At 37.3% G+C, this 65,110-nt stretch overlaps 2 protein-coding genes, 2 long non-coding RNA genes and 1 other non-coding gene across 8 annotated transcripts; 3 read left to right on the plus strand and 2 right to left on the minus strand.

The window, feature by feature from the left end:
• The first annotated feature begins 12,051 nt into the window (after window positions 1-12,051).
• LOC139940019 (uncharacterized) lies at window positions 12,052-15,832 on the plus strand. The gene is made up of 3 exons (XR_011786378.1): window positions 12,052-12,181; window positions 12,351-12,470; window positions 13,497-15,832. It is a non-coding gene; the product is annotated as an uncharacterized lncRNA (long non-coding RNA).
• An 820-nt stretch (window positions 15,833-16,652) lies between these two features.
• Window positions 16,653-16,772, minus strand: LOC139948816 (U5 spliceosomal RNA). The gene has a single exon (XR_011787483.1). It is a non-coding gene; the product is annotated as a U5 spliceosomal RNA (small nuclear RNA).
• A 663-nt stretch (window positions 16,773-17,435) lies between these two features.
• LOC139941508 (uncharacterized) lies at window positions 17,436-35,495 on the plus strand. Of its 2 annotated transcripts, none has more exons than XM_071938046.1 (18): window positions 17,436-17,859; window positions 19,452-19,532; window positions 20,463-20,590; window positions 21,641-21,749; window positions 23,119-23,259; window positions 23,628-23,735; window positions 24,206-24,307; window positions 24,711-24,789; window positions 25,387-25,481; window positions 26,028-26,141; window positions 26,354-26,410; window positions 27,347-27,460; window positions 28,209-28,382; window positions 28,894-28,969; window positions 29,629-29,735; window positions 30,558-30,722; window positions 31,519-31,749; window positions 32,680-35,495. In XM_071938046.1, the coding sequence occupies exons 1-18, from the start codon at window positions 17,761-17,763 to the stop codon at window positions 33,301-33,303; spliced, it is 2,604 nt and encodes an 867-aa protein (XP_071794147.1). In that variant the 5' UTR covers window positions 17,436-17,760; the 3' UTR covers window positions 33,304-35,495. The 2 variants fall into 2 exon arrangements, with proteins under 2 accessions (XP_071794147.1, XP_071794155.1); XM_071938054.1 differs by having other exon boundaries at window positions 24,209-24,307.
• Window positions 35,496-35,650: 155 nt separating this feature from the next.
• LOC139941524 (2-Hydroxyacid oxidase 1-like) lies at window positions 35,651-41,299 on the minus strand. 2 transcript variants are annotated; one of them, XM_071938074.1, is made up of 8 exons: window positions 41,141-41,299; window positions 40,579-40,730; window positions 39,838-40,090; window positions 39,531-39,667; window positions 38,327-38,418; window positions 37,550-37,711; window positions 36,951-37,020; window positions 35,651-36,560 (listed from the first exon to the last, which is right to left on the minus strand). In XM_071938074.1, exons 1-8 carry the CDS (start codon window positions 41,263-41,265, stop codon window positions 36,496-36,498), a joined length of 1,056 nt encoding a protein of 351 aa, XP_071794175.1. In that variant the 5' UTR covers window positions 41,266-41,299; the 3' UTR covers window positions 35,651-36,495. The 2 variants fall into 2 exon arrangements, with proteins under 2 accessions (XP_071794175.1, XP_071794167.1); XM_071938066.1 differs by having other exon boundaries at window positions 39,531-39,691.
• Window positions 41,300-41,580: 281 nt separating this feature from the next.
• On the plus strand, window positions 41,581-53,128 carry LOC139939461 (uncharacterized). 2 transcript variants are annotated; one of them, XR_011786313.1, is made up of 10 exons: window positions 41,581-41,841; window positions 44,654-44,761; window positions 45,586-45,695; window positions 46,531-46,651; window positions 47,209-47,318; window positions 47,930-48,083; window positions 48,312-48,420; window positions 49,304-49,412; window positions 50,047-50,171; window positions 50,856-53,128. It is a non-coding gene; the product is annotated as an uncharacterized lncRNA (long non-coding RNA). The 2 variants fall into 2 exon arrangements; XR_011786314.1 differs by having other exon boundaries at window positions 45,591-45,695.
• Window positions 53,129-65,110: the final 11,982 nt, after the last annotated feature.

A 65,110-nucleotide genomic window follows, 5' to 3' on the forward strand; every position in this document is an offset into this window, starting at 1 on the left:
GAAAATGATATTATTACACGTCAGTACAAAATACCCTCTCATTGGATGCCAGAACAGTCTTCAAATACATTTTGATAATTCTTCATATTTTAATTTCAAATTAAAGGTTTACCAGGATGTTGTATAATATACAAATAATGAGTGTTTATAAGCCTGTACAGTGGTGGTAATACTTTCATGAGTTGATATATGGAATTTTCCATTCATCATGGCCAAGTTGAATGGAACGTTCCGTTTCTCAACAAATGAATATATTTCCTCCATTGGAACAAAAAAGCACGCTGAATAGAACAAAATGCAAAATGTATAGGGTGAACTGGTGTAAATAATGAAAACCGCGTGACCAACAATCCTCCAATCAAATGACAAGCATTTCTATAAATCAAAGTGTTAACACTTTTCAATATGGGTTACATGTTGTTTATTTGAAAAACTAGACGGCTTGTTTTTCTTCCTCAAGGATGAAAGTTTATTCCATCAATTAAAAAATTCAAAAAGAAGTTGTAATTGTTTCAATTAAAGATGGAAAGCTACATTACAAGACTGCATAAATGTGTGCAAACTTTAAAGTTTCCCTTCCGAACAAGTGAAGTTCAAAAACTGTTGTAGTTTTCAAGTGTATAATGTAGAAAATTACTTCTCAGTAAATTGCAAAACTATTTACAGCACCAATACAGTACACTGAGGCAGTAAACCTGATGTATAACAATAGCATTTTCAGATTTTTGCTTCCAGGGGCTGCGAACAGTCTTCTTTAAAAGTGTTTCTTTCAATTGAAGTATCTAAGATCTTCAACTTTTGATGCCGGCTTGAAAATCAGCAACTGAACTCTCCGTCGTTCTCCCTCTTTAAGTGTCTGTTGCATAGAGGTTTCACTCTTCAGTGTGTGGCGGTAGCACTGATTTTCAAAGAGTTCCTCTTTTGCTAAAAAGCAGATTACTAAAAAGGATGGAACAATCAAAAGTGTTCATCTTTATTGGCCAAATGCCATCTTCAAAAATGTCTCCATCACTTGAAGCTCATCTTAAGTAAATTGCGTCTCTAGTAAGTCGCATCTCCAGGGTGCAACATTCATCTACTTCAAACATCAACAATCTTGAGACAACAAGTTTGATGGGTCAACTTTTCCCACGGTTTCTTGATCATTCGATGTAGTCATAAAAATCAACAACTGACGTCTTTGTTGCTCCTTCTATGTAAGTGTCTGTTGCATAGATGTTTGACTCTTCGGTGAATGTTTGTAGCACTGGTTTTTGAAGATTTTCTTTTTTGCTAAAATGCAGATTACTGAAAAGGATGCAACAATTAAAAGTCTTCATCTTTATCAGCCTATAATATCTTCTTCATAAATGTCTCCATCACTTGCAGATTATCTTGAGTAAATCCCGTCTTAGTAAATCGCATCTCCAGGGTGCATCATTCATCTACTTCAAACACGACCAATCTTGAGACAACAAGTTTCGAGTGTAAACTTTTCCCATGGTAGGCCTACCTAAGATCTTCATCATTCGATGCCCGTCATAAAAATCAACAACTGATGCCTCCGTCGTTCCTCCTCTTTAAGTGTCTGTTGCATTAGATGTTTGACTCTTCGATGCAAGGTTGTAGCACTGGTTTTCAAAGAGTTTTTTTGTAAAAAAAAACAGATTACAGAACATGATGGAACAATCAGCCAATCTTCTTCAGGGGCTACGGACTGTCTTCTTCAAAAGTGTTTCTTTCAACTAAGATCTTCATCTTTTGATGCCCTTCATAAAATCAGCAACTTAAGTCTCCGTCTTTCCTCCTCTTTAAGTGTCTGTTGCATAGAGGTGTCACTCTTCGGTGCAAGGCGATAGCACTGATTTTCAAAGAGTTCCTCTTTTGCTAAAAAGCAGATTACTTAACAGGATGGACTATTATAAGTCTACATCTTTATCGGCCAAAACAATTGTGTTCTTGAAAAACGACTCCATCACTTGAAGCGCATGCTCAGTAAATCACATCTTCAGTAAATCGCATCTCCAGGGTGCATCATTCATCTACTTCAAACACCAACATTCTTGAGACAACAATTTTGATGGGTCAACTTTTCCCACGGTTTCTTCATCATTTGATGCCCATCTTGAAAATCAACAACTGATGCCTCTGTCGCTCATCCTCTTTAAGTGTCTTTTGCAAAGATGTTTGACTCTTCGATGCAAGGTTGTAGCACTGGTTTTCAAAGAGTTTCTCTTTTGCTAAAAAGCAGATTACTAAACAGAATGGAACAATCAAAAGTCTTCATCTTTATCGGCCACAACAAATGTGTTCTTCAAAAATGTCTCCATCACTTGAAGCTCATCTTCAGTAAATTACATCGTCAGTAAATCGCATCTCCTGGGGGCGTCGCTCATGTACTGCAAACATGAAATATCATGAGACAACAAGTTTGATGGGTCAACTTTTCCCACGGTTTCTTCATCATTCGATGCCAATCTTAAAAATCAGCAACTGAAGTCTCCGTCGTTCCTCCTCTTTAAGTGTCTGTTGCATAGAGGTGTCACTCTTCGGTGCATGGCGATAGCACTGATTTTCAAAGAGTTCCTCTTTTGCTAACAAGTAGATTACTTAACATGATGAAACAATCAAAAGTCTTCATCTTTATCAGCCTAATGTCTTCTTAAAAAATGTCTCTACCAGTTGAAGCTCATCTTCAGTAAATTGCATCTCCAGTAAATCACATCTCAAGGGTGCATCATACATCTACTTCAAACACCAACATCAATGAGACAACAAGTTTGACTGGTCAACTTTTCCCACGGTTTCTTCATCATTCGATGTCGTCATAAAAATCAACAACGGACGTCTTTGTTGCTCCTTCTATTTAAGTGTCTGTTGCATAGATGTTTGACTCTTCGGTGAAAGGTTGTAGCACTGGTTTTCAAAGATTTTCTTTTTTGCTAAAATGCAGATTACTGAAAAGGATGCAACAATCAAAAGTCTTCATCTTTATCAGCCTAATATCTTCTTCAAAAATGTCTCTTCCAGTTGAAGCTCATCTCCAGTAAATCACATCTCCAGTCTGCATCATTCATCTACTTCAAACATCAACAATCTTGAGACAACAAGTTTGATGGGTCAACTTTTCCCACGGTTTCTTGATCATTCGATGCCCATCTTGAAAATCACAAAACTGATGCCTCTGTTACTCCTCCTCTTTAAGTGTCTTTTGCAAAGATGTTCGACTCTTCGGTGCAAGGTTGTAGCACTGGTTTTCAAAGAGTTTCTCTTTTGCTAAAAAGCAGATTACTAAACAGAATGGAACAATCAAAAGTCTTCATCTTTATCAGCCAAAACAAATGTGTTCTTCAAAAATATCTCCATCATTTGAAGCTCATCTTCAGTAAATGACATCTTCAGTAAATCGCATCTCCCGGGGCGTCACTCATGTACTTAAAACATCAACAATCTTGAGACAACAAGTTTGATGGGTCAACTTTTCCCACAGTTTCTTCATCATTCGAGTCCAATCTTAAAAATCAGCAACTGAAGTCTCCATCGTTTCTCCTCTTTAAGTGTCTGTTGCATAGAGGTGTCACTCTTCAATGCAAGGTTATAGCACTGATTTTCAAAGAGTTCCTCTTTTGCTAAAAAGCAGATTACTTAACATGATGGAACAATCAAAAGTCTTCATCTTTATCAGCCTAATATCTTCTCAAAAAATGTCTCCTTCAGTTGAAGCTCATCTTCAGTAAATTGCATCTCCAGTAAATCACATCTCAAGGGTGCATCATTCATCTACTTCAAACATGAAAATCATGAGACAACAAGTTTGATGGGTCAACTTTTCCCACGGTTTCTTCATCATTCGTTGCTCGTCTTAAAAATCAACAACTGATGCCTCTGTCGCTCCTCCTCTTTAAGTGTCTGTTGCAAAGATGTTTGACTCTTTGGTGCAAGGTTGTAGCACTGGTTTTCGAAGAGTTTCTTTTTTGCTAAAATGCAGATTACTGAACGGGATGGAACGATAAACAAATCTTCTTCAGGGGCTGCGGACAGAAACCAGGATGTTGTATAATATACAAACAATGAGTATTTATAAGCCTGTGCAGTGGTGGTAATACTTTCATGAGTTGTTATATGGAATTTTCCATTCATCATGGCCAAGTTGAATGGAACGTTCCGTTTCTCAACAAATGAATATATTTTCTCCATTGGAAACAAAAATGCACGCTGAATAGAACAAAATACAAACTTAATGTATGGGGTGAAATGGTGTAAATAATGAAAACTGTGTGACCAACAATAAAAAAAAAAAAATAGATTACTGAGCAGGATGGAAGAATCAACAAATGTTTTTCAGGGGCTACAGACTGTCTTCTCAAAAGTGTCTTTTCAACTAAGATCTTCATCATTCGATGCCCATCTTCAAAAACAACAACTGATGTCTCCGTTGTTCCTCCTCTTTAAGTGTCTGTTGCATTAGATGTTTGACTCGTCGATGCAAGATTGTAGCACTGGTTTTCAAAGAGTTTTTTTTGTGTAAAAAAAACAACAGTTTACTGAGCGGGATTGAACAATCAAGCAATCTTCTTCAGGGGCTACCGACTGTCTTCTTCAAAAGTGTTTCTTTCAACTAAGATCTTCATCTTTTGATGCCCTTCATAAAATCAGCAACTGAAGTCTCCGTCGTTCCTCCTCTTTAAGTGTCTGTTGCATAGAGGTGTCACTCTTCGGTGCAAGGCGATAGCACTGATTTTCAAAGAGTTCCTCTTTTGCTAAAAAGCAGATTACTTAACAGCATGGAACAATCAGAAGTCTTCATCTTTATCAGCCAAAACAAATGTATTCTTCAAAAATGTCTCCATCACTTGAAGCTCATCTTCAGTAAATTACATCTTCAGTAAATCGCATCTCCAGTCTGCATCAATCATTTACTTCAAACATCAACAATCTTGAAACAACAAGTTTGATGGGTCAACTTTTCCCACGGTTTCTTCATCATTCGATGCCAATCTTAAAGATCAGCAACTGATGCCTCTGTCGCTCGTCCTCTTTAAGTGTCTGTTGCAAAGATGTTTGACTCTTTGGTGCAAGGTTGTAGCACTGGTTTTCAAAGAGTTTCTTTTTTGCTGAAATGTAGATTACTGAACGGGATGGAACGATAAACAAATCTTCTTCAGGGGCTGCGGACAGTCTTCTTCAAAAGTGTTTCTTTTAATTGACACTTAAGTATCTAAGATCTTCATTTTTAGATGCCAGCTCAAAAATCAGCAACTGAAATCTCCGTTGTTCCGCTTTTTCAAGAAAAGTGACACACAAGGTGTGGTGGGGCATTCAGTTGTGTATGTTTTCAATATATTTATTATTTCATTTGCTACTCCCGTCCTTGCAATTACTAATAGTTGTCTTGGGAAGGCGAGTATGTTTCTTTTTCTTTTACAGATATTGCTTCATGCGATGGTAATTGACTCAAAGATTGCAACGTCTTCCCACTAAAGAGTTCCCTCGGAGGACGATGGTGAATGAAACTCTTTGATGAATGAGTGGAGTTGGGAAACATCTTGAATGCAATGGATGGCGTGACAAATGGGGTGCATTTTAGCGACTGTAACCATTGACTGTTCAGGTTGAATTGGCTATTGATTAACCACTGGCCAAAGACCAAAACAATTATTGGTTATGACCGCCAAAATGCACCTTAGGTTTGTGTCAATTTAACATAACTTGTAAACTTTAGTAATTGATCAGCTTGCATACACCATCATAGGAATATAGTGCATGGAAAACACTCTAATAATGTTGCCCTGGGTGTGTGCATCACATAACATATTCTGACCTCTAACAGCAATTTTTTCTACATCGAATACATGCTATATGAAACAGTTTTGTCCATGTTGCTGACTTGTAAAAAGGCAACATGTTACAATGAACAATCACCTGTCATGCTACACTAATGGAAAGGAAAAATTAATGTTCATTTGATCCACAAACCTGAGCTGCACAGTTCATGTTTTAATCATGAAAATGTGTAGGTGTTTGAGTAACTAACTGCATAGTATTGAGGAAAGTTAACTGGTTCAACTAAAAAAGGCAAGTTGTTCCAAAACTATGAATAACTTCTAGTGTTTATAAAACTGGCCATGCATAGAACTCAGAGAATAATTAAATGTGAACGTTTTTGCTTAAGTTTTTTTGGTTGAACTTACACCCCCATGTGCCACAGGAACAGCCCCAAGGAAGAGCCCCCCAGGAAGAGCCCTCAGGAAGAGCTCCCCAGGAAGAGGCACAAGGAGAGCCCAAGAAGACCCCCAATGAAGAGCCCAAGGAAGAGCCACAGGAACTGCCCCCCTGCCCTGGAACCATCTTATGTGGCCTGGAGCAGGATAGGGACAGCTTCCTTTTTGAGTTCCATTAGCAGCAAGTTCGTAAGTGAAGATTTGCACTTGTATCAAACTTGAAGTAATAAACCACAAGGAAAACTGATGCCCTGGCTGCTGCTTCCCAGGTTGTATCAAAAGCTTGGGTACAACATGGCTTCTGAGTGGCACCCCTAACATAAATATATTGACCACTAGGGAGACTGCCAACATAAGGCTGGATAGCGCAGTTGGTAGAGTAAGGCAGCACGTTGATCCGGAGGTAGTTGGTTCAAGTCCTGCATCAGTCAATTCTAGTTGTTTAAAATCTACCCAGTCAGTTTCCCTTGTGGTTTATGACTTGATTTTTATCAATAAAAAGTTGCGTCCTCTAAAAGTGACCCTGTGGCTGACGCTTCCCAGCCTATTGTGAACTTGGGTGTGATCTTTGGCTCAATGGCAGTTAAAGGTTGTTTGGCTTATGTGACTGGCACCCCCGAACAAGATATGGAATTTAGGGGGGCTGGATAGCTTAGTTGGTTAAGCAGCGGTACAATAATCTATAGTCCGTTGGTTTATGTCCCACTCCAGTCAATTTATCTTTTTTCAAATTAATCTTTTTTATAAAACATGACACACTTAGAAAATGAATAAATAGCTTTAATCGTGCGTAAAAGCACACTAGCTATTGTTCTTATAACGATGAATCTATTTGAAAGTGAGTTAATCACAAAACTAAATTTGATCTGGAGCCCCTCTTTAATTAATTAACAACTGCAATAATATTATTTTTGGAATCACTGATGCAGTGATGTAATAAACAATGTCTAGGCCTAATTGGCCTAAGTACAGCCCCTCCCCCCCCCCAACAAAAAACTCCGCCAATAGGTTATGTCCCCTAATTATTCAATCAATTCTCAATATATCCATTGTAAAACATCGGTAGTGGCTTTCGTGGAATAAGTGGCATAAAAGCTTTCCTGATTAAAGCTCTTTTGTCTTTGTACTATGTTTGTTACAGAAAATGGAATTTGTCTTCAGCTGTGAGTGTTTCTTCAGATGTGGTGTTTCTTCAGATGTGACGCCGGTGTGGTAACTACGTTATCGTGACCTTTCAGACTTAAAACTATTAATAACAAACAACCTTGTCATGTGATTGGAGGATATTTGGTCATGTGACATTCTTTTATCAATTATGCAAGCTAATCTCACCCAATTTAAACTATTGCAAGTTAGAAAATGATATTTTTACACGCCAGTACAAAATACCCTCTCATTGGATGCCAGAACAGTCTTCAAGTACATTTTGTTAATTCTTTATATTTTAATCTCAAATTAAAGGTTTACCAGGATGTTGTATAATATACAAATAATGAGTGTTTATAAGCCTGTACAGTGGTGGTAATACTTTCATGAGTTGATATATGGAATTTTCCATTCATCATGGCCAAGTTGAATGGAACGTTCCGTCTCTCAACAAATGAATGTATTTTCTCCATTGGAACAAAAGACAAGTGTATAATGCAGAAAATGACTTCTCAGTAAATAGCAGTTCCCCTTCTTTAAGTGTCCGCAAGAAAAGTGACACACAAGGTGTGGTGGGGCATTCAGTTGTGTATGTTTTCAATCCATTTATTATTTCATTAGCTACTTCTGTCCTTGCAATTACTAATAGTTGTCTTGGGAAGGCGAGTATGTTTCTTTTTCTCTTACAGATATTGCTTCATGCGATGGTAATTGACTCAAAGACTGCAATGTCTTCCCACTGAAGAGTTCCTTCGGAGGTAGATGGTAATTGAAACTCTTTGATGAATAAGTGGAGTTTGAAAACATCTTGAATGCTGAGGATGGCGTGACAAATGGGGTGCATTTTAGCGACCGTAACCATTGACTGTTCAGGTTTAATTGGCCATTGGTTTATCACTGGCCAAAGACCAAAACAATTATTGGTTATAATGTTACCCTTGTGTGTGCATCACCCTGCATATTCTGACCTGTAACATGTTTTTCCACTTGGAATACGTGCTGTGAAACAGTTTTTTCCATGTTGCTGTCTTGTTAAAGCGCAACTTGTTACAATAAACGATTATTTGTCATGCTACACTAATGAAAAGGAAAGTGTTCATTTGATTCACAATCCTGAGCTGTACAGTTCATGTTTTAATAATGCAAATGTGTAAATGTGTGAGTAACTAACTGCATAGATTGAGGAAAGTTAACTGGTTCAACTAAAAAAGACAATTTGTTCAAAAACTATGAATAACTTCTAGTGTTTATAAAAATGCCCATCCATAAAACTCAGAGAATAATGAATTGTAATCATTTTTGTTTAATTTTTTGAACTTACACCCCCATGTGCCACAGGAAGAGCCGCCAGGAAGAGTCCCCAGGAAGAGCCCTAAGGAAGAGCCCCCAAGAAGAGCCCCAAGGAACTGCCCCAGGAACTGCCCCAGGAACTGCCCCCTGCCCAGGAACCATCGTGGCCTGTAGCAGGATAGGGACAGCTTCCTTTTTGAGTTCCATTAGCAGCAAGTTCGTAAGTGAAGATTTGTATTTTATCAAACTTCAAGTAATAAACCACAAGGAAAGCTGATTCCCTGGCTGCTGCTTCCCAAATTTACATACACTGTTTCTCTGAAAACGTTGGACAATACAAATGCGCACTAATCTATTATAACAAAACTGAAATGTGCTCAGAGAATAACTGAATGTTAAAATATATTGTACAAACTGTGTTGACTTTTTCTCCCATAACAGATTCATCTCTTGGATGCAAGACAATCATCTTCTGGACTTTTGGGGTGGTAAGATGAGCAGAAATGGTACTCAAATTTTGCCTGTGGGCTGTATGTATTCTTTTCTCACCAGCACAGGGTCAATTGCCCCATTGAAAAAAATATTTAAAAATCCCATTAACGATACCTTATTATTCTACAGCAGTTTTATACTTGATGCAGACCTGCAACTGAGATGATTTCATTTTTCCCTCGAGGTGGTGCTCTGGGAGTGTGATGTTGGTGACACCTGCCTTATGAAGGATGTACTTAATATTCAGCTGTTGAAGGTAAAATAGAAGAGAAAGAAAACATGTTTTCTATACTTTTGAATATGTTTTTTAAGTAAACCAATACCTTATTTTGCCACAGCACAATGGCTTGAGATGTTTTGACGACCTGCCACTCGATGATGTAACTTATACCCAAGGAAGTGGTGCTTGGTGAAACCTTGCCTTACCATAAGTAAAATGGGCAGGGCCCAATTTCAACAAGCATAAGCACAAAAACTTGCTCAGCACAGTAAAACTCTTGCTTAGCGAAGGAAAACTCCTGCTTAGCGAAGGAAAACTCCTGCTTATTGAAGGAAAACTCTTGCGAAAACAGGTTAACAGTCAAAATATCATACATTTACCATAAATGTTGGGTGTACACCAGCATGTAGACGTTTTATTTTGCTTATCCGATATGAGGGCAACTTCATTCATTTAAATCTACATTGCCTTTGGGTTTGAACCACTAATGTGAGATTTTCGCTCCCTTATTGGGTACTAGATAAAAGACTTGTAATCAATATCATTCTCTTCTTAAATCAAAAAAGTGATTTTAGATAAGATTATCTAAGAAAAGATAACAGATTACTACAATCAAAAGATCTATTTCAAAAGGTGAATGTGGCCATTTGGGACTGTATTAAAAAAATAAGTAGATAAAGTTTTTCTGAAATCACAGTGCAAGATGATTAGTTATTCATTATTTCATACGTCTGACTCACTGCTTAGACGTATGACTCTTTAGTTAGCTGCTATTTGCTGTCTAACTATTACACACTTTTAATGAAAACTTCTATGTACGAGTCATTTCTCGTACATATAAGTGATTTACCTAGTATATGTACACAAGGTTGATGTCTTGTGTACAATTTATCATGTATCATGTACAACTGATCATTTCGTACGTATCATTTATTATCTCATACATACGATTCATTTTCATACATATGATTTATTTGATATGTATGACATATTAAATCGTATGTCAGACTTTTTATTTACGTACGACTTATATGTTTGTACATGTACATCATGATACTTCGTACAATGTTCAACTTATTATCTTGTACATGGATTTATAATAAACAATATTTTTCAAGTTTGCAGCAATAATCTTCAGTATGGATTGATTTTATCCAATGATACTTGCTTTACATGGCAGTAGTTGTAACTGAAAACTTTTGGCATTGGAATTGAGTATAGAACTGGTGATTGTGTGTGTTGGTGATCGTAAAGTGGACAGTGAATGTGTGTAGTGATTGTATGCATTTTTGTCATCTGTTTTCAGGAAACTTCTACTGCCATGTCATTGTGACTATTTTTAAAACTATTTGAACCAATGTAGACTATATACCCTTTTTGGAATATGGCCATGTTGCCTTTGTTTTGTGATCATAACTCAATACAGTGAAATGCAACTTTTTAGCCGTGTGATAAAATAATATGCAAAGCATTCCTAGATGAAGAGATGTTCAATAACCTTCAAATTGATTATGAAAAGAGTATTGATATGCTTACAAGTCTTTATATGAAACAGCAGTGTATTACCAGACATTTTCATTTGGAAAAGGGGCAAGCAAGAAAAGTGTCATGATTGGAGGTGTGGCGGTGCATTCAGTTGTGTATGTTTTCAATCGATTTATTATTTCATTTGGTACTTCTGTCCTTGCAATTACTAATAGTTGTCTTGGGAAGGCGAGTATTTTTCTTTTTCTCCTACAGATATTGCTCCCTATGATGGTTAGACTCAAAGATTGCATTGTCTTTTCACTGAAGAGCTCCCTCGGAGGACAGTCTCTTTGATGAATGAGTGGAGTTGGGAAACATCTTGAATGCTGAGGATGGCATGAGCTTCATCAGCAGCGAGATGGTAGACAAACAGGGTGCATTTTAGCGATCAAAATCATTGACTGTTCTGGTTGAATTGGCCATTGGTTAATCACTGGCCAAAGACCAAAACAATTATTGGTTATGACTGCAAAAATGCACCCCAGGTTTGTGTCAATTTGACATAACTTAAAGTGCATGAAAACTCTTAAATTTTGTTGCATCACCCTGCATATTCGGACCTCTGAACAGCATTTTTTTTTTCTAAATGGAATACATGCTATGAAACAGTTTTTCCATGTTGCTGTCCTGTAAAAATGCAACTTGTTACTATAAACGTCATCTGTCAAAGAAACAATGTTCATTTGATTCACAAACCTGAGCTGCACAGTTCATGTTTCAATCAAGAAAAAGTGTAGGTGTTTGAGTAACTAACTGCATAGGATTGAAGAAAGTTAACGGGTTGAACTAAAAAAGGCAATTTGTTCCAAAACTGTGAATAACTTCTAGTGTTTATAAAAATACCTATCCATAGAACTCAGAGAATAATTAAATGTTATCATTTTTGTTTAAGTTTTTTGGTCGAACTTACACCCCCATGTGCCACAGGAAGAGCCCCCAGGAAGAGCCCCCCCAGGAAGAGCCCCCAGGAAGAGCCCCCAGGAAGAGCCCCCCCCCCCCCCCCCCAGGAAGAGCCCCCAGGAAGAGCCCCCAGGAAGAGCCCCCCAGGAAGAGGCACAAGGAAGAGCCCCCCAGGAAGAGCCCCAAGGAAGAGCCCCCCAGGAAGAGCCCCCAGGAAGAGCCCCCAGGAAGAGGCACAAGGAAGAGCCCCCCAGGAAGAGCCCCAAGGAAGAGCCCCCCAAGAAGACCCCCAATGAAGAGCCCAAGGAAGAGCCACAGGAACTGCCCCCCTGCCCTGGAACCATCTTAGGTGGCCTGGAGAAGGATAGGGACAGCTTCCTTTTTGAGTTCCATTAGCAGCAAGTTTGTAAGTGAAGATTTGTATTTTATCAAACTTCAAGTAATAAACCACAAGGAAAATGATCCCCTGTCTGCTGCTTCCCAAATTTGCATATACTGTTTCTCTGAAAACGTTGGCCAATGCAAATGCACAGTAGAATCTTTTATAACAAAAATTTGTACTATGTTCGTTACAGTAAAGGCACTTGTCTTCAGCTGTGAAAATTCTTCAGATCGGGTGTTTCTTCAGATGAGATGCTGGTGTGATAACTACATTATCAAGATCTTTGGCAGAGAATCAGTCAACAGAGTAAGAGGTATATAAAAGAGACTGACTTCAAACAGATGTTTAACACTCTTTGCAAAAAGAAAGACTTCAGAGTTACAAGTTCATTTATAACTATGAAGGTTGTAAAGTAGCACTTTAAGACTAATTTATAAAAATTGCATTTTTTTTAAAGCTTTCATAGCAACAACCACTTCATTTGTTGTTGCTACCAAAGCATCAGTAGTTTTTATGTTAATAGTTATAGTCTTTAAAGGACATTGGTCATGATGGTCTTTGAAAAGCCTTCTGTAACCGTTTGTTATAAAACGCATATGGATACACAAATATGCCTCAAAATTGCATGGTTATTATTTTACCTCGTCGACTAGCACGGTCGGCCATTAATGGGAGTCAGTTTGTTGACTCCCATAAATGGCCGACAGTGTTGGATCGCGACATAAAAGGAAAACCGTGCAATTTTGGGTGATACTTGTGTGGATCATTATATTCTACTTTTTATAACAAACGGTTTAAAATGCTTTTTATAGACCAACTCGTCCGATCCAAGGCAACGTGGTCCTTTGAGTACTACTACAACCTTCCTTGTTTTATCTATCAGAAAAACACAGTTATCTTTTATTGAGGTTATTCATGAAAAAATAGGAAAACTATATATTATATAATTTTGAAGAAATGTGTTTTATTGAGTGAAACAAAAAAAATATTTGAGGTTTGACCCAGACACTCAAACAATGGAAAAGTGGCTAGTATTGCCTGCCACCTTCACCAGACAAAACAAAACCAAACTCTTGGTTGTGTAATTTCCCTGGTGCAGCCTGTCCAAAAAGTGGTTAAGAAGTTATGATGTACTTTGCCTTTGCTACCATCAAAACTATGATTGTTTTCTAAACAATTAAGAAACTCAGAACATTGTCTATTTGTTTCCAGATACATTGCAATCATTAAGTGGAATAAACAAAAATTCAAGAAAGATAAGAAGCAGAGCTATTTAAACAATATGGACAATTATTTTTTTGTTTTATAACTTACCATGTTTTTGTTTTGTTTTTCGCAGGAAGACTGTACATCCTGGGAGTGACCAATTGCCGGACCCTTGCTCGAGATCATCCCCAGGGAGTCAGACTTAAAACTATTAATAACAATCAACCTTGTCATGTGATTGGAGGATATTTAGTCATGTGATATTCATTTATCAATTATGCAAGTTAATTGCACCCAATTTAAACTATTGCATGTTGGAAAACATTATTTTGTACACACCAGTACAAAATACCCTCTCATTGGATGCCAGAACAGTCTTCAAGTTCAATTTGTAAAATTCTTTTTATTTTAATCTCAAATTAAAGGTTTACCAGGATGTTGTATAATATACAAATAATGAGTGTTTATAAGCCTGTGCAGTGGTGGTAATACTTTCATGAGTTGATATATGGAATTTTCCATTCATCATGGCCAAGTTGAATGGAACGTTCCGTGTCTCAAAAAATGAATATATTTTCGCCATTGGAAACAAAAATGCACACTGAATAGAACAAAATGCAAACTTAATGTATAGCATGAAATGGTGTAAATAATGAAAACCGCGTGACCAAAAATCCTCCAATCAAATTACAAGGTTTTCTATTAATCAAAGTGTTTACTCTTTTCAATATGGGTTACATGGTGTATATTTGAAAAACTAGATGGCTTGCTTTTCTTCCCCAAGGATGAAAGTTTATTCCATCACTTAAAAAAAATCAAAAAGAAGTTGTAGTTGTTAAGAGCTGTTCAATTCAAGATGGAAAGTTACATTACAATACTGCATAATTTTGTGCAAACTTTAAAGTGTCCCTTCCGAACAAGTGAAGTTTAAAAACGTGACCACCTTTTAAAACGAAATTTAGAGAAGTTAGTTTTATTGTATACAAATATTTATTTAGGATTAAAATAATTGAACACCCTAAAAAGCAAAGTATAAATTGCAAATACAGGTCCCCAAAACTAAGGCATTTATAATTTGTCATTTTAAGTTTCAATCAATTTTACAGTCATGTAACAGTCATGCAACAAAGAGTATGAAGGATTGGAATCTATGTTTGATATGTAAAATGTTGGTATTTAAATATTTGTACTTCATTTTTAAATGAAAATTGTTGAAAGTGCTACTTTTGGGGAGGGAGGTGGGAGGGCCCTCAAAAGTAGTACTCTCTGTGCAACCTACTTGAACACTTTGGAGGGTCCCTAAGTGAAGATGTCTTAAAGGGAAGGTATGCATTTGGTAATTACTCCCAAAGTTGAGTGCCAGTCAGAACTATTGGTTCTATAGAAGCATACAGCAGCTTTGGGTTGGATATAGCGTTTTGAGAAACAGATTGTGAGTATCAGCAGTATTTTCGGCCACAAACACGACCACTCTTTTGAAATTGATATTTTCAGATATTTTTTAAATTAAGGCATTCAACTTATTTGTCATTATAAGACCATGTCCAAAGTTTTCAACACTCTCACAGTCGTAAAAAAGTATGATGGGTTAGTGGGTTGTAGAACATATTTGACTTTAATGGTGTAAAATGTTGGTATTTAAATATTTGTACTTCATTTATGAAAGAAAAGTGTTGACAAGTGCTACTTTTGGGGAGGGAGGTGGGAGGGCCCTCAAAAGTAGTACTTTCTGTGCAGCCTACTTGAAAAATTCCTTCTTTGAGGATTGCTATTCAAGTGATTGCTGTCTTCAAATGAATTAAACAAATCTGGCCTGTACCACTGAAAATTGTTTAGTTCATTCAACTGAATAAACCTTAGCCGATGTATGAAGGTAACAATTTGGTTGCCTAAAAGAATTGGAGCAGAAAACGGGTAACTTGTGCAATGTTTCTCTCTTTTCTCTCAGCTTTTTGTCTAATTCATTGTGATGGAACTTAATTTTTGTGAAAGTTCAAGAGCTCATGCACTTCCTTTGTTGACAGACACAGTGTAAGAATCTGGGGTAAGTGTTCAATCACATTTATAAAGAGGGTTGGTGCAGAGTTACAGGTTTTCCCATTAATTTTTCACCTGTTGTTTTATTCCAGATAAGTATTTGACAATCCTTGTTTAAGGCACTGGACACGCTTTGGTAATTGTCAAACCTGTGAATATTTTGGCTCAATTTGTCATCAAATTTGTAAGAGAATAATGTAAGAAATACACCCTTTGCACTACTTTGTGTGCTTTCACATGCATCATAAAAGGCCTCAGCTGAAGTCTTTTATTATATGAGTGAGAATATACCTCCATTTCAAAAAGTACGCTACTTCAGAGGGAGCCATTTCTCACAATGAGTTATATTATCAACAGCTCTTTATTGATCGTTGCAAAGTAGGTTTTTATGCTAACAATTATTTTTATATAGTAATACTAATTACCAATAGTGTCCAGTGCCTTTAATGACAGAATCGGATTGAATTGTATAAATTATGAATCATTGATGTTTTGTATTTCATAAAATCAAAATATGTGTAGTATAGTCTACTATATTAATATATCAACATGTAAATTTAAAAAAAAAATTGATAAACATGAATAAATTTAAAAACACTTAGTTTCGTTTGATAGCTACATTTGTCAGTCTGTCTGTCTGTCTGTCTGTCTAATATAACAAGGAAGTGGCTTATTTTCCCAAATTGATGAAACTGATTAAAGACAGTGGACACTATTGGTAATTGTCAAAGACTAGTCTTCACAGTTGGTGTATCTCAACATATGCATAAAATAACAAACCTGTGAAAATTTGAGCTCAATCAATCGTCGAAGTTGCGAGATAATAATGAAAGAAAAAACTCCCTCCGTCTCATGGATTTGTGTGTTTCTGATGCTTGATTTCGAGACCTCTTCGAGACCTCAAGTTCTAAACTTGAGGTCTCGAAATCAAATTCGTAGAAAATTACTGATTTCTCGAAAACTACGTCACTTCAGAGGGAGCTGTTTCTCACAATGTTTTATACAATCAACCTCTTCCCATTACTCATAATCAAGAAAGGTTTTATGATGATAATTATTTTGAGTAATTACCAAGTGTCCACTGCCTTTAAGCTTGAAATCATTATTATAGAATAATTATAGTAGAATAACCCTACTGAAATGGATATGCATTCATTTCTGCTTGATAATATTCAATCGCAATGTTGGTGGGGACACACGGTTATCTGTTATGGTATGGACTTGCTGTTTCTATCTTTGGGATTTGTTTATTAGCCCAATCTTTCGATCGGGCAGCAAAAAATTAGTCTATAGACTCATTAAGTTGTTCCTCTGCACGGAAATCTTTAGTAAAAGGCGAAAGATTTATGCGAATGCGGTGAAACCAGAGTAACCTTAACAGGTTGAATTTTGATAGCGATCAAACTACTGTACACTTAAACTCATGGTGGTAAAAATTCCATAAAAATAATAAAATTTATTTTTAGTTGTATTACTTCATTACTTTAATAAAATGATAATTTAATGCTCATATAAATCTAAATTTTACTAAACCATAGCTGTTGATATTGTGTTTTATCAGAAATATAGTTAAAAACAACCACCTATTCCGCTGCATACCTCTGCGCACATAAACTCAATGCAAGGTTAACGCTGTAATTTATTCACGATGATGACCTATTTGAATATTCATCACCACGCAAACGCTGGGGAGGACGCCCTCTTTCATCACCATAGTTTATTTATTTATGCCCTTTTACAGGGTAACCATAGAGCTGATAATCTATAGTCTGCAGACCGGGCAAAAATTATTTTGTTTCGAAGAGCGATAATTTGATGGCGACAAAAATAGGTTATATATTATATATTTAAACAAATTAAATTTAATGAAGTTACTCTATAAATCTGTTACTTAACAGCTGGCTTTGACTAAACCACGAAACAAATGTTTCGCATATTTTGCAGGCTATGAAAAATTAACCCCACGTCTGCATTTTTGTACTGTTTGGCGCGCCATAGTTTCGTTCAATCAATCAACTCTCTATAAAGTGTTTGCTGTTGCACACAATGCGTCAAAACCGTGTTTTGGGTAGCGAGACAACGAGATTGATTTTTACTTAATAATTTAGTCTTTTTGTGTGAGTTGCTATCACACCTCATTCAAGAGGATTGAACAACTTTCAGAAAGTTCAGTAGGATGTTTATTTGACAGCTGTTTTACTGGACGAAGTCAGCGGGACCATCAGTCACAAAGTTTGGCCTTACTAAAATCCCTGGCTAGTCACACACACACACACAGTGAATGAAGACTGAAACGAGTTCCTAGACCACAGCTAAAACTAAAAATGTTTTGTTGGTGACTTCCTAGGATTTAAACAAGCATGTTGAAGATGCCTCGACAAACTGGTGCCTTTCCTCCGGCTAACAACCTCTTGCAGAAGAAATGGAACGAAAGAGCTTACAAACAACATTTGGAAAAGGTAGGCCTAATTTGAACTTTTCAAAGAGCTCTGATTTGATGTTGATTTTGACAATTTACGGAGCAGTGTCAGTACAGTGTTTTCTTTTGATAAATTGTTTTTAAAATACTTTTATTGAATATTATAAATTTACTTTCAATTTGGCTGATATTGCGATTTTTTTTATATTTTATTATAAACCATGGATGAATGATGAATGAGTGAAAGAATGCTATGATATGATGTTGTGTTTAACTCTTCTTGTTTTGTGCAAGGAAGCGGGTTAACTGGTACTGCGCGCACCCAACCCGTACTCCAGTCAACTTGTGCTCATGTTGGTCAATTCGTACTCCAAAGACCAACGAGTGTGAGATGCTCATGAGGGTTGAGTACCAGTTGGTTGGAGTAAGAGCTGACTCAAGTTCTTTTGCATTTAAAGTTATGATTTAGTATCTCTCCTTTCAAAAGGGGGCCGTTTGTAGGAGATTTCAATTTACCACGTTCTTCGTCAAATATGCATTGTAGGGTAATTATTTCTTTGTAATGTGCTAGGCTTGCGCCAATATGCAAGACTAGTTGGCGTATAGTCAAAGTGTACAGGATGTGCAATTGGTCATGCAAGGTTTTTTTGTTCTGACTACGGACCAATAGGAGACCCCCTTTTTGTTCTGGCGCATTTACATTTATTGTCAGAAGATGCACAGTTCTAGAAGAATGTCTCTCTTTCGTCACAGCCATGGCTAGGAGCAACATCTTTCACAGATCACCATCCTCTGCTCCTCCGCTAGTTGAGATTATTCAGATGGCGGGTTTCATTTTGGCCTATTTTCTATGGAATTTAAGACTGACACTACCAAAATTTATATGCTTGACAAAAGCACAGAATTCTATTGTTTCGTAAGCCTAGATTCTTTTCTGACAGTAAGCATAGCCATGAAATTAGGCCTGGCTGGCCCCTGGATAAATACCAATTTGTAATAACAGTGTGCTAATTTCTCTGGATTCATTACATACAGCTATGAGCTTGAGCTACTGTACCCAGACAAACTCAAGTATGACTTGATTGGAAGGGAAATGATATTGTGTACTTTGGTCACACTTCCTTCCGAATTTAATAAATACTGGGTTAAATATATAAACAAAACTTGCCTTTTTATGTCAAGGTGTAATTTTTTTACAATCGGTCAACTAAAATCAAAACGACATTCTTTGGCAAATGTGATACGTGCCAAAATAAAGGAATATTATGAGTAGTGTGTACACAAGTAGGGCACGTTCTTCAGGCCATGAAGTAGTAACTGATGGTTGTCTAGGTAACCCTATTGTGTACGGGTCATAGGTTGTTTACCAATGGCTTCTGGTTACACATGCCGCTAGATCTAGACAAACTGAGGGAAAATAAAACACTCCAAATATATTGCCAACTGAATTGGCCATACTTGAATGTCATTTGGAAAACATTCTGGACAAGTGATTTTTGATTAATTGCTAGAAATTCAAAATCACTTCCAGGATTTTAATTGTTATTGTTTGATTTTTTAATGTACTTTACAGATTGCTCAGACTATTTCTTCCTGTATTTAAATGTCCTTATTTTTCTTGTCTACTTCCAGAGGAAAGCAATGACTACTGGTCTGAATACCAGGAAACCTAAATCTTACCTGCATATGCAGTTGAACCTCAAGAAAATACAGGTTGGTTATGTCTTATAATAAATAACATTACAAAAAACATTCAGATAAGGTCTATGAGTTCGGGCATAATTGTAAATAAGCCTAAAAAATAACAAATACATTCATTTGTGCCAACAGAGATTCACAATTGATTGTTTATAACAATTTTATGGATGCACTTTGGTTGTTACCATGGAGGATTGATGTTTTTGCTTTTAAATTTATTCATCGTAAAATTGTACCGAGCTAGAGTTGACTTGTTTGTGTGACTAGCCCCCCCCCCCAATATTGCCCAGTGACCTCCATGGTGACACTAAGCTAACCTAGACTCTTATCTAAAGCGACACAACTAATTTTATGTCAATGTTATTGTTCTTAAATTGTTCAAATGGAGGCATGAATTTCATGTAACTATACCTTTTAAGAGGATCTGAACAGACCATAACTACCGCCACACTATTTATTTGTTATTAGTTACTGATTAGTTTACAAATAATGAATGATTATCCTTTGATGAATGATATAATCTTTTCATTCAACAATCGTTTTATAACATCCAAGTAGACCTTTGTCATAAATCTATAAGCGTATGTAAACAGTGTGCAAGATTGTTCCCTGGCATCAACTATATTTTGGCATTGTAAACACGTGCATTTACTTAGTGTGCAATAGTTTAAAAAGGGACAAAAACATATTGATTTGATCAATGAATGCTGCTTGCCCAACAATCTTCAATCTTATCTTATATAGGCACCCTATATGAGTAAATTGTAAATTTCTACTGCAGCATTTCGAAGGCACCAAGGCAATGACCCAGGGAGCATGGAGGCAATTACCTTTGTTGCCTTTGTGAAGTATCAGGCCTGCTTCTTGAGTATTCAATAAAAGTACCTTCTTCCATCAACTATTCTAGAAGTCTCAATTCTTATAAGCTATCTTATTTTCATTCAGCTTGAAGAAGAGAGACAAGAAGCGATTGACCAGGAGAATCGGATTCTTCTAGCTAAACTGACCACAGTCATCAGGTCAGCTGGACAACTAGACAACTGGAATGAGGAATATGATGACCTCCCTAAAAGGTTGGTTTAGAATCTTGTTGTCAACCAGAGCCCAATTTCAGAAAACATTACTTGACATGTTTCTGCTTAGCAGAAATGAGCATGACACCGTCATTGTACATGTGGGATGGTAGTTTGGCTGGTAACCTTATTCTGGTAAGATTAATTTTGTTGTGCTTACAGTGTAAGTGTAGCTGCCTTTTTGTGCTTAGCAGCTCTATGAAATTGCGCCCAGGGCTCAATTTCAAAGCCTATTACGCACAAAAACTTGCTGAGCACGGAAAAGCATTGCTTAAACAGAACTAGGTTACCAGCCCAAATTAGGTTTACATTGTTGTGACCGGTGCCCCACTCAATTTTTGCTTAGCAAAGAAATTTGTCAAACAGTATTTTCTGCTTTTTTAAAACAGCTCTGTGAAATTGGCCCCAGGAGTCAAGATAGGTAAACAACCTTCAAATGAAATAGTGCAGTCCTCTTATATTTCCGAATGAAATCCAGACCAGTGTGAATTGTTTTGACAGCTGGTGGTACTTGACATTTTGCCAGCGGGCTCTCAACATTGCAATGGACTAAATGCCAACATCTGTTCTCTTCTTTAATTCATTTGGGTGGACTGTGTAGTGCAGTCATCAAATTACTCAGTATTTAGCGCTAATTAATTGGTGGGTAATTAATGGGTTTATCATGCTATTGTTGCATATTTTTCTTGTACATGTTTAATGCTTCCCATTTCCATCCCCAATGCAGTGTTACATCTATTTAAATGATTTCCCATGTACATTGTTTGAATTAACCTCTTGTCACTGGGCAAGCTTGTCGGTCTAGAGGTAAGACATCTGCTCTAGAATGACGTAGGTCTTAGGTTCAAATTTATCCCTCTTAGTCTTGAGTATGCCTGTAGTTTTTTACAAAGGACCCTGGAACAAATTGAGACATACAGTGGTTATCACACACACATTGAAGGGTTAAACCAAACAATATTCTTGACGCGTTTATGATCTCATAAAAGTGGTGATTTACACCTCAAACGGCTTAAACTAAATATAAAATTTCCCTTTTTTTATTTCTAGTTTGAACAAACCTCACATGCAGCGAGAACAGGAGAGGATTGCAACCGAAAATAGTAAATTGACAAAGAAACTGACTAAAGTTACCGCAGAATATAATCTGGATCAATGGGTAAGATAAAGACAGACAATTACACTTATTGATATCTACCTTTATTTGTTAGAACTGTTACATGTATTTGTTGTCACGCTTGTTTCTTGGCTATAACGAGTAACCTAGCACAGTTTCTTAAAGGCAGTGGACACTATTGGTGATTACTAAAAATATTTACTAGCATAAAACCTTTCTTGGTGACGAGTAATGGGGAGAGGTAGATGGTATAAAACATTGTGAGAAACGGCTCCATCTGAAGTGCCATAGTTTTCGAGAAAGAAGTAATTTTCCACGAATTTGATTTTGAGACCTCAGATTTAGAACTTGAGGTCTCGAAATCAACCATCTAAACACACACAACTTCGTGTGACAAGGGTGTTTTCTTCTTTCATTATTATCTCACAACTTTGATGACCGATTGAGCTCAAATTTTCACAGGTTAGTTATTTTATGCATTAGTTGAGATATACCAACTGTGAAGGATAGTCCTTGATGACAATTACCAATAGTGTCCACTGCCTTTAAGCCATTGACTGCTCAAACTTTTGGTTTTCCGGGGGTCGATTTCACAATAAGTAAGGACTAGTTCTAACTGAGGACTAGTCTGAGGAGATATTCAAAGCTTAAGGTTAGTCTTATGTTAGGACGATTAACTCAAAACAGGACCAGTCTTAACTCTTTGTGAAATTCACCCAGGGCAACTCATCTGTTTTTCCTGGACTGTCCAGATTTCCAAGAAGTAATTGACATCTTTGAACCATAGCCATCTATTATATATCAGCACCTATAATTGGTCAATATCTCCTTGACAAGGATCAATAGTCCAATCAATAGTTAACTGTTTGGAATGTTTGGCATTGACGTCATCACAGCTCCAATGTTAGAGGCAAAGCAATGACAACACAAAGGAAATGCACAGCTACGTAGTACCCTAGGAGCAAAGGATGGCTAAAGAGCAATGTTTGGTTATTTCTAGTGGAGGGCACAATGTTCAATGATTTGCATAGTGTTTCAGGCCTCAAAATAACCCACGGCACCCACAGCAATTGCTATTGTGCCCTGTGCTTTTGATGTGGTGCCATTTGCAAAGCTTCAATAATTGAAGTTTTCCTCATATTACAAGTTCCCCTAATCAGAGGAAAAACAAAGTTCAAGGCCTGGTGTTTTTTCTTTAATTTTCTTCAGTAGCTTTTCTGAAACATTTGGCAAAATTCCTTGCAAGATTTGAAGGTATTTGATTAAATATCTAATCAATGAGTAATCTCCTTTTTATCTCTTGGTGAGTGCGCCATACTCAATGATAATACTCAATACTCAACATTTGGCAAAATTCCTTGCAAGATTTGAATGCATCTTATTTAATATCCTTTGATTTTATTGTTTGTAGGAGGATGAATATCTTCTTCATGGATACTATCTCTCATTGAAAGCTCAAGAAACTAAAGGTTTTGAAGTGGATACCAGAGGCTTTGAAGATGATGAGCCACATTTCTATAACAGAGATAGAGAGGTTGCGACGGCTAATGGAGTGAGTTCAGTTAATGGGACTTTGGGCTTTGGAGTACAGACCTGGGAATACACCAAGGCCAACTGTTGCCCCTGGTCTTGGCCTTGGTGCCCCTTCAACAGTTTCCTATAGACTTTAGGATTTTCCAATGAAAGTGCCCTTTGCGAGAAAAAAAAATGGCCTTGCCCTCTGAAGAAAGGTGCAAATCCAACCCAAATCGCCGACTACTCTTTGTAAATTGGTGAAAGATTGGCTTCAACTTACAGTTGTGAAGTGAACAATTATATAATTTTTGTATATATCTATTGACTCTACTGAAGCGCTATACACACATTGTACATTACATCCATGAAGAGTCAATAAATTAAAGTACGATCTTTATTTTGTAGTCTGTGTCTCAGTTTGATGGTGGACGAAGCGAGACTGAGGAGCAAGCTGATGAACTTAGTACCACTACAGGGAGTACAAGCAAGCCCAAGACAACAACCAAGACAACGGTGAGTGCCTTCTCTAGAAGGGCACCGGACTCAAGCTCTGGTGTTTCTGTTCAGCAGAGTGGGGGTTCAAGTCCTGTTCTTGACACTTGTCTATTATTGCTGCGTCCTGTGGATGGGACGTAAAGCTGTAGTTCTTGTGTTTTGTGTAATGCACGTAAGAGAACCCGGTGCACTAATAAATCATAAAGAGAAGTTGTTCGGTGTTTCTGGTCTGATCGTAGTGATTCAACTCTGTATCGTCAGCCCTCAAGCACTGTTATAAAGAGGTTGTGCTTACAAAGAGAACATTCTGAAGTCCTGACACTCACTTTACTTCAAGCTTCTTTTTGTCGCTGTCCTCTAAAGAGTTAAATTGGCAGGTCCCAGCGATCTTGTTATAAGGAAAGAGTCGACTGTGTATTTTTCTTTTTATACAAGACTTGAAGGTCAAGACATGTTTTATAGTTTAATTATTTTGCTTCTTGATGCAGCAGCAATCTAAGAAGGCACCAGGACCATTCCGAAGGGTCAAGCCCCAGCCGCGACTTCCTCTTCTTGGACAACCAAGGAAAAAGGAAGAAGAAAAAAGAAAGGTAAGATTTTATTAAAAGATGACAGGCAAATCAATATCATGGGCCAAATTTCATAAAGCTGTGGAGCAGAAAGTACTGCTTGACAAATTTCTTTTGTTAGCCAAAACTTGGTGGGGCACCGCCCACATCAATGCAAACTTAATGTAATTTTGGCTGGTAACCTGTTCCTGCTAAGCAATATTATTCTGTGCTTAGCAAGTTTGTGTGTTTACAGGCTTTATGAAGTTGTGCCTCATTGATTTTTTCAAGAGAACTATGAAAAAGCTAAACACAGTGCTTCATAAATGTCAATACAAAATCGAGTGTAAAAGGAAAATTATATGTTATGGTTCTTGTCTTGCATGCTGCGTCGATTAATAAGATAATAAATTGTGTTTCCACTTGATTGATTTTGCAATAACAGAAAGAACTAGCGAGTAAACCCGCACCTTACAATGACAAGGAAGATGCAGCTAAACTCTTCAAAACAACTAAAGAAATGTGTAAGTACTTGATGTGAAATTAGACATTGTTTAATTCCAAAATGAATTTTATTTTTAGGATTTGACTTTGTTTAGTGATATAATTCATCAGAGTGTTTTTGTTACATTTCTGTGAGCTAGGAGCACAATTTGTGTAGGTTAGTTTTCTTTCACTTGTTGTCAAAATTGATTGTTATTTCAAGTAAAAAACCACAAGGGAAACAGACTGGATAAAATGTTATTAGTTTGGGTTAAACTGAGAAAAATTTCTGGGAGCAGGATTTGAACCTGCAACTTCAACAATAACGTGCTGGAGGTGTCTTAAGCTGTTGGTGGTCTACCTATTTGTAAATATGTTTGTTCAGGGAGGCCAGTTGTTAGAAGCCAATCTACCTGTAACTGCCAAATATAGCCAAGGGTCACATCTAAGTTGATTATACAACCTGGGAAGTGGCAGCCAGGGGATCAATGTTTTATTTCAAATGTCAATTTAACAAAATCTCAAGGGATTCTAACTAGGTGAATTTTGAGATTATTATTTGTCAATGTTACTACAACAAAAGCTCTTTGTCTTTAAAAATAACCACAGCCATTTTTAATTTTTTCTTCTGAATGCAGCAAGAGCCGATCCAGTGCTTACAAAGACACTTGCAAGACGGACCTACAGTCAGAGACAGCAAACAATGACTACATTTGAGAAGCAGTATGAGCTGGTAAGATACTCAGACTAAAATCCCCTCAGTTCTCTAAGTCTCCCATCGGTTTGTTTTCATAAACAGAACTCTTCAAAGTAATTAATAATATTAGTCTGATTTTAGAAAACTAATCACTTTAATGCTGAAAAGATATAAAGAAAGTTTTGTGGAGTTCCTTTTGATTGTTTTAAAAGATTAAACCCCAAAGAAAGTGTTGTTTGAAGATTAAACAAAGTTTATATGACACATTCACAAAATCGTGATAGTGTGATTGGTCACCATCATAACGGCAACATTTTCTTTGGTGAAGTTTCCTGAATATTTCATTATGTCTACTGACTAAAAATGATTGACCTTTTTGTGCTTGCTAATTGTTTGCAGGGAACTTACGTGTATGGCAGTGATTTTTATAAAACTGTATTTGCAAGAAAAAGTGAATGGCTTTTCAACCCTAGCAGAGCCTTTCTTGGTCGAAACGTCAGGCCATGAACCAGGTCCTTGCGGTTGGTAAACAGTTTGCAACAGCTACTTTATTCAAAACTGTTTTTGTTGATTTGTTTTCAGGATCTTGAAGTGGAATTAATCGAAATAATGGATGATGAATGGAATGAATTTATCACAACTCTTCTTGCAAAACGAGAAATGATTGATGCTACAGCATGTCATCAAGCACTCAAGGTATGCCTCAATAACTGCTGTCTTTGTGTAAAAAAACACATTATAAATTACCTTCAAAATGATGTGTGGATTGTTGGTTCAAGTCCCGCTCTCGTTGATTTTTCTTTTACAACCCCAAATAATTAATTACATATTTAAAACTTATTGTTTGTCCTCTGTGTGACCCACACTATTGATTCAAATTTATTTCTATTATCTATTTCTCTTCACAGGGTGGCCTACCTCTCACAGATACAATGATTGAACTCCTGTGTACACGAAATAACTCAGTAAGTCAGAAATAAAAACAATAGATAGTTCCAGCTAGATGCCATCTTTACCGGCAACTTGGGTTTTGGCTTTGAGTTGCATTAAGTGTTCAAATTTGTCTACGCAGCCAAGTAATTCACCGACCGATTATGCAAGGAATTTGATAAAACTCCTGCATGCAATATTTACACAGAAGGCATACTTGTGTGTTCATAGAATGACTAACATTGCCTATAAGTCGCTGGTTTTGATCCAGTCCCTACAGCACTCCACCAGCCATTCAGTGAAGTCCCTTTAATCCCCTGGCTTAGCAGATTATCTTAGTTTAGAATTCAAAAGCTGATTTCATTTTAGTGGGATCCTTTAGAATAGTCCCTTTAATCCCCTGGCTTAGACAGATTATCTTAGTTTAGAATTCAAGAGCTGACTTAATTTTAGGGGATCCTTCAGTGCGGTTTCTCTAATCCACTGGCTTAGCAGATAACCTTAATTTAGAATTCAAAAGCTGATTTTATTTTAGTGGGATCCTTCAGAGCATTCCCTTTAATCCCCTGGCTTAGACGGATTGCCTCAACTTAGAATTCAAAAGCTGATTTATTTTAGGCAGTCAGGTTGGCGTTCTGGTATATTTCCTCACCTTCCATCTCTGGAACCCAAGTACAAATAAGGTTTAAATTCTGCTGAGGGCACTTTGTGGATTGGGTTTTCAGTCCCTACCTGACTGTGTGGGTTTTCCCTGCAATAATTCTCGGGGTTTTCCTCCCACAACTAACCCTGAACCCTCTTCCATTGTCTTCTCTTCATTGGGTTCTTGGCGAGTACAGTGATTAAGTTTACTTTTCTGTGAGTCCTGTGCTTCACAACCATAATTAATCATTGAAATTAAAATGAAATGTACATTGAGTCTTTCATGGCCAGCTTACATCATTGATGATTCTCTCTGTTTCTATCACCAGGCACTCAGTTCAATCAAGAAGACGTATAATAAGGAGTATTCCACTAACTTAATGGATGACATTAAGAGTGAAACCAAGGGTCAACTCAGACATCTCTTCCTTGCTCTAGCTAAGGTAGGTTCAGCTTTGACTATCGGAGCAAAACACTTTGATTGATGAGAGAATGGTTGTGTTCATATTGTAATATCACTTGGATTGAAAGTCGGTAATAATTTCAGAAAGGAACAAGGTATAACCACAGTGCATCCCGATTGACGCATGTATTATAAAGTAATTTCACATGAAGCAATTCACAGGAAACTAGTTCCAGGCAATCTCCAAGAAGAGAATCCATTCACATTTAGATATTCACATATTATTCTTGGGGATCGTGACACGTTACTCATGTGCTACCAGAGTGGTTCTGTAGCATGCACTACAAGTGGTAGCCTCAAAATTGCCTGTAAAAAGTTGCCTCTTTGTGACAAGTCCCCTTAACTTCAGCAATTGAACCAGAGTCTTTAAAAAAAAAAAGTGTGTCCTGGTGGCTGTATTTGCAATATACCTCCTGTAAAGGTTTCCTGATTTTATCAGAATCGGTGAGCCGGGAAGTTTAAAATGTCTATGACTGACTAGTTGTTTATAGCATATCCAACTGGAGAGTATTGCTGTAATTGTTATTTTCCTGTTTTAATCATAGTCAATAAACATGGAAGTTCAAGTTTTCCTTTCTGTGTATTTATTTGAAAGATTTACTATAGTTATATTTAGGGTACCCACATGGAGAGTCGGAGTACATCAGTCGATGCTTAGAGCTTCCTTGTTTTAGTCATCGCAGTTAACATAATTAAGATTTTGAACGATTGATTGTTGTTATTTGTAGGGTACCCGTATGGAGAGCACAGCAGTGGATGCTGATAGAGCTGAGCATGATGCAGAGATCTTGATGGGAGAACCTGATAATGAGAGATGGAAAGCAGACTCGGGCAAGATGGCTGAGTTGTTCAGAATAGCAAGCTTTGCTCAAATTAGAGAAGTGCTGGAACATTATGAGCAGGTCAGTAATTGACTACCCCCATTAGCTTGTGCACAGTGTACGGGCCTTGGTGAACCTGTGATTTAGCAATACTTGTGTACGCATTTCTTATGCCCAGTGTATGAGCCTTGGTGAACCCTGAAGAATCAGTGGCAAATAACTCTTTCTTTTTAACCCCTGGTTCTTCTTGGAACCAGCACAGCTCATTGAGATCTTTACTCAAATGGCGTCTCTGCAAACCTCCCATGATTGGTCTTATGCAACAGTCCAGTGGGTTATTATACGCCTCTCTTAATATTCATGCATGACATCATAATTCTTTCCCAAAATGAGGCTAAAGGCGCACGCCCGCCACCACCTGCAGTGGCTGCGCCCATAGCATCGTTTTGGGTTAGGATTGTAACGTACCTCATGCATAAATAAGAGAGACGTATTAATACGGATTGTTGATGACTCTATTGAAATGAATGGAGTTGTATAACTTCACTCAAGAGGAAAAAAACTAATGATGTTATTTGGTTTTGATTATTAGCTGACTGAGAGCAGAGTCCAGGATGAGTTTCGCTCGACGCTAGCAGGAGACTATCGAGATGCAATGCAAGCATTGGGTAAGTTCTTATAGTTCCTGTAGACCCTTACAAGGAAACTGGGTGTTTATATTAACTGTGTTTAGATTTGTTGCATGTTGTGGCCAAGCGGTCTAGTTAAGCTGGACCCAAGCTCTGTTGTTGTCAGCAGCAGGGTGTGGGAAGACGCCCACATGGAAAGTCACTTTGGTTTGTTTTCCCCATGAATAAGAACGTTGGTTTTCTCTATGTGCATCTATTGTCATCTTTGCCATAATTTACCCTTGTACAACTTTTAAACCATGTGATAATTGAATGGATTCAGTTCATATTGTGTCACTATAATTGACCATTGTACAACTGTTATGCCATATATTAATTGACTGTATTTTTTGGATCACTGCACTGACTGCACAATAAGGTATAATACTATTGCACCACAGATGTACATGTATCTTTCTCAACATATTTTAGGCCTATGCACAAACATAACAATATGATATAATACCTTGTAATTCAAAGCCAATTGTGCATTTGCAAAAGTACACAACCCTTTTGCACAATGTATTTATTCTGTATTGTAATTTAATATGATGGTCTTTTGTGATTATTTGTGGTAATTGCACAAATAAAAAAAACACAAGTTATGAAGTGATTTAGATCTAATAAGAATGTCAACAATGGCTGATTTGATCTTTCAGTTAAGTGTCTGTATAACTGTGCTATGTACATGGCAGAGAGACTTCGAATTAGTCTAGTCAGGAAGAACAGCTCCAGCTTAATCCGCCTTCTTGTCACAAGATCTGAGGTGAGGTTCTACTTAATTTATACTGATTTTCCTACATTTTAAAAATTATTATCATTATGAATCTTATTTTGTATTGATAAATCTGTTTGATGCATTTTTACCTAATATATTTAAGGTTTATATGATTTGTAATACACAGGGTAAATTTAAATAGTTTTGGGAAATTGACTATAGCTGGATTTGAATCTGTAACCTCTGGATCAATGCGCCAGTACTCTAAGTTGCATCCCCTCAAGGTGATCCATCTGCTGCCGATTCCAAGGTTGTAATGTAAACCTTGGTGTGATACCTGGCCATACGGCAGTCACGGGTTGATTGGCTTCTGACTAGCGCCCCGAAACAAAGATATTGACAAACTAGGGAGAGTGTCAACATTAGGTATAGACAGCTCATTTGGTAGAGCATCTGCACAATAATCCCAAGATCACAGGTTCAAATCCTGTTCTAGTCAATTATTCACTGTTAAACCCAAAATTGTTTTGGGTCAGAGTTTAAGTTTATTTAAAGACCCCACACCTATGTGTTAGAATAAGTGTAGAGTACCTGTAAAGTTGTGATACTATTAGGTAAGATTGCTATATATATATGCCAAGATTATTATTTGTATTATTAATCTTACAGATTGAAATGTGTTACTTTAAAATAATAAATAGTTTGTGTAAACAGTCAAGTTAGTCCATGAACCTTAAGCTGCTTTGAAATTCATGTAAAGAAAGATGACCAGGCATATTTAATAACTTTTTTATATGCTAAAAGGGACTAGTAATCTTTCCTCATCATTGTGAAATTAATTTGTTTTTAATTTTTCTGTGTGTACATTAGATTGATATGCCACAGATAAGGAAGGCTTACAGACAGCGTTATGGTGAGACATTGATGGATGCTATAGAGACTCTATGTAAGGAGCCTTGTAAGAAAGCTCTGGTCAGTATGGTTCTTGTACATGGAGCTCTCAAGAATCAACAAGATCAAGAAGAAGATCAGAAGGTAAGCTTTTTTTTATTCAACACACCCTCTTTGGGAATAGTTAAAGCTATAGTAAATAGTAAACTTGCACATTCAACCATTTATAAAATCTCTTTTGGAGTGTTGGCTCTGAAAAGAGTAGGTGTGGTCTCGACATTTTGAACAGTATACTCTGCTCATCTTCAGGAGACATTGGTGTGGTCAGGTTGGCATAGTGGTATCTTTCCTCACCTTCCACCTCCAGGACCCTGGTTCAAATCACGCCGGGGTACTGTGTGTTGATTGGGTTTCCAATCCCTGCCTGATCACATCGGTTTTCTCTTGTTATGTAAAAGTCTCTCGGGTTTTCATCCCACAACTAAAACCTTCCTTGTCTTCTCTACATGGGGGTTCTTGGGAAGTATTATGAGTATAAGTCCAATTTTCCAAAAAGAAAATCATTCCATCACATTCAAGTAAATGAATAAATAAATTATGGATGAACTCAAAACAAATTCTCTGATCTCAGAAAAAAAACAGTTTATGAAGAAATATGCATGAAATTTGGACCAGTGTCCAACTTCTTTCAAACTGATCCAGGGTCTGGCTTTAAACACAGCAACAAAATTCAGTTCCAGGACATAAGAGTATATTATGGTCTTGTTTATGATTTTAACATTTTTTAATTTTTTTACAAAATATAAACTTCTACATGTGAAATAAAACATCTTGTAAATCAGCTTTGAGTTATGTTACAAACACATGAATCGACTTAATTTCAATTGAATTTCCATTTAATTAATAATTATTTATTTTCTTTGCAATGATTTCTCTTCAGGCACGAGGTGCTTTCAGCGCCACTAAGGTGCCAACCCTCCCTAAGGTGGCTCCTCCTAAAGCGAAACCCCTACGACGTCCCTCACCTAACAAAGCAGCCATACTGAAACCAAGCAACCCTCTGATGCAAAGTATCAAGACACAAGCTGCAAAAGAGTCAATCCTTGTACCTCCTAGGAGGGTCGTCAAACCTAAGAAGACTGTGACTGTGGTGGACCCTAGAGCTAAACAGGTAAGGTTCTCAGGTTCTGGGTGAACACTATACATATTTGGTTCCACTCAGTGTTTTAGTTTAATGAATAATAAATAAATAAATAATAATATTAAACCATTTTTATATAGCACAATACACATAGTGATAAAACATGTCCTTTGTGCTTTTGAAAATACAAATACAAGATGTGCAAATACCTAATACAAGATGTACTGGGTCTGAAGGTATATTAAACAGGATTGGTAGAGCTGACAAAATAGTCAGACAGTGTTCATGTTTAATGTGATCAATTATGCACATGAAATGACCAACTGGTTGCAACCTGTAAAAAATGGGGCTGAATTAAATAATAATAATAATAATAATAATAATCCGTTTTTATATAGCGCTTTTCACACCCGGAGGGCGTCCCAAAGCGCTTCACATTATTAGCTCTGGTCACTTAATGTGCGCTACTCGGCTAAATCAATCACAAGAACCATCTGTGCCCTCACAGGTACCCATTTACCCCTGGGTGGAGAGAAGCAATTATAGTTAAGTACCTTGCGCAGGGACACTTTGTAGTGTGAGCTATGAGAAAACAGTGAAAAATCATGCACAGTTTTCCTTATTGTTGGTATTTTTTTAAAAGGTTTTAAGATACTTTTATTCTCAAATATGACCTCGTTACAGAGGGAGATATTTCACCGAAATAGTTCCAACTTAAAAATCAGTCAAGCTTTCAGACTAACGCTAAACACTGATGTTTTTTATCCCAACAAATCCTGCATAAAACCTTTGAGATATGAAACTCTGCGTTTTTACAAGAATACAGTCTTGTAACATCTGCAGTAACACCATGGAAGTAATTTCTGATAAATTGTGATGATTTTGATAATAAACAATTGTGTAGCAAATTCCTTTGTGTAACATTATCTGACGACCTGCTTTTATTGCTTGTTGTTACAGTCTCCACCATCTTCAGGCCAGAGATCAAATACTTCAAGACAAAGTCTCTTTAAGGCTAAGAGACCTTTACCAGTGTCTTCAAGAACATCCTTAAACTCACCAGGAAAGTCTTCAGTCAAATCAGCTGAAACGAAGGGAAGGGAAGAGAAGACTGAAGAAAAACCCACATCAGCAACAAGAGCTACGTCAGGTGCATCTCAGAAAGATGTAGTGGACCCTGAAACTGCCAAATCTGAAGCTGCATCTGATAAAACATCTCAAGGAATTGATAACGAGAAAGATGCTACTCAAGAAAAGATGATAGAGAACAAGGACACTTCCAATGAAACTGAAGATGCTGGTATTGAATTTACAAAAACTAATGAGAAAGAGTTAGTTCAGACAGAGAGTGATGGAGACAAGACGCAGACAATTGAAGAGGATCAGTCAGATAAGACTGCTGCCGAACCACAAGATAAGCCTAAGGCTGTTGCTGCTTCACCTGAAACCAATGCACAGGTTGAGCAATCTATTGAGCCAGTTAAACCAAACTCACCAACAGAAAAACCAAGTCAAGATGATAACTCAAGGGCAACAGTGAGCCAACAAGGAGCAAAGACTAAACAGGAGAAAGAAACTTCTTGAATTGTTTGAACAACTTTGAGTCAAGCCCAACTCGTCCATCAACAAAACATACGCTTTTGCCCGTTGAGTCTCCTCAAATTGTACCCCCTTAAATCACGGGTACCGCTCCCATCACAGCCCGTCTTTCCAGTGCTGCTGCTTTGAGTTTGGTTGTATCACAACCTGACCACTTTGGGATGTTGTCCAAACAGCATATCTTTGGTTTGCCCAAGGAACGATGGCATTTCTTTGGCATTTCATCCACAATGGCTGCTGCCAAGCTGCCTTAATGAACCACATTGCTTATTGGCAATCAAACTAAAATGCAAATCAGGAAAAAAGCTTGAGAGCAGCAAGAACCCAACAAGGAACAATGGAGAAAGAATCTTCTTGAATGATTTGAACATCATTGGGTCAAGTCTAACTCAGCCATCAAACTAAAAAGCCAATCAAGAAGATTGCTTAAGAGCAATCAGTGAGATTCAGATATAACAATCTTCTAAAAGCAGCCTTCAATCTAAAAAGCAAATCATGTCAAGACTGTAAGTTGTACTCGACCTTTTCATGACAATATTAATCTGTCCAAATTAATATTTTTGTACATTAAACAAATTTGTATCATATTTTTAATATCAAGAACTTGTAAGTAGTTTGGGATGCTTCCAAAAGTTCTACAATCCATATGACTAGTATTTCTCTGACTCTTGCCACAACTCGGTATGGTTTATTTTTTACTAGTATTTATAAAGTGAAAGTAACGGTATACACTTCAAGGTTATTTGCCGTACTGTCTGGATCATTATTTCAAGTCAAAGTTTGTTTATATTAATAAGTACCCCGGTCAGTTTACGTTACATTGGGGTGTTTAAACGGCTGATAAAGACATAGTTGAAGCCAAATAAGACTCGCTGGCTGCGCGTGTTGGGTGCGCCAATTTACACATGGGTATGCAATATATATCTAAAATGAGGTAAGACTCGATCTATTGGAAAATGAGTCCATCACAAAACTGAATTTGACCTTGGAGCCCCTGTTGAAGATATAAACATGTACATAACATTACATGCCTGTGTATTATCATTGGAATTCACACGTCAAATCATGAGCATGGCCTGATTTGTGGGCTTTATTTTAAATGAAGCCAATTTTTTTTTAGAATAAAAAGGATAGTAAGAGGTATATAATAAAGCTGATTAATTATTTATCCATTACAAAGTTTTACATGGCATACAGACAAGGTAGTACGGCACATTTCTTAAAGTCTGTAAAGAAAGCTTTTTTTATTTATTGGTATTTTGAAAAGGAATTCAGAATGATTCTGAAGTGGCAATTTGTTTCTCTACTGACTTTAGACATGAGCTCTTTACTTTTTATCATATGCCATTCTAAATACATCTCTAGTGCATGTTACAATATGATTGTGGTGGGATTGGTGGTATTTAAGATTTTTTTCATTTGATTCTACACCAACAAGAAAACAATTCTTATGACCTTTTTAATAAAAATATTTGCAGCAGCATGCTAGTTAGGCATGTTTTGCACAAATTAAGGTCAATTATGCAGCTATTGTTGATAGATAAACATGATTGGAAACATCAACCAAAATGACTTGGGCCAAATTTCGTAGAGCAGCTTTGAGATAAAATATTGCTTAATAATACCTGCTAAAGCAAAATGAGCAGGATATTAGTCATAAATTGTAAATGTGACGTGGTATGTAACTTGTAACCTGAATTTGGTAAGCATAGTAGTTTTGTGCTTAGTTTCTTTTGTGCTTAAAATTAAAAAACAAAGAATCAAAGGATGCAAAAATGAAAACATTCCAGTGAACAAAATTGAAGATAAAATTAGTTTCGTATTATACTTTTTATTCAATTATTGGGAACGGGTGTTTGTCATCTGTAAATCATGCGAATGATTTATCAGAACCATGTTTTAAAACATAGCTCAACCGTCTGTTGTCTGAGTAATTTAAAGTCTAAATTGAGTAAATAACATCGAAACTGATGCTTTTACAATTTTATAAAATGAAATATTCATAAACTACTCAATTATGATAATCACATCTTCCAGAATAACATTTAAAAAAATAACATCATTGCTCATCACATTTGTATATATTTGGGTTATATACATTGTACATACTTGTCATCTTAGTAAATAAAAATATAATCTGAACTTGACATCTAAATTGATGATTTGTACAATTTTATAAAATGAAATACATATATGCATCACTATTTCAATTATGATCAACTTGACATCTTAATTGATGATTTTTACATTTTTATGAAATTAAATATGCATCACTACTTCAATTATGATCAACCAAATCTTCCAAAATAAAATCAAAATAAAATGATAAACAGTACACCACCTTTGTATATATTTGTTGGATTATATACATACTTTTGTTTTATATTTGATACAAAACCTTTCCGTAATGCCACTTGTAAATAAACTTGGTCTTATAAACTATGTAGATTATGAAATATCAGTAAACAGATTATTAAATATGTATTAATCATACTTCATTCAAGGGTACACATAAAATAAAGGTTGCAGTTTTTAAGAAACTTTGTATATTTGCTCATAGTTTAAAAATGTGCTGTTTTGAAGATATATTCTAATTGATTGAAGGGTTTTTAATACAAAAGTTTACAAATAATATGAAAAGCCATCTGGATACAAATTCATGCCATTGTACACACACAGTGGTATCTGCACTAGAATGCAGAGGTCATTGGGTTCGAATCCTGCCCAAGTAATGTGCCGGTGTTTTTTTCAATGGCTGGGGGAGCTCTGATAAAACAGGGCCCAATTTCATGGCTCTGCTAACAGTAAGCAAAACATCAGCGGTTAGTACAGTAAGCATAATATAGACTGGTAATCATAAGCACAGAATTTGGCGGTAAGCAGAGCCATGTAATCGGGTTCTGGTGTCATGTGTTCTATCTTCCTGACTGAAGTTTGCAGCTAAATTGATGGTGCTATGTAGTTGTTTGTGATCTTTGGTTTGGTGAAAAAAATAATCTACAGAAGGAGCACTATCTTAATAGTCGGAAACTGGACTTTAGTATGCACAATTACACTATTTGTTGACATATGTATTGCCATGATATGAAAAACCCAGGGCTAAACATACCATTGAAGCTTCCAGTCGTGTCTATGGTGGTCAATCTGATTATAGGAATGGGTCTGAAGGTTAACAGGTTACAGATTACTGGGATGGCCTCTAATCAGCATAGATGGACTCAAATCATTCACTGACGCACAACCTGAAAATAGTAGCACAACATTTATAGTTTATCATCTGTTTGTAACATTAATCCAGAGGTTTTGGTTCAAATTCCGCTCTAGTCAATTTTGTGATCTACATGGCAGTTAATGATTGTATGGATTCTGAATGGCACCCCGGACAAAGTTGCCAAAATAGGGAGACCGCCACATAAGGCTAGATAGATCAGTTGGTCCGTAATCTGGAGGTCATTGGTTTAAATCTGTTTTGTTATCAAATTGGTAAATTTATCGATCGATTGACCGGGAGCCATTCCAAATGTCGACAAGATTGGTTCTTCTTATTAGCAATCTTCAACAATACAAGGTTTATTTGACACATTTGTATAGTCTTCATTCAAGGCTCTATCAGACAAGAACTATATGTGTACCTGAAAGGGCCATGGCCAGACTCAATTCATCTCGGAGAAGCTCAAGTACTTGCCTCACTCCTTCCTCACCCTGAGAAAGACAAACATACATTAATCCATCTTAAGTGTACATACTGACTGTACACAATTATATGTAGTCATAACATTATGTTGTAAACAGTTTAAGAATAATGATGTGCTAGAATAAGTTGCAGCACTACAAGTTAAAAAAACTTCACATCTTTATGGACTTGGTTCTAATGGTGATCGATCTGGTCCTTGCTTTATGTTCTGACAGAGATAACTTTTTAACAATTTGGTTTGGAATTTCCAAGAAAAGTTATTGAAAGATGGAATATTTGTTGAATGGTCACATTTCTCTTTAACTTTTGTAGATTGTAGGATATTAGAACACAATAAAGAGGTCAGGGGTTCCAAAGTGCAGTAAAGGGACAAAGCTAGTAGAATATCACAGAGCACTGGCCTTGGGACAGATACAGTGATGGGATAGGAAGGTAGGACAACATGTGTGCAGTATTGCAAGTACAAAGTAAGACGCAATGTGCAGCCTAGGTTCTTTCCTAGTCACACCATGTAGTAGGAATTAAGACAATACATACTTTGTAGGTTAGACCCCACCATACAGGTCTTCCAATGAACACTGCCTTGGCTCCTAGAGCTAATGCCTTCAAGACGTCAGTCCCAAGACGGACTCCACCGTCTAAGTATACTTCTACATTAGTGCCTTGAGTTACAGCAATGACTTCTGGTAGTATATCAATCTATGATGAGAAAATATGAGTTATCAATAACTTTGCATAGTGGGGATCTAGTAGTTTGCTAGCTCAATTATAACATTAAAGTTATTACATGTACACCACCACTTCTTGTCACAGCTACAGCAACGGAAGAATTATTCATTTTATCAAATTTATGATCAAATAAATGCTTTATTCTCTTAATCTGTGTGTTCCATGCTTGGATCGGCAATTACCGTGCTAAAAAAGGTTCAAACTGCCTCTAGCTATTAGGCAATCTCGGTGGTTTAGTTGCCAAGGCATGTGCTCTTGAATAGCAAATGTCATAGGTTCGAATCCCACCCAAGTAATATGGCTATGGATTTTTTTCACAGGACTCGGACAAAGTACTAAGCGTACAATGCATTTCACACATCCGTGTGTGGTTCAAAGCAAATAATAAGAACAAATAATGTTCAGTATTTTACGGCAAAACCTATCCACAACTATAGACACAATGAACCACATGAATAGCATTTCTGTTTTGATGGGGATAAAGATGATTACTACTAGAACAGAAAATACTGTGATTGGAATAGATTGTGATAAAATATAAGTGTTTTATCAAATATAAGGTTATTCCTATAAACATTAACATACACTTGCTAGAACACCATCTAATTGTCTTCCACCATGATTTGACACCATTATCCCATCCACTCCAGCCGCCACTGCTTCTCTTGCACTATCTCCTGGATAAAGATCAATACAAAATACAAATCAAAATTCTAAGTTTTACAACCCTTCTATGACATTTTGTTTCTAGGTACATATATTGTTGTATAAGTCCATTGCTCAAAAGATCTGGGGTTGAGTTACTGTTTAAAAAAAAATACAAAGCAGGATAGTTCTTTTCAGAGCTTATATAAGCTTAGAAGTCTCATGAATTCCGAAAATCTACTCAGCGGTAGTAGACTATAAAGCAAGACAAGTTCTCTAAAGAACATAATCTACCCATAAGTAGATATACACATGGTGTAACTGCAAACTAAATATACATAAATACTTCACCCCGCAATGCTTTAGGTCACGAATACAAAGGCACTTCTCATGGGCGACCTTTACACTTCATTGCTTAGCGCTTTGAAATTGGTGCTGTGGGCACAACCAGTCTTTCTAAGCTCACGTTCCTATACCAATTCAACGCAAAAAGATTGGAACTATAATAACAGAAAGTTGTTGACAGACTTTTGGTTTAGCTTTTAGGTGACCTCTTGGTGCTGTGGATGTTCGGTTAACAATGGGGGATATTGAAGAGTATTGAAAAGCTCCATTAAATAATTTCCCAGTCTGAAGTACGGTGTATTGGGCATTTTTTAGCAACTGATCATTGAGTCATTAAACTTGGATGAGCAGTTAATCTTCCTGAGGCAGTCAGCAGCCTTACTGGTTTGTGCATGATTCAATTAATGTCCTTATGTTTTCATAATTATTATTATACACGACTATTTCATCACATATTCTTTGTGTTTTGGAAAACTGTTTGTTAAAGGAATTACATTGAGATAACTAGACTTGATATCAAGTCGTTAGGCGCTGCCTATTTGTTACTAACTCACATTCTGCCGTTCATGCAACAGTGACAGTGCGATTATACACTTGCAACGGTCATATGTAGCGTGTGGCAGCTCTAATTGCGACTGACTCACACACATACTGGGATCGAGGGTGTGTGTACCGTCCCCGCGCTTAACTATTACCGTCTTGACTTCAAGACTAGGAGATAACAGGTGTCAATTTAGAAGTTTATTATCCCATTCCAAAATGTATTGTTTATTTTCTTTGAATTGATTTTGATTAATACCTGACATGATTCCTTTGATTATGACTGGTAGACTTGAGAGACTTTGAATCCATCTTATATAAGACCAAGTAACTGACGGTGATATTTCTGATGAGCCATATGAAGATTGACCAGAACTGCTTTCTACGTTGGGACATCTGAAAGTAAAAGTGTCAAAAAGTCTATGGAAAGTAATATGATAAAAAACATATTTATATTACTTTCTTTAGCCATTCTTGATTTGGTCAACCAGTTCGATTCAAGAAATGGTTCATTCAAGACTTGGGCCATCATTTAAGAATTTAATTTTTCAAAGGCTCATCAATACCTGACTGTGGGTTTAAATCCACCTGATCGCTCGTCATTTAATTTCCTGCCGGCATATGGAGTGTCAGCTGTAAATACAATGGCTTTATATCCAGCCTTCTCGGCTCTGCAAACAAGCCTTGCTGTCTTTTCCCGATCTTTAAGGACGTAAAGTTGAAACCAAAGATGGCCGGTTGGTGCTGCACTTGCAACTTCTTCGAGGCTAGTAGAGGAATATGTGCTGAGAATCATTATGGACTCCATGGAGGATGCAGCTTTAAATGTGCAAAAAAAAACATCATTAGAAATTCAACTTAGAGATTGGTGTAATTAGTCCGTTTGAAAAAGCTTCAAGATAATAACTCTTCAAAAATAATTATAAAATGAGAAAACAATGACTGTGTAGTGTTTTGTTTCATGAAACATTTCAAGACCATTGTCTTTAATTTATATTTATTAGAAAACTCATTAAAAATAGCTATATCAGAGCAATTATAAAAGTAATAAGTCTTTCTTCTGGTGTAGATTCTGAGAAAAATATTTCATAAAACATGAGTTCCACAAAATTCTTGATGCTGACTCTCTGCAAGTTTGCACTTTTAGAATCTCTCTTAACTGTACTAGATACAAGCTATAGTATTATTTGTATTGATTTGACCTACTCCTAGAACTATGAGGTTTGTTCTGCTATCGTCTGCGTTATCGTGGAGCAGGGAGTGGAGACGATAGCAGAACGAACCTCCTAGGAGTAAACTTGACCTACCTTTTGCTGTGGCCATCTCCCCATCACTGCCATTATGTTTCTGAATGGCTGATGGGCAAATACCAATTGGAAATGGTACATGCTGGCCGAGAATAGTTGCTGATAGATCTCTCTTGGAAACATCTCTTAATACCCGGGGACGGATGCGAAGTCTATCAAATATAAGTAAAATATAGCAACTTTTATTACAAATATATATAGTATTATCTGAAGACTCAAATAAAAAATTCCCCACCCCCTTAATGGCGGCTCTTGTCTTGATAATTGTAAACATTGATTGATCATGTTTATTGAAAAATGTTCAAGATAAGTTTTGAGAGTCAAAACATAACAGCCAAACACAACCATGGTGGTCTATTTATAAATCAGTAGAGCAGTCAGATAGTCAAAGTTTGATTCATTCGTTGCGGATTCGTCACTGCATGAGAAATTTGACATCCTTCAGCCCTGCCAGTGCCACCAATGCCGTGCGTTGGTGACAGCTTTTAATAATTTATGCAAAGAACTTAACTTATTATTTAAAAGAAGTGAGATATTTTATTTTTATGAACTTGACATCTACCTTTTGAAGGCATTCCGATTGTCCTGGAGGGTCTGTTGATCATCTGCACCGCTACTGACATGATTAAAGACACTTCTAGGCAGATTGTCTCTCGCATACTTCTCAAAATCATCCAAACTTATCATTTTGATGTGAACTAACAGACGTTTTGACCGTTTAGTGACACGTCGTCTGCTAATCAACCATCTGGTAGGGCGCCACCATATGTCATCATTAAATTAGGGGGATCGTTGTTAGGCCGTGTCCGAAACGGCGACTTTGGCTTGAGCTGCGGCTAGATCACCGCGTCTGCAAGTGATGAAGGATAGGCAGACGCGCGCGATCTAGTCGTATCTCGAGCCAAACTTACCGTTTCGGACACGGCCTTATTCCCACGGCTATTTCGTGACCTAACATTTTCCGATCAATGTGCCTATTCCATATTTGTAATTATTTTAACGATTCTGGTATTAATAATTTAGATTGAAAAAAAACTTGTTCATTCACTAAATTTGCTAACTGATTTTATGCAATAATTTGTTTTTGTGAAAAAAGATATCGCTTGACACAAGCAGGCGCATGCGCAGAGGAAAGAGGACGCGGCATGCCGCCATTTTTAAAGAGAAATGTATGGTGGAGTCAACACGTATAAAACACACGCTGTCTTTCTTCGGCAATTTTGTACTGAGTTTTAAGGACAAAAGTACAAAATAAATAGGATGGTGAGTTGCAAATTTGATCGTTATATTGAAGATTTTGTTAAATGTTTTCCACACAAAGAATTTACTGGATAATGAGGCAACTTTTCTAACACATTTTAGCCGGAGTACTGCAGCAATGAATACCGGACACTTTGGCACCTTGCAAACTCGGCACCAGCAAACTCGGCACCTCTCAAACTCGGCACCCCTCAAACTCGGCACCCACAACCTCGGCACCTTGCAAATTCGGCACCCACAAACTCGGCACATGTACAACTTTTGAGGACGTTTTTGAGTCAAAAATACGTAATTTCGATGTCCAAGTATAGTATTTTTTGAGAACATTTACACAAAACTTTGATCCAATAAAACACTAATTCAAAATAAAGAGTACGTGTAAATAATTTCTGTTGCAGACTGTCGTGCACTGTGTTTTATTACAAGATGATCGTAACCCACTTTAAGGCTGCTGAGACATTTCACGATTCCCCAAACACCGGCTGATCAAGCTGGACTGTCGCTGCCGCCGCCGTGGTTGGGCAAAAGCCCACGGGCAAAACACGCCATGTTGGCAAAACACGCTCCCAAATCACACTCTCGTCAAAATCAAAAAGTCATTGTCAACCAAACGCTAACATTTTCAAAGCCCAATACCTGTACAAAAAGTGTACATCATCAATAGCGATGCACTTTCAACAACATTAAAGGAACATGTTGCCTTGGATCGGACGAGTTGGTCTATGAAAAGCGTTTGAAACCGTTTGTTATGAAATGCATATGGTTAGAAAGATGTTTTAAAAGTAGAATACAATGATCCACACAAGTAGCACTCAACATTGTACGGTTTTCATTTTACGTCGCGGACTAACACGGTCGGCCATTTATGGGAGTCAAGTTTTTGACCCCCATAAATGGCCGACCGTGTTTGTCGACGACGAGCTAACACGAAAACCACGCAATTTCGAGGCATATTTGTGTAGATCATTGTATTCTACTTTTACAACATCTTTCTAACCATACCGATTTTATAACAAACGGTTATAGAACGCTTTTCAAAGACCAACTCGACCGATCCAAGGCAACGTGTTCCTTTAAAAAACGAAAAACAAAACAAAAACTGACCGTTGGACGCAAAGTTTCAGGAAAAAAAAAGACTCCGATGCAAATTTTTTGAAAGTTCGGAAGCGGTTATGGTCATATAAGCTAGCATAACTACTAATTATTTTAACTAAATTCAAACCAGTTTTTATGGTGTTAATATTACTCTTCGGTTGGTATTTGCTGTTGGTGCCGAGGTTGGTATGGTTTGGTGGATCAAAATAGGCCGGTGCCGAGTTTGTTTGGTGCCGAGTTTGTTGGGCCAAAACAGGCCGGTGCCGAGTTTGTTTGGTGCCGACATTCTTGGTGCCGAGTGGGTGCCGAGTTTTCAAAGGTGCCGAGTTTGCGAAGTGCCGAGTTTGCTGGTGCCGAGTTTGCAAGGTGCCGAAGTGTCCGGTACCCGCAGCAATGCAAGTAGGTTATAATATATGCTGTAGGCCCTGTTCGTTAATGCACTAATTAATTGTAAACCTAAAAATAAAAAGAACCCAACCAAGCAGAACACTCGAGTTCGACTCATCAGCTCGTGCATGTCGTGAGTCAATGTGAACCGGAAGAAAGAAAAGTGGCTTGCCTGCTGTTTTTCTGCTGGTAAGGTTTAGCAGCTAAATGCACCACCTGACCACTGCGCTTCCCAAACAGGTAGTTTGATTATTGATCATTGATTGATGATTGATGAGCCTCATCATGATCATCGATAGCGCCAATACGCTGGACTCCCTCAGCTTCTTGGCATGACCCTTAGCCCATGTCACTTCAAAACTGAAAAAAAAAAAAAAATAGGAACCAACAGTTTTATGCCTATATTTTCCCCAGTTGTCACTTACCTCAGTACATAAGTACATGCACAAAATTACGAAAATCTGCGCCCTCCTGTTGGTGCACTGATTAGCTGATATTTCTCTAAAAAAACAGTGGACCATCTCCGAATCATCTGTTTCTCAACAATACACCGCCAGCAGACAGGCGATAACAGACAAGAGGGGCCCTCTCTTTTAAATGGGTGTTAATTACAGCTTCGTAAGCATATGGACCATGGTTTATCTTTAAGCATTAAGTTAACAAATTGTTGTGGAAATTAATTTTTTCGAGGCAAACAGAAACACACCCCTTATTCAAAAAATAATTGTTTTTAATTTGTTTGCATTTAGGCTAGCCACAGAGAGATACGCCATCATAAAAGAGAAAGGGCCTGTGTTTCTGGTATGGTTTGGCAGCAAGTTGCACCACTGCGCCAACCAAATTGTTTCACATAGTTTCTTCTTAAAAGAACACGTTGCCTTGAATCAGTCGAGTTGGTCCATAAAAAGCGTTTGTAACCGTTTGTTATAAAATGCATATGGGTAGAAAGGTGTTGTAAAAGTAGAATACAATGCTCCACACAAACATGACTCGAAAATCCACGGGTTTCCTTTTACCTCATCGACTAACACGGTCGGCCATTTATGGGAGTCAAATTTTTGACTCCCATAAATGGCCGACCATGTTAGTTCGCAGAGTAGAAGGAAAACCACGCAATTTCGAGGCAAATTTGTGTGGATCATTGTATTCTACTTTTAAAAGATCTTTCTATCCATATGCATTTTATAACAAACGGTTACAAACGCTTTTTATAGACCAACTCGTCCGATCCAAGGCAACGTGTTCCTTTAACAAATGTCCACCTTTTCTTTTGTCCCTTATTAATAGATATTCCCATTCATAGAATCTTGTATCATACTTTATTCCTATTTAGGCTAGCTGCAGACACACCATTGTCAGATGAAGTCTACCTCTCCAGAAGTAGATGCATGATGGGAATACAACCCAGCTTAGAATTTGATGATGTCGTCTCCAACAGGAGGTAATAATTATAAACCTTTAATTTGAGATGCTTGAAGATATTTAGAAAATTTAATGATACTAGGCTTTGAGAAAAGTATGTTAATGTAGAGTGTTTTTCAACCACTTACCACTGGGTTCGAATCCCGGTTGTGGCATTTCCTTTTGATGAGCAAGGCACTTTTGCTTCATTCTCTGGAAGTTTCATACAGCTGTAGGTCTTGTTTGTTTGTAAACATGTAAAAGAACCAAAACTTATGCATCTTGAACCTAGATATAAGTTTTTTTTAGGGAAATATTGAAACTTGAAAAAAGGGCCAAACATTGAAAAAAACATCAAGGGGTAAGCCTAGGCATTTTGTCGAAAAATATTGGAAAATTTTGAGTTTGGATTTTATGCTAAAAAATGATGCAGTAGGCTCTACTGGTGCCTTTTTATATAACTTGACACATAATAGAAGCTTTATTAGAGGAAATATTGAAAGTTAAAGGGCCGAAAAAAAGAAAAGAAAATCATAAGGGGTTAGTTAGTCCAGCATTTTTACCAAATTTTTGCGAATTTTTTAGCTGTGATTTTATATTTTAAAATGAGGCTCTACTGATGCCTTTTATGCTTTATATTTATAGCAAAACCGGATATAGAAGATTATACAATTTAGAGATACTTCCCGAGTGCCTTAAAAATTCACATAAATAGTTCCTTATGGACCTAATCGAGAGGTGTCCATTTCACACAATTCTTTTGTTTATTCATCTAATTTATTATTCTTTATCATGATATAAAAACATGAAATTCCATATCCCATGTTTAATACTATATACTGTTTTTATTTTGTTCCCATCAAGCTTAGCTCCAGTAACGCCATTGTCAGATGAAGTTTACCTCTCAAGAAGTATGATGCATGATGGGAATACAGCCCAACTTCAAGATTCAATGATGTCTTCTCCATCAACAGGTGAATTTATAAACCTTTAATTTGAGATACATCAAGAGACAATAGACAACTTGATAAAACTAGGTTTTGCTAAAAGATATGGAAACATATACAGGCCTGATACTTCACGGAGGCAACAAAGGCGATTGCCTCCGTGTCCCCTGGTCATTGCCTTGGTGCCCTTGAAATGCTCCAGTAGAAATTTACAATTTCATCATAGGGTGCCCTTTACCAAGGAGGAAATGCCTTGGCACCCTTGCCCATTCAGAAACGAAGCATACAGCCCTGCATATACGTCATGTTATTTTTATACCACTTCCCAATGGGTTTGAATCCCAGTTGTGGTGTGTCCTTTTAATGAGCAAGTCATTTTTGCTTCATCCTCTGGAAGGTGCATACAGCTGTAGGTCTTGTTATGTAACACATATAAAGTTAAAAAAACTTGTGCAAATTGAACCCAGTTTTAAGCTTTTTTTAGGGAAAAATTTAATCTTTTAATAACGGCCCAAAATTGAAAAACCGTCAAGGGGTAAGTCCAGGCATTATGTCAAATTTTTGCCAAAATTTGCGTTTTTATTTTATGCTCTAAAATGATTCAGTAGGCTCTACTGATGCCTTTTTATGCAACTTGAACCTAGATTTAAGCTTTATTTAGGCAAATATTGAAACTTGAAAAAAAGGGCCCCAAAATGAAAAAAACGTCAAGGGGTAAATCCAGGCATTTTGTCAAATTTTTGCCAAAATTTGAGTTTTTATTTTATGCTCTGAAATGATGCAGTAGGTTCTACTGATGCCTTATTAAGTCATAAATCAACTTGATAACCTGACTTGATTTTCTCATCTTGTTTGGTTCCAGTGTTCAGTAACTTGTCTGAGACATCAACCTGATGGCAGCTCACCATTGGTAGAGTTTAGACTGTGTCCTCAATCAAGTCAATCATCACATACAGAGTTCTGCCAACAAAAGCCATGTACAGGTAGGTACACTCAAATAAATAAATAATGATTGCGTTCACTTAGCTTCCCTGTGTCGACCCTGGTCTGCCCCGGTACATTCGAATAGCTTTGACGTCATTCCAGGGGCTCACTTGGGTCAGCCCCCAGCGCCCTGCTTGTAGAGTGGGTCACTTGGGGGTGACCCGATGTGCATGACAACCCACGAAATTGGGAGTGTGTTGTTCGATTAGCTCTTGTCAGGGGTCTCACCCGAGTAAGCACTGCAGGGTCGACCCTGGGAAGCTAATCGAACGCATCTAATAACAATGTGTATTTACATAGCACCTTTAATGAGAGCAAAAAGCTTAATAGTAAACCTAAAACCTAAAATAGAAGATAATACAATTTAGAAATACTTCCCGAGTGCCTTAAAAATTTACATAAATAGTTCCTTATGGACCTAATCGAGAGGTGTCCCTTTCACAATATTCTTTGGTTCATTCATCTAATTTATTATTCTTTATCATGATATAAAAACATGAAATTCCATATCCCATGTTTTAATACTATATTCTGTTTTTATTTTGTTTCCATCAAGCTTAGCTCCAGTAACGCATTTGTGAGATGAAGTTTACCTCTCAAGAAGTATGATGCATGACGGGAATTCAGCTCAGCTTCAAGATTCAATGATGTCTTCTCCATCAACAGGTGAATTTATAAACCTTTAGTTTAAGATGCATCAAGAGGTTAAAGACAGCTTGATAAAAATATGGAAACATATACGTAATGTTATTTTTTAACCACTTCCGAATGGGTTCAAATCCCGGTTGTGGCGTTCCCTTTTAATGAGCAAGTCATTTTTGCTTCATCCTTTGGAAGGTGCATACAGCTGTAGGTCTTGTTATGTAACACATATAAAATTTAAAAAAAATTGTGCAACTTGAACCCAGTTTTAAGCTTTTTTTTGGGGGGGGGGGGGGGATATATTGAAACTTTAAAAAAGGGCCCAAAATTGAAAAACCATCAAGGGGCAAGTCCAGGCATTTTGTCAAACTTTGGCAAAAATTTGAATTTTTATTTTATGCTCTAAAATGATGCAGTAGGCTCTACTGATATCGTTTTATGCAACTTGAACCTAGATCTAAGCTTTATTTAGGCAAATATTGAAACTTGAAAAAAATCATTAGGGGTTAGTCTAGCATTTTTATCAATCTTGTGCAAATTGTTCGGTTGTGATTTTATGTTTTAAACTGATGCATTATTTAATTATAAATCAACTTCATAACTTGACGTGATTTTCTCATCTTGTTTGGTTCCAGTGATCAGTAACTTGTGGTGTTGGTATCAAAGTCCGAACCATTACATGTCTGAGACATCAACCTGATGGCAGCTCACCATTGGTGGAGTTTAGACTGTGTCCTCAATCAAGTCAACCATCACATACAGAGTTCTGCCAACAAAAGCCATGTACAGGTAGGTACACTCAAATAAATAAATAATGATTGCGTTCACTTAGCTTCCCTGTGTCGACCCCGGTCTGCCCTGGTAGGTTCAAATAGCTCGGGTCAGCCCTCAGTGCCCTGCTTGTAGAGTGGGTCACTTGGGGGTGACCCGATGTGCATAACAACACCACCATGAAATTCCATATCCCATGTTTTAAAAAACATTACTATAAACTGTTTTTATTTTATTCCCTTATAGGCTAGCTGTAGACACACCATTGTCAGATGAAGTCTACCTCTCCAGAAGTAGATGCATGATGGGAATATAGCCCAGCTTTAAGAATCAACAATGTCTTCTCCATCAACAGGTAAATTTATGAAAGGGCATCAATTGGAAATGCATCAAGAGATTTTTGATAGTTTGATTATAATAGGCTTTGAGAAAAATATGGAAACATGTAAATATTTTTATTCTCAACCACCTGCCACTGGGTTTGAATCCTGATTGTGGCATTTCCTTTTGATGAGCGAGGCACTTTTGCTTCATCCTCTGGAAGACGCATACAGCTGTAGGTCTTGTATGTTATGAAACACATGTAAAAGAACCCAGAACACTCCCAGTGAAAGTGAGTGGCTTGTTCCTGTGTTTCTGGTATGATTCGGCAGCAAGTGTTGCCACCATGCTGTGCTTGACTAGCGAGTGCTTTGATACCTCACATAAATAGTCTCTTATAGACCTAATCGATAGGTGTCCCTTTTATTTTATTCCCATTTAGCTTAGCTGGTATGGTTTGGCAGCAAGTTGTGCCACCATGCTATGTTTCACTAGCGAGTGCTTTGATACCTCACATAAATAGTCTCTTATAGACCTAATCGATAGGTGTCCCTTTTATTTTGTTCCCATTTAGCTTAGCTGGTATGGATTGGCAGCAAGTTGTCTCTTATAGACCTAATCGATAGGTGTCCCTTTTATTTTGTTCCCATTTAGCTTAGCTGGTATGGTTTGGCAGCAAGTTGTGCCACATGCTGTGCTTGACTAGCGAGTGCTTTGATACCTCACATAAATAGTCTCTTATAGACCTAAACGATAGGTGGCCCTTTTATTTTGTTCCCATTTAGCTTAGCTGGTATGGTTTGGCAGCAAGTTGTGCCACCATGCTGTGCTTGACTAGCGAGTGCTTTGATACCTCACATAAATAGTCTCTTATAGACCTAATCGATAGATGTCCCTTTTATTTTGTTCCCATTTAGCCTAGCCGCAGACACACCATTGTCAGATGAAGTCTACCTCTCCAGAAGTAGATGCAAGATTGGAATGCAGCCCAGCTCAGGATCCAGCTCATGTTTTCTCCAACCCAAGGTAAATTTATTTTGATGATTTATTCCAGAGTTATTCAATTATTGCTGGGAACTCTTAAATATTCCTGTGCGCACCTGCAGGATTAATTTTTGAAAGTATTTGTTAATTATTTATGTTCTTTTTTTCTTCTTTTTACATCTGACCTATAAGAGGACAAACGCTCTCACAAAATGAACTGGAATTTCTATTTTCTTTTGAGGAAATATTGATTTCTTGAACTGTGAATTTGCCAGATCTAAGCCTTTAACCTTATCTTCTAAGCCAAATACCAAGAAAACATTGATAGCAGCCTATAAAGCTCCCATAACCCTCATTTGTCACTCAGAGGTCTAGAAGTGGGGATTACACAAGAGTCTCTAGTAAGGGGGAGGCTTAGAGCAGGGTTTCAAGTGCTTTTGGTCCTTTTTGTTACAGAACAAAGCACAAAACATTTGCCCTGTTAAAGCGTTATCCCACGATCACTGGTTAAAAAAAGTTTATTTCGAGCATAAAGTTAAATATTAGTTGATTTTATCTTGATTGATTATTACAAAACTTTGTTTTACACTAAAGAATAATCACATGTGTTCCATCACTCCTTAATTGTTGTAAAGCTATCTCAAACATTATTGTGTTCTTTGTTTGCATGATACAGAAAGGGTTGTCATCTCCACAAAGATTTACTCATCAACCAAGAAGATGTCTGAGACCTGCAGTTGATGAGCTAACTAACAATGTACAATGATCCTGGAAAAGGAACTGCTCTCTCCTTTATAAAGGGTAAGGGAAACTCCTGAACATGAAAACAGCTGTTAGTTTATGAATCTATCATTGCAATATATCATCAATCTTTAATCTTTGGTAGTTTAACCTATTGGCAGTGGAGTCCCCAAGGGACTCTAATAAGTAAAAGGTGTGAAGAAAATGGTTTATGGGGAAATGTCGTGGTCATTGTGGCTAAAACATAAACAAGACATGGCATACTGTCTCTTAATTTGATCTGTGAATTGGTCTTGGGATCTCCCAGAAGCCTTTTGTTTTTGGATCCCCTAGATCAAATGGCAAGGTCATAATGGCTAAAGCAAAATAAATGTTGCCCAAGCAATAACTCTAGAAGAACTTGTCATCTCCAAACTTGATCCATAGAATTGGTCTTGCACTGTCAAAACACCATTCTTGTTTTTCGGGGGGCTTCTTCTTTTTTTTTGGGGGGGGGGGGGATGCGGGGATGCGGGGATTTGGGGAATTGTTTGATTTATTTTTCATGTTGAGGAATCCTCTACAAATCTACACAGACCTCAACATAAAGAATGACCTTGTCTCAAACGTTAACATCCCATTGTTTGACCTAGAACATCTTTTAATCTTTTCTTTGAACACTTGAAAAAAATAAGCTTACATTTTTGAATGTCATAATTTAACTGTACCTTAACAAAGCATTTGTTTGTTTTAATCTATCTGTAGATGATTTCCTAGACCTGCAACTGCGTATAGTCAGCCCACTGTCTACATATCACCAGTTTAGATGTGTGACGGTTACGCAAGAGGAAGGTAAAATACCTGTGGTTGTTTTACACTAACATCAAAGGGTGGTCTGTTTTTGCAGCACTCATACCAACAGAATATCTCATCACATGCCACAACATTTTTGGGGATGAATGCAGGCATCAGCCTAACCCGAAATGAGAGGTCTGTCCCTACAGATTGATTACAGATTTAAAAGATAGGAAACATGTTTTTGATTAACAAAACCCCTTTAACTGTACAGAAATACAATTTTAAATCATTAAAAAGCTTTGTAGTTTGAACCATTGATACTCTTTCTTAAAGTTAAATCACAAACTAGGAATGAAATTATTTCGCATTGTATGATGATAAGTAAAAGATCTGGAATGTGCTGAACACCATGCCTGACCTAAAACAAATTTACACAAATTTAGTTCAGGCAAATCAGATCCAATTTGTTTAAGGTACACTTTGGCAAAATTGATTTGAAGATTTAAATGTTGCATAAATGGAGTCATCATTAATGGATCACCATATTTTGATGACAAGGGCAAATAAACGCCCCTAGTTAGGGCTAGTTCATTTAATAATAATAGTGGCAATTCATAATGCGCCATGTCTGTCTTAAAGACGCTCCTGGTGCAGGAGAGATGCAGAAGCAAGATCGCAATGAGTTACATAATTAAACACAAAAATAGGTTTCCATTTCACAGCGTGAAAAAGCTGATATCCTACAACGTGTGTTTAGCCAATATCTTTCATTACAATCATGAAAGCCCCAGAGTTTGAAAGGAAAAAAAACAATACTATTGAAACATCAACGTCTTCAAGGCTTTCTTTGAAATGAAGGAATCATAAATTAGGAATAAGCTTGTTGATTTCATTTGTAAAATTGTAGACATGTTAATTATTTAATGTTGGAGGCAGATGTTATCTAACATTCAAGTAAATGTTCTTGTAAAAAGTAAGTGCACCATTTGCAAGCAATCACACAATGTGTGTATTTTAAACTCACGACAGTGGACACAAGAATACTGTTTCTTGGGGTGGAATACTTCTCGAAAGAGGGGCCTTAAGATTTCAGAAAGATAGTGGGTCTGGTATAGACTTTTGTTGCCAGGAGGAAAAACCTTATCTTAAAATTAGATTCTTGCAAGGTACACTTATTTTACTCCACAAACTTAAAGCTTCATAAAATTTTAAAGTAAACATATCATCTCAATAATTATAAGTAGCCATATTCTTGCATTTAATGTTGTAGACTTGAAGGCACTGGGCACTGGTAATTACTCAACATAATTGTTAGCATAAAAACTTACTTGGTAATGAGGATGGGAGAGCTGTTGATAGTATACAACGTTTTGAGAAATCAAATGGCTCCCTCTGAAGTAACATAGTTTTTGAGAAAGAGGTAATTTCTCACTCAAATCTATCGCATGGTGTACAGTGCCTTTAAGAGTAATTATATGTCTAATGGAGTAAGATCTTAAAAGCAAATTATTGTTTTGTATTAATGAAAAGCTAGACATTTAAATTACAAGTTTGTTCTTAGTTGTGATTGTCTGACAAAACCCTAATCTCTGAGTCAATAAGTATTTTGCTATTTTCTTGATAAATGCAGATAAGTTTCAAGACGTGCTGCATGCAGACTTTTATTGAGCAAATAAACAATCACGATTTAAAACCAAAACCCAATACTAGTGCAGACCAGTGCAAGAAAACATTCCCGTAAGAGCTTTCATAGAGCTGCTTAAAGCACAACAATTAGATAAGCACAACACAATTGTGCTCACCAAAATATGGTTACCAGCCTAACTACTATGCTATGTGAACAATTTGTCACTGGTATGGTATCCTGCTCATTTCTGCTCAGCAGAAAACTGCTAAGCAATATTTTTAGCTAAAAGCAGCTCTATGAAATTAGGCCCAGGGTAGAAATTTGAAATATGTATTGAAAAATAAAATAGTAACATTAAGTCTGTCACAAGAAGTGTCCAAATAGTGCTTACAACATCACTCTGCAAAAGATTCAAAGTTATTGAAAACAAATTAAAACTATTGTCTTATGCTGATAATGTGAAGATTACTTTGTTGTGCTTAGCTACAAGAAGGGTCATGCGAGTGCATAAAACATCACTCCGCAAAAGATTAAAAGTTTTTGAAAAAAATTAATTAAAACTATTGTCTTATGCTGATAATGTTTACTTTGTTTACATTATAATATATTATTTGAAGTTTGAGTTGTCGAATAAATTGATTCTATAAATGAAGCAAGAAATCTCTCTCATTCCCTTACTTTAATGTGCTATTGTTTTATATATAATGTGTTGTGGATTATAAGTATTAAAAGTAAGACATAGAACCCTGTCCCTATCCTTAACCATTGAGTCATACCTTCAATACAAATAAATAAACCGTAACTATAGATTTGTTTATAATTGACTGAAAACCCTCCGAAACATAATGTTACTTGCCTATCCCATTACTCCCTCACCCCAAGCTCTCATCCCAACAGTACAGCCCAAATACTCCTCATTTCCACCCCAATAAATACTTTGAAAAAAAGTACCACACCTTTAATACGAAAAACCCCTACCGTTGAATAACCACTTTAATAGAAAAAGTTCCATCCCATTAAATACTTTGACTTAAAAGTACCATACCACACCTTTAATACCAAAAACCCCTACCATTAAATAACATCCAAGAATAACCACTTTAATAGAAAAAGTTCCACCCCATTAAATACTTTGATTAAAAAGTACCATACCACACCTTTAATTCAAAAAAACCCTACCGTTAAATTACATATAAGAATAACCACTTTAATAGCAAAAGTTCCACCCCCATTAAAAACTTTAAATAAAAAGTGGGTACCACACCTTTAATACGAAAAACCCCTACCGTTAAATTAAATCTAAGAATACCACTTTACAAACAAAAGTTCCATCCCTATTAAATACTTAAAATAAAAAGTACTATAGCACACCTTTAATACGAAAAAAAACCCTGCCGTTAAAATTACATCTAAGAATAACCACTTTAATAGAAACTGTTCCACCCCATTTAATACTTTGAGTAAAAAGTACCATACCACACCTTTAATACGAAAAACTCATACCGTTAAATTACATCTAAGAATAACCACTTTAATAGAAAATGTTCCACCCCATTTAATACTTTGACTAAAAAGTACCATACCACACCTTTAATACGAAAAACCCCTACCGTTAAATTACATCTAAGAATAACCGCTTTAATAGAAAAAAAAAAAACATCTCATCCCAACTTACCCCATAGTCCTCCCAAGCTTGATCATGCCCGTCTCAGCCCAACACTCCTACCATCACCCAAGTCCCCATCCCAACCAGCCCATCCCACTCTCCCACCATCACCCCAACTCCTCATCCCAAACAGTCCAGCCAATTACCCCAACACCATAAACCAAGCCCTCATCCAAACCAGCCCATCCCACTCTCCCACCATCACCCCAACTCCTCATCCCAAACAGTCCAGCCAATTACCCCTACACCATAAACCAAGCCCTCATCCCAACCAGCCCATCCCGCTCTCCTACCGTCACCCCAAGTCCTCATCCCAGTCAAGCCAATCACCCCAACTCCTCATCCCAAACAGTCCAGCCAATTACTCCTACACCATCACCCCAAGTCCCCATCCCAAACAGTCAAGCCCATCACTCCTACCATCACCCAAGACCTCATCCCAACCAACCGAGCCCACTGGCTGACCAGCAAACTCCCAGCCCCTTGTCCGCGAGTCTCAGAGCAGAGGCAACCCTTACCCTAGCCCACTGAGCAACCTCCTTGGCCCCTCAGCACTTAGAAATTTTACTCCTCCAGCCAAGCTCCAAGGCCCTTGGTAGGCCCTTGGTCAGCCTTCAGATCAGCTAGAAATCCAAGGGTTGAGCCAGGGAAAATAAATTCTGAAATATTTTCTAAGTCAGCCATTTTTAACTTCATCACTCCAAAAACCGATAGATTTTTATAACAGCTCAGTAGCACAGCAGTGAGAGAGAGTGCTTACAGAGTGGAAGGTCCCCGGTTCAAGCCCTGCACATTTTTATCAGAATTATAAAAAAAGTCTTTTTTTAATGGTAAAAGGGTCCCCGGAGGGATTTGAACCCACCCTGCTCACAGCTCCAGGATTCCTGGGGCTGTGAGCTAGCCCGCTGCGCTACGGCGGCTCTTGAAAAAATTTGCTCGGAACTAATATTTAAACCTTAGAATGGATGGACCGAATAAAAAAAAAATTGAGATGAACCCTATGACCTTTGACCTTAGCAAGAATCACCAGAAGAAAGATAGAATAAAGACATGACAGTTAGTGTACATTAAAGGTTTATTTACAAACAAAAAAACAATACAAATATTACCAGATGTGTTAAACGAGTAAAACTATAGACCATTAAGACTACATTGCATATTAAGTAGTTTAACATTAGAAAGTTACAGAGCATAGATTTAATAAAATTACTTTAACTAATTTGTTACCGCATGTGTGTGTTTTAAACAACAAGTTTTAGTGCGTCACAATAAAAGTTTTATCTGACAATGTATTCTGAATACAAAATTGCTCAAACATAAGATGTTTGTTTCGCAAAATGTAAACACTACAAAGAAAAACGACTACCTTATTAAGTACTTAAACATTAACAAACTAAATAGCACAAAATATTTACAAAGAAAAAGACTTAATGTCATGTACGTCATAGTTTTAACTATATCTCTAAAGTCTATTGGTGCTTTATTTTAAGCACTTACAAAATTGCCCCCCCCCCCCCAATTTTACTCCGTCTGAGTTGAAATGACACAGAGTGCATGCAATGCAAGTAATTTTATACATACTTCAATATTAATAACATAATGCATAGTTTACAAGCTAATTTGGTACATGTATGGAGGGTGCACAAACATATCTTTTTATTAACAGCACCCCCTACACATGCCTCATTAATAAAACATTTCTTAAAGTACCATACAATAAAAGTTGTTTTATAGTATCAAAGATTACTTAAACTTTAATTCTCAAGTCAAACATAGGACCATTTAAACACACTGATTAAATATTCACAGAAAATAATGTCTTCATTTTTTTAACACAGTTCTTGTAGTACAAGATACCTAACCAAAACGAGGCTGTTTTTCGTACAGCTTAAACAATCAACGCATCGGCTCATTTAAACGCATTTCCGATCTCGGCAGCGCTCATTTGTTAACAACAACAATATTTTCAGTTTCATTTTCTTTTTATTACACTTAATGAATTGAAATGACACCGAGTGCTTGCAATGCAAGTGATTTTATACATACTTCAATATTCATAACATAATACATAGTTTTAAAGCTAACTTAGTTACTGTACAGAGGGTGCACAAACATATCTTTGACATTTTATTAACAGCACCCCCTACACATGTTGCATTAATAGAAAATTTCTTAAAGTACCTTACAATAAAAGTTGTTTTTTTAATAACAAAGACTACTTAAACTTTATTTCTCAAGTCAAACATAAGATCAGTTGCTGTCCTTTAAAAACACTGATTAAATATTCACGGAAAATAATGTCTTCATTTTATTAACACAGTCCTTGTAGTACAACATACCTTAAAGAAACGAGGCTGTTTTTCGCAAGGCTTAATAAACGATGCTTCGACACGTATAAACGAATTTCCGATCTCGGCAGCGCTCATTCATAAACAACAATATTTCCGTTGGCGACGCTACTCATAATTCTATGAACTTGCAGTGCCCAGTGATAGCCTATAACATGATTGTGTCACCCTTTCAGTTCCATTTTCTTTTTATTACACTTATAAATTGAATTTAAAATGGGCATAATACATTGTTTTAAAGCTTATTTGGTTACATTTCTTAAAGTACCTTACCATACAAGTTTATAATATTAAAGACTACTTAAACTTTTACATCTCAAGTCAAACAGGATCATTCACTGTCCTTTAAAAGCATTTATTAAATATTCACAGAAAATCATGTCTTTATGTTCCTAACACAGTTCTTGTATTACAAGATACCTTCCAGAAACTAGGCTGTTTTTTCGCACGGCTTTATCAATCGATGCATCGACACGTATAAACGTATGTCCGATCTCGGCAACGCTCATTCATAAAAAACAGCAATATTTTCTTTGACGACGTTACTTATAATTTTATGATCTTGTAGTGCCTGTTACATGTTTGTGTTACGCTTTCGGTTTCATTTTATTTTTTATTACACTTTTGAATTGTTATTACTGAAGTGATACAGGCATCATAGGATATGTTAAGTTTCATTCAAATAACATTCATACATTTTTTTCGTAACATCATTTAATTTGTTTAATGTTAGTAGAAGACACTACAGAACCTTCGTCAAATAATGTCAGATTTAAAATTATAATTTGTAATTTTTTTACTAATATAATTAAACAAACAACATATTACTTTATCATGTGGTTAATTGTTAGTTTATTTATTCAAATCATGGAATTTCATTTATTTTCGTACATTAGTGGTGAGATTTAATTAAATCGATTGTTATTACTGAAGTAATATAACATATAATAGTTAACATTTTTAAGCATATAATTCATATCATAGAATATGTTATGTTTCTATTTCATTCAATTAACACTCATAATTTTTTTATTATTAAAAACCTAATTGAATTCATGGAAAGTTAGTAGAAAACACTACATAACCTTCATCAATTACATGTAGTGTCGAAATTAAGTTAACTATAAGTTATAATTTGTAATTTTCTTTTGCTCATTAAAAAAACATATAATTTGTCATGTGGTTACTTGTTAGTATATTTATAAGAATCGTGGAATTTATTTCATTTAGTTTTTGTATGTTAGTGGTTAGATTTATTTTAATGCAACAAAACTCAATCATAATTGTATGTTTTGACAGACAGACTCTGTTGTCAACAAACCCCTGACTACAAACCATTTATATATTGTTTTAAATGTCATGGCTAATTATTTATTCCTTATATTATTGCCCAACTCTATACAATTTGTTGTAACACCCTAGTTAACATCCTTGTTATTGTGTTAATTTGTTTGTGAATAAGGTCCTACATTACAATACAGAAACTTTGATATTGGTCGCAATATCTTCAACGCGTGATCACTTCATCTCCGCCCGACTCACACTCTGACACAACCTTTTTACAAATCTTCTTGTAAGTGATACACAAAAATAAAGTGTTATTTCTACAAAAGATTACAGATTTAAAACGGGAAAATATAAACAATTCGCAGCCTAAACCTTATGATTATTATTTGTAACATTGTTATGTTTAAGTTAGTTCTTAATTCAATGTTAGTATTGAAAACATAACATTTATTTTGTGGTTGTTAAAATATAAATGTATTTAATTTATTAGTTTGACCAATGTCATCATTTAAAACATGCACTAAAACAATTATATGATATCTCAAAGGTTAGAAACTAAAAATTTTAAAATAGAACTTCTTTGAGATTGAACATTTTTGAAATTTAATAAAATATTCATATAACAAAATCATTGTAAGATGTGTTAAATGCCAAATAAATTTAAAAAATTGATTAATTTTAATTAAATAATCATTTGTAATTTTTAAAGGTTAGAAATAAAAAATTGTTAATAAAGAACTTGTTTAAGATTAAGCATTTTTGAATCTTAAGAATAAAATATTCAATAATAATCATTGTTAGATGTGTTAAATGCCAAATACATTTAAAAAAATGGATTAATTTTAATTTACTATACTATTTGCAATTTTGTTTGTGTGTGTCTGTATTTTTGTTTAAAACTTTTAATTTTGTGTGTACACATAAAATTTGGGGATTAATTTTTGAGTTAGAATATAATCTTGCTATTTGTTTGTAATATCTACATTTGTCTGTTAGTTACGTAGAAAATACGATAACACGTTCCAGTACATTTATGTATTTTATACTTGTGTAAAGAAGACCTATATGAAGAAACAAATGTGATATTTCCGCAATATTTTCAACGCACGACAACTTGATTTCCGCACGACTCACGTTTAAACTGCAACAACCTCGTTTCTATACCAATTTAAACAGTGAATACTTATTTAGAGTCTAAAAACAACCAGCCAAAGGTACTGTAAACACCCATGATAAAGTTTAACATCACAATTCACAAATAGTAATGCATACAGTTAAACTTTAACTTATGTAAACACCCCTGATAAAGTTTAACACCAAATTCACAAAAATGCATAGTTAAACATAAGTACACCACTGCAAGCATTTTATTTCAGATTGAAACTTGGCCTTTTGGGGGGAATTCTTCAACATAGTTTATTGATGGGCTATCTTTGCCTGAGCCTAAGGGAGTTTGACCGTGAAGAAGCAGTACACACCTCCGCACAAGGCAGAAGCGGCACACACCTCCGCATCAATGCAGAAGTGGCACGCACCTTCGTATGATAAGTGCAATCTCACAATGTCACCATTATAGGAGCTGACACTCCCATGATAAGAGACAGACTATAATGGGATACACTGCAAGACATCATACTGGGGTGACACGCCTTCAAAACGCTGTCGCCTCCCATCGCTCATGTATTTTTTGATGCAAGATAAGGGTAAGGGTTTTCTGTTCGATGCTATTTTAAATTTAACATTTCTTTTGTTTTTTTTTATTCAACTTAGTTGGTTGATGGGCTATCTTTGCCTGAGCTTAAGGGAGTTTGACCGTATAGAAGCAGCCCACACCTCCGCACAAGGCAGAAGCGGCACACACCTCCGCATCAATGCAGAGATGGCATGCACCTTCGTATGATAAGTGCAATCTCACGATGTCACCATTATAGGAGCTGACACTCCCATGATAAGAGACAGACTATAATGGGATACACTGCAAGACATCAGACTGGGGTGACACGCCTTCAAAACGCTGTCGCCTCCCATCGCTCATGTATTTTTTTATGCAAGATAAGGGTAAGGGTTTTTCTGTTCTATGCTATTTTAAATTTAACATTTATTTTTTATTTTTTTATTGAACCTAGTTGGTTGATGGGCTATCTTTGCCTGAGCCTAAGGGAGTTTGACCGTGAAGAAGCAGCACACACCTCCGCACAAGGCAGAAGCGGCACACACCTCCGCATCAATGCAGAAGTGGCACGCACCTTCGTATGATAAGTGCAATCTCACGATGTCACCATTATAGGAGCTGACACTCCCATGATAAGAGACAGACTATAATGGGATACACTGCAAGACATCATACTGGGGTGAGACGCCTTCAAAACGCTGTCGCCTCCCATCGCTCATGTATTTTTTTATGCAAGATAACGGTAATGCAATAGCAATGCAGAACATGTACTTATAAGCTTTTATTTATAAAACTAAAATACTAATTTATTTAAGTAAACCATTATACATAAGTACACCATCGCAATCATTTTTTTGTCATCAGATTTTGCTGATTGTCATCCTGGTTAGCTTAGTTCAATTAGCAGGGCTACCAACGTGCAGGTTCCAGGATACCGGCCCCACACGCTTTCTGAGATCGTAAGAGCCAATTGCACCGCCCCTTAAGGGGACGGGTCCGGTCCACTGTCCCAACTTCGGCGCCAGGACAGCCTCCCTACTCGTACTAACGCGGTCCCTAGTTGAAAGGACTAGGGACTACTTCCGTTGGTCAACCATTTGTGATAACACCGGCACCATCCTGACAGATGAGGAGCCCAAATGCACCTTTAAGATCAACCACCCAGTGGCCCGAGCCGGAAGTAGGACCCCACATGCCACGTGCATGTGTCCAGGTCCCTTTAATCTAACCGCCGCACCATAAAGATCGCTAAATTTGCTTGCAAGCGCATTATGCAATTTCGCAATTTATCGCAATTTCAAAGCGCAAACAAAATCGCATTTGTGCTTGCTTGCAATGGTGTACTTATTTACAAGATGTTCAATTAAAATCATAATGACAATAATGAAAGATACTTATTAAAGGCACTGGACACATTTGGTAATTGTCAAAGACTAGTATTCTCACTTGGTTTATCCCAACATATGCATATTCTTTATCCCCGATGCAAATTTAAAATCTCTTATAACATATGCATAAAATAACAAATTTGGGCACAATTGGTCATTGAAGTTGCAAGAGAATAAATGAAAGAAAAAACGGCCTATTTGTTGCATAAATTTGTGTGACTGCTTTCAGATGCACAATAAAAGGCTTCAGCTGAAGTCTTTATTATTTGAGCGAGAAATTACTTCATTCTCAAAAACTACATTACTTCAGAGGGAGTTGTTTCTCACAATGTTGCATACTAGCAACGGCTCTCCATTGCTAGTTAGGAAATAGGTTTTTACGCTTAAAGTTATTTTGAGTAACTACCAATAGTGTCCAGTGCCTACACACCTCTACACAAAAGTAACATACCAATAATAGAAAACATATTTAAAAAGGGGAGAGGTTACCAGCACTTACACCCTTAGCCAAGATCCTCAGCATCTGGCCATGAAAAAACAACACAGGAATGTTCAGCTATAACGAGAATTTAAAAGCACAAGAAGTACATCATTAATTTGAAAACATATTATGAAAAGGGGAGAGGTTACCAGCACTTACACCCTTAGCCAAGATCCTCAGCATCTGGCCAAAAAAACAACACAGGAATGCTCAGCTAAAACAATTAATAGAAGCACAAAAAACGTATCATTTCTTTTGAAAACAGATACAAGTTTTCAGACGACTCTTGAAGGAAGTGATCGAAGTAGCTTGGCTAACAATAAGATGAAGACTGTTCCATAAGGTGGGAGCAGCATTGACCACAATATTGTGTGTGGGGAGCTTGCAGTAGACACTGTGATAATGAGCGAAGACAACGAGGATGTGTATTATACGAGGTTATTAGTTCGGAGATACATGTAGGAGCGAGATCATGTTGAGACTTGTAAGTGAGCAACCACGGCTTGGACACAACAGGGTCCTTGATGGCAGACAGTGGAGACAGCAAAGAATAGAAATGATGTGTTCATTTCTTGGAGACTGTTCCACAAGGCGAGTGACAGTGTTCGGAATACATTGGAGCTTATTCTATTCAGTTCATAAAAACACATTTGTAATACCTTACTGTTGAAACCAACAAACTGATTGGCAGCTAAGATGCCTTGACTATAGCGATGTTTTAAGATTCGTTGCTCTCCTTCATACCCAGTATCCTTGATGACATCAGCAGTGGTGATCCCATTCTGCATTTCTTTTCAGGAGACAATTCCTCACATCTCAGTCTCTGAAAGTTCAAGTTTGAAGACAAACAATTCTATGTAAGCCAACACTTTTAATTTGCACAATACAATACAGGGTAGATTAAAACTGGTCAAGCCCCCCCCCCCCCCCGAATCAGGTGTAGTTATAATCTTTATACAAAGTATGATAGAAAATCATGTTTTTTGACCAATTATGAACCAACATCTGCAACCAGTGGAATAGTACCAAAGGCATGCCTCTCAAGAAATGACATTGAACCGACGGAACCAGTGACATTTGCATTAGAGGCCTGTCGCTCAAGAAACGAAAGTGAACGAACATCGGCAACCAGTGACATTTGCACTAGAGGCCTGTCGCTCAAGAAACGAAAGTGAACGAACATCGGCAACCAGTGACATTTGCACTAGAGGCCTGGCGCTCAAAAAAGGAAAGTAAACCTACATCAGCAACCAGTGGCATAGCACCAGAGGCCTGTCGCTCAAGAAACGACAGTGAACCGACATCGGCAACTAGTGGCATAGCACCAAAGGCCTGTCGCTCAAGAAAGGAAAGTGAACTAACATTGGCAACCAGTGACATTTGCACCAGAGGCCTGTCTGTCGCTCAAGATAGCAAAGTGAACCGACATCAGCAACCAGTGACATTTGCACTAGAGGCTTGTCGCTCAAGGAACGAAAGTGAACCAACATCGGCAACCAGCCGCATAGCACCAGAGACCTTTCACCCAAGAAAGGAAAGTGAACCGACATCAGCAACCAGAGGCATAGCACCAGTGGCCTTTCGCTCAAGAAACGAAAGTGAACCGACATCGGCAACCAGTGGCATAGCACCAGTGGACTTTCGCTCAGAAAACGAAAGTGAACCGACATCGGCAACCAGTGGCATAGCACCAGTGGCCTTTCGCTAAGGAAACGAAAGTGAACAGACATAGGCAACCAGTGGCATAGCACCAGAGGCCTTCCGCTCAAGAAACGAAAGTGAACAGACATCGGCAACCAGTGGCATAGCACCATTGGCCTTTCGCTCAGGAAACGAAAGTCAACCGACATCAGCAACCTGTGGCATAGCACCAGAGGCCTTCCGCTCAAGAAACGAAAGTGAACTGACATCGGCAACCAGTGGCATTTGCACTAGAGGCCTGTCGCTCAAGAAACAAAAGTGAAACGACATCGGCAACCAGTGGCATAGCACCAGAGACCTTTCACCCAAGAAAGGAAAGTGAACTGACATCAGCAACCAGAGGCATAGCACCAGTGGCCTTTCGCTCAAGAAACGAAAGTGAACCGACATCGGCAACCAGTGGCATAGCACCATTGGCCTTTCGCTAAGGAAACGAAAGTGAACAGACATCAGCAACCAGTGGCATAGCACCATTGGCCTTTCGCTCAGGAAACGAAAGTGAACTGACATCAGCAACCAGTGGCATAGCACCAGAGGCCTTCCGCTCAAGAAACGAAAGTGAACCGACATCGGCAACCAGTGGCATTTGCACTAGAGGCCTGTCGCTCAAAAAAGGAAAGTAAACCGACATCAGCAACCAGTGGCATAGCACCAGAGGCCCGTTTCTCAAGAAAGGAAAGTGAAACGACATCGGCAACTAGTGGCATGCACCAAAGGCCTTTCGCTAAAGAAACAAAAGTGAACAGACATCGGCAACCAGTGGCATAGCACCATTGGCTTTTCGCTCAGGAAACGAAAGTCAACCGACATCAGCAACCAGTGGCATAGCACCAGAGGCCTTCCGTTTAAGAAACGAAAGTGAACAGACATCGACAACTAGTGGCATAGCACCATTGGCCTTTCGCTCAGGAAACGAAAAGTGAACCGACATCGGCAACCAGTGGCATAGCACCAAAGGCCTTTCACTAAAGAAATGAAAGTGAACCGACATCGGCAACCAGTGGCATTTGCACTAGAGGCCTGTCGCTCAAGAAACGAAAGTGAACCAACATCGACAACCAGTGGCATTTGCACTAGAGGCCTGTTGCTCAAGAAACGAAAGTGAACCAACATCAGCAACCAGTGGCATAGCACCAGACGCCTTTCGCTCAAGAGAGGAAAGCGAACCGACATCAGCAACCAATGGCATAGCACCAATGGCCTTTCGCTCAGAAAACGAAAGTGAACCGACATCAGCAACCAGTGGCATTTGCACTAGAGGCCTGTCGCTCAAGAAAGGAATGTGAACGGACATCGGCAACAGTGACATTTGCACTAGAGGCCTGTCGCTCAAAAAAGGAAAGTGAACTGACATCGGCAACCAGTGGCATAGCACCAGAGGCCTTTTGCTCAAGAAAGGAAAGTGAACGGACATCGGCAACCAATGGCATTTGCACTAGAGGCCTGTCGCTCAAGAAAGGAAAGTAAACCGACATCAGCAACCAGTGGCATAGCACCAGAGGCCCGTTTCTCAAGAAAGGAAAGTGAAACGACATCGGAAACCAGTGACATTTGCACTAGAGGCTTGTCGCTCAAGGAACGAAAGTGAACCAACATCGGCAACCAGCCGCATAGCACCAGAGACCTTTCACCCAAGAAAGGAAAGTGAACCGACATCAGCAACCAGAGGCATAGCACCAGTGGCCTTTCGCTCAAGAAACGAAAGTGAACCGACATCGGCAACCAGTGGCATAGCACCAGTGGACTTTCGCTCAGAAAACGAAAGTGAACCGACATCGGCAACCAGTGGCATAGCACCAGTGGCCTTTCGCTAAGGAAACGAAAGTGAACAGACATAGGCAACCAGTGGCATAGCACCAGAGGCCTTCCGCTCAAGAAACGAAAGTGAACAGACATCGGCAACCAGTGGCATAGCACCATTGGCCTTTCGCTCAGGAAACGAAAGTCAACCGACATCAGCAACCTGTGGCATAGCACCAGAGGCCTTCCGCTCAAGAAACGAAAGTGAACTGACATCGGCAACCAGTGGCATTTGCACTAGAGGCCTGTCGC

This window comes from Asterias amurensis, chromosome 1 (assembly GCF_032118995.1).
Source record: "Asterias amurensis chromosome 1, ASM3211899v1".
Lineage (NCBI taxonomy): Eukaryota > Metazoa > Echinodermata > Asteroidea > Forcipulatida > Asteriidae > Asterias > Asterias amurensis.

Coding starts and splice junctions, on each gene's coding strand:
- LOC139941524 (XM_071938066.1), bottom strand. CDS start 41,265: ATGATAAGTTTGGATGATTTTGAGAAGTATGCGAGAGACAATCTGCCT. Junction 40,731..41,140: donor AATCGGAATGCCTTCAAAAG/GTAGATGTCAAG, acceptor TATATTTGATAG/ACTTCGCATCCGTCCCCGGG. Junction 39,692..39,837: donor GGATTTAAACCCACAGTCAG/GTATTGATGAGC, acceptor TACTTTCCATAG/ACTTTTTGACACTTTTACTT.
- LOC139941508 (XM_071938046.1), top strand. CDS start 17,761: ATGTTGAAGATGCCTCGACAAACTGGTGCCTTTCCTCCGGCTAACAAC. Junction 23,736..24,205: donor AGACAACAACCAAGACAACG/GTGAGTGCCTTC, acceptor TTCTTGATGCAG/CAGCAATCTAAGAAGGCACC. Junction 24,308..24,710: donor AGGAAGAAGAAAAAAGAAAG/GTAAGATTTTAT, acceptor TTGCAATAACAG/AAAGAACTAGCGAGTAAACC.